The 71,320-nt window shown below is 42.7% G+C and overlaps 2 protein-coding genes across 3 annotated transcripts; both read left to right on the plus strand.

Moving 5' to 3' along the window:
- The first annotated feature begins 2,800 nt into the window (after positions 1 to 2,800).
- Positions 2,801 to 16,595, plus strand: C15H5orf47 (chromosome 15 C5orf47 homolog). Of its 2 annotated transcripts, none has more exons than XM_090150599.1 (5): positions 2,801 to 2,987; positions 4,292 to 4,346; positions 11,677 to 11,779; positions 14,392 to 14,437; positions 15,407 to 16,595. In XM_090150599.1, the coding sequence occupies exons 1-5, from the start codon at positions 2,932 to 2,934 to the stop codon at positions 15,468 to 15,470; spliced, it is 324 nt and encodes a 107-aa protein (XP_090006725.1). In that variant the 5' UTR covers positions 2,801 to 2,931; the 3' UTR covers positions 15,471 to 16,595. The 2 variants fall into 2 exon arrangements, with proteins under 2 accessions (XP_090006725.1, XP_031453969.2); XM_031598109.2 differs by lacking the exons at positions 2,801 to 2,987; positions 4,292 to 4,346 and adding exons at positions 7,805 to 8,378; positions 10,073 to 10,161.
- Positions 16,596 to 23,844: 7,249 nt separating this feature from the next.
- Positions 23,845 to 60,035, plus strand: NSG2 (neuronal vesicle trafficking associated 2). The gene is made up of 5 exons (XM_031598110.2): positions 23,845 to 24,054; positions 24,444 to 24,594; positions 37,747 to 37,866; positions 56,458 to 56,568; positions 58,113 to 60,035. Exons 2-5 carry the CDS (start codon positions 24,466 to 24,468, stop codon positions 58,302 to 58,304), a joined length of 552 nt encoding a protein of 183 aa, XP_031453970.1. The 5' UTR covers positions 23,845 to 24,054; positions 24,444 to 24,465; the 3' UTR covers positions 58,305 to 60,035.
- The last annotated feature ends 11,285 nt before the right edge of the window (positions 60,036 to 71,320 follow it).

A 71,320-nucleotide genomic window follows, 5' to 3' on the forward strand; every position in this document is an offset into this window, starting at 1 on the left:
TGACTGTGTATGTGTGAAGGACTCAAGGCTGTGTTCTGCGGTCCTGTTCTGGTCAGAACACTGAGCATGGTTTTGTAGGGGGTGTGTGAGAGAGATTGAAACCACTGGAGAGATGCTGAGTGCCCTGAGCAGTGCGTTTAAGCACCACAAGATAAATGTGCAGTGCAGCAGAGTTGGAAAGGGTGATGTCTGGAGGGCTGTAGAACTGCTGTTGGTTGAATCAGACTGCATGAAGAAGCATTCTTACTGCTTACATGCAGATGTTGTCTTTAGGGAATGTTGAATGCTAACTACTTAATTTTGTGGATTTGGTGCTTGTTGAGTATTTGGTGCTTGTTGAATAATCTTACGTATCTCTGGAAAAACCTTTCAGCAGCTTCAGCACTGCTGTTTCTATTTTTTTGCACAGCCATAAGAGTATCAACCTAGCCAGGAATTGGATCGTTTCTTTCTGCTCTCTGCTTCCAATTCATAGGGTCAAAAGACAACCACTATGCACTGAGAAATCAAGCTAACTGGGTGGGTGATGTGTTTAATGAGAAGGATACCACTGAGGCACATGCAATGCATGACATAAGTCAGAAACCACCGTGCAGCTGGGACAAAAAGATAACCAGGCAAGGACCTGTCCAAGCATGGCACAGACAGACAAGGATTGCTTTTCACTTGTCTCGCAGCTGTGATCTGATATTCCAGGAAAAGGAATAAGTCTGGTATTTTAAAGAACATTCTTAGATGAGCTTGCTAGTGTCGGCATTAATTTAAAATACCTGATCTTGAAATATCCAAGGAGTCTTGTGAAGGGTTGCCATCTACTATATCTGGTCTTCAGAAGCTATCCTTTTTGGCTAGGAGTTCCAAATTTATTTTTGTTTGTTTTCTAAACTTCGATACAAGTAGCATTGCACTGACCAGTGCTTTGTCATTGGCATCTGGGCTACTAATCTCTTGTGCCTGCGTTTGAGGAAGGGTGCTGTAAATGTTTTATAGATGTTGAGTGCAATTATTTCCATGGGCACTTCAGAAAATGCAGAATTGAGCTGTAATGGGATTAGTTCTGCAAGGTGCTAATCACTTGAGTTCCCATTGGCTTCGGATGATGCAAACTTAGAAGCTAATGCCTTTTTAACAAGAAAAAAATTGCTGGTGACTCCATGCGTATACTTTCAATCCTTTGAAACGGCTATTTAAAAATAATCATAAAATGCTGGTAAACTTTGGAAAAATACAGAGGCTGGAGATGGGAAGTCTGCCTGGCAAATGATGAATTCCACGTTGTTGCATTTTGCACCAGAGTATTGGCTGGTAAGGGCAGTATCTCTCCATTCTCTGTATTCGTATTGCTAGGAAATAGCGGTAGGTTGGCCTCTCCCAGTGTGATAATGAGTTCTTGACATCGCTTTCAAGTGCAGAGTGGTCTCCTAGAAAGCATGTGCTTATCAGTGCTTTATCTGATAATGGTTTCTAACAAGTAGGATGGAGTTGAAATTTGGTCCTGCAGTGTGGGCTTTTTAAGTCTCCTGAGCCATGGTGGTAGAACGAGCGGTGTCTCCCACAGACGTGGCACTCCCACACTCGTTTGAGCTCACAAGTGCTTATTGAGATGAAGTCTGATTGGTGTGTAAATTAATTAAGAGCTTTTCCCCTCTGGAGACTGCAGAATACTTTGTGAATATTTGCCTATGTAATGAGATTTAATTTATTAGAGTCTAAAAAAAAAAAATCACCTCAATAAGGTGAAATACCAGAAGTCCGGGGTATTTTCCAAGCTGAAAATAATAATCACCTTTTCAGCAACGGCCTTGGCTGATTCTGAATTGCTGAGAAGAACATTCTAGGAAAGATAATATATCAAATCTCTTTTGGGTTTCAGTTTGTCCTGAAACTATAAATAAATGCTCCAAGCTGACTCCAGAAGGTGGATGTTTGCCTGCGGGGTAGAATTTCAGAATTTCCACAGTACATGAATCTCAAATATTTTCTTTCAGCACAAACTGTTCGTTGAGCACAGTCAGCCACCAGCTTTCTCTGGGGTGCTGCTTTCACTAAATGAACTGCTACATTCCGCATCAGTGAAGGAACTCAGTTTGGGTGGAGATGGATAAAACCCATCTAGGACAGAGTTAAAGGCTAAGGTATGTTTTAAAGAGAGTCTCCTGGCTGTCAAGTTGTTGTCGGACAGTTTCTACTGTCTGTCCTGGTTCTCCAGCTGCTGTTTATTCAGTGCAATGAAAGCCTGCTCAGCCGCAGTCCAAAATGCACATTGCTAGCCTCCAGGAAATCTAAGACAAATAATAGCCTTAGAAAGGATAGATGAGGAAAAAAACACTGACATCTCTTCCTCTGCGTAAAATAAGCTGATTCAGTCTGCCAGTATGAAAAACAGCCTCTGGGATAAGAATATACTTGCAGCTGTCTTCCCAGTCATAGAAATTGAAGGGGTGTGGAGAGGCTGAATCAGTGCTCCCAAGGTGTTATTGAACTCTCTAAGACGGAGAGAAGGTCGTTCTGAAACTTGGTGCTTTCATTAGTGCTATCAGGTATTGTCTGCTTTCACGACACCCAAACTCTAATTTGCTGACTTTTTGTATGGCTTGTCAGAAGTTTTTTCATTGTGAGCGTTTAGTAATAATCACATTCAAATTACTAAAGGAAGCTCTCTCAGTTGTCTTGTTTAGGGCACTTGGGAAACCGTAGTGTGGTACTATTCTGTTTGGGGGCCCTCACAGAATTTGAGAACTTTGAAAAGTTCTCACTTCTCCTTGTATCTATATGTAGTGGAAATGCTGTCACAGCCTGAAGCAGTGATTGAGCACCTGGTGGGAAGGCAGGGCCCACCCAGGAGAGCTCAGGTGCATGCAATGCAACTGAATGACCAGAAGGGGTGAAGCCAGGATCTACCCTTTCCCAGACCTCAGTTAAGTGTTGGCAATGGAGGGGAGGACATCTCTTGCTGGAGATCCCTGCCTACCTGAGGCATTTCAAAGGTAAGCAGTTCTTTTCCTTCATTTCTCCATTCACAGCTACTGTATTTGGGCTCGTTCTTATTTGCTGCAGCCCATGGCTTTGCCACCCTGCTATTATTGCAGCACTTCCACCCCGTTATAGCATTACACTATAAAATATGGAAGTAGATAAAAAGTGTTTTTGATCGTGTTTTTCTTCCTCAGAGTTAATTTTGGTGAGTGGTGAAAACTGAAATTAAATCTTCTGAGCACAACACCATGAGAACGCTTTTTTGGTTTTGCATTAGTTCTGGTGCTTTTCATGTCAGTAAAAAGTGTTGATTTTGCTGCTGTGGCGGGCTGTGTAGATGCAGTTCATGCTCACTGTGTGCCTCAGTAATTTTTAACACAGTGTTGTAATCTGTGGAGGTTACCAATTCACACACACAGCAAGGCATTACAAAAAAGGTCTGCCGACTTTCTCTGGTCCAACATCTCAGAAAACATTTTTTCAGCCGAAATTGCCATCTCTCGCTGCTTTTGACTCATGAGCCAAGACCAGTTTGCTTAGTGATCGCTGATGCCTTGATATGCATGTGAAAGCATTAAGTTGCCAGTTTAGCGAAGTGTCATTTTTCAAGACAATCCTTGTCACTTTAAGCACGTGCCCAGTACTGGTTTGTGTACGGAGCGTGTTCCTGCCAAGCATTTCTGAATTTTCTTTCAGTGAGTTAAATGTGATTTCTAGGCATTTGAGGAACATTATTACTGTAAGCAGCAGGCAGTAGCCCCCAGCTTTGCTGTGCTGAGCCAGCTGTTCACAGGCAGATGCTGCTCAGTACACACTGCCACAATCAACTCAGTTCTTCAGTCAGTAGCAAGGAAATTTGCTCATGGGTTGCTTATACAGAGGGATGTCTTTGGAGGAATCTGATGGCAGAACAAAGCAGCCACTGCTTCGATTTTCTGTGCGGAGCTGGCAGTCCCTGCAGACAGAGGCCCTGCTCTGTTCCTTTCCTGGCAGCATCCTTGAGTCTTTGGGAATAGGAAGGGAGTAAACTGAACAGTTCTGCTAAGGCCCAACTACCGTTACAGAGGGGACCTCCTGCTAAAGAGAAGAGTATATTCAGTGATATTTATGCTGTAGGTAGGTAAGACTGTCTTGTGAGTGCAGACAGGTGCATTGGTGGTTACACTGGGTTGCAGGCGTGCTTTGGGCTGATATTGTGTTGGATGTCTGAAGCTAAGAAAGCACGAATTTTTGTGCTGGGACAGATGGACTTGGAAGACCTTGGATGCTTCTAAATTTGGAGGATGATTTATTACTTTTTGCTTTTTATATGCAGTACTGAGCCAGTATTCTTCCACGGTGTGAGAAGACAATCTGCAGTTCTGTCTCAGGTAGGACTAAGCTTCCATCTGTTTGCTCACACAGGGTCCTACGGCACGTTGCCCAGAACTAGAATTGTAACATTTACTATTATAATGCCTGCAGCCCTTGGAAGAGCCAGGGGAAAGTTTTTGTCTCTCTCTTTTGGAAACAAAGGATGCCATCATTAAATAACAGTAGTTTGCACATTTGCATGGAAAAGTGAAATCAGAGAAACAGAAATTCTAACCTGCCTTTAGTGATAACCTCTGGACAGCACGTCTTTCCCAGAAAGAATTCCCTTTATTTCTTGTGTTAGCAGATAAAAAATCTGCTTTCCCCTTTTTGAGTCTCCCTATGTTTTTGTTTCAGATTGGGAATCTTTATTCAAATACTTTAACACAAAATTCTTCCAAACCGAAGGCTTTAGTCTTGTTGACTTGGCTTTTGGTTATAAGGCCTATGGATGTCCTCAGTGACTTGAAAATCTCTCAAGGGGAGACTCAGGCTTTTATGTAACAAACTTAGTTTATAGTCTGCTAAATATTTTTATAATATTATAATATTTATTTATAAATGGGGAAACATGCCTCCCCTTATGAGTGGTGTGGATGAAGTGATTCCCATGTGTATGGTTTGTAAAGCAATCTGAGATACGTGGGTTCATTAATATGAAGTGCAGGTGTGTTGAAATGGCAGCTGGCCATTTTACATCTCTGCTGCTCTGGTTTGTTGCTTCCATAATTAACTGTCAGATCTGTTGCGAATTAAGAAATGCAACAAGTAAGCAAAAACTGCAGGCATAATGCCTTGCTTGCATTTACCAGAAGCAGTGAGTTTTGTTTTGATGATGATTCCTAGTTATACTAATAAATGTTCTCCAGTGAATATGTTCTGTAAAATCACCACGTTCTGATGGAATACCTCACTCCAGCAACTCCTATCAAGTCTTCTGTGAGAATGACAGAGATACAGTAATTGTTTGTGCTGCTGCTGAGGATATAATTAACAAGGTTTGACTGAAGCTGTTCTCAGAATTAGCATATTTCTCACATAAAAACCTCTGTTAAGAGAGTTAAAATTCATATTTCAGATGAATTCACAATTTGATCAGGTTAATATTTAATAAGCAACCTGCCTTGCCAGAATTATGTTGAATAATTCCTTGTAGTGCACTGCAAAGGATCCTCATAGAAGAACAATTCTCAAAGGAGAGCAAGTTTTGTTTTTGCAGGGCAGTGACATGAGATACATCACTAGAAGTGCACGCAGCAATGCCCTGTTGGCTCCTTCCTTCCTTCCTGGTGTAAATTGAAAGGCGTGCCACCACCAAACCTATCTAATTTTAAAATGGTATTTGAGATTAGCTGGAGATGATGCGTGCTTGGCCGAAGTAAAACCGAAACAATAGAATTCAGGAAACAATGCAAGTTCTGAGCTGGAGAGGCTGACATCAGAATACAAAACAAGCAGTGTGATGAGGTGCAGGCTGAGAGTTATGCCTGCTCTATTTTTACCTTCGCAGCTGAAGATGTGGTGAAAAGCTGAGCTGTTTGTTCACAGCAACAAGAAGTAGCAAGGCAGTGGCTGGCTGCTGGTCTGGTCACACTGGGAAGGGGTGGTGCAGAACAGCAAAAATAGCTGAAATACCCAGTTCTGCAGATTTTTCAGAGATTTTAGTTGGGGCGCTGACTTTGTCAGCAGAAGTAGTTTCTAAACGGGATCTGAGCTGAATTTGCTTTTGACATTGAAGTCCTGGCAATGTGCTGTTGTGGAAAATAGGCAAAATGTGTCTCAAGGGATGTGCATTTGTATTAATAGGGTGAGAGAATACACCCTAAATACAGATGAATGAACCACTGATTTGGCAGCTCTGATGCCCTGAAAGGGCCATAGGAAGGGAGAAGCCTGCCAGCTGGCAAGGCGGGCTCTTGTTCAGGAACATACAGCAGCAAGTGTTCGTGCAAAGTGCAATGAGAGCATGTACTGAAACGGGTCCTGCTTAGGTTTGGATTTCTGTGCTGGGGGACATGTGAAACGAGACGTGTATTTCAGCAAGAGACATGCTTTCTTTACCCAGGCTCTGTGATTAATGGACATGATGAAGTTTGCTCTGCAGGACCAGTTTTTAATTGGTTACCTCACTCTGTGCTTAATTCCCTCAAATTAGATGCACTGGCTAACTCACGAGGCCAGAATGTCAGCTCAAATCTTTGAAATGAGAAAGGCAGTCCCTGATGGATTTTATTTTATTTTTTTGAGGTGACCAGCTTGGTGGTTATGTTAAATATCCACAACTTCCTTTCTGCTCCTTATGTTTTGGAGCCTGCAAAAGATGCCCTTTTATCACTGGGAAGTGGAAAAAAAAAAAAACTGGCAAACTGTCAGGCTGTGCCTCTGGAAGTTATTTCCCTTTTCTTCAAGTCCGTACACAAGCTGCCATTTTCTGACAGTGTATAAAATAGCTGAAAATCCTGGGATACTTCTCACAGTTTTTTTTTTTCCCCTCCCCTTGGCTCCTCGTACCACTGCAGGTTCCTGCAGGGCTGGAGGCTCCAGTTCGGTAGGTAAGGCTGCCATCTGGTGGGGTCCTTCTGCACAGCACCCTGCCTTGCCAAGGGGACGAGGGGCAGCAGCCCTGAGACCTCGAGGGCTCTCGCCCTCCTCTGATGGCCTCCGAGAAATAATATTGAGAGGTGTTTCAATACTAAAGCAAAGATCAATAGGATGGATGCTTTAAAGTGCTTTGAGAAACCTGCTTGTCACCTCCTAGCCCCAGTGCTGCAGAGGCACTCTTCCATGGAGAGCCTGTTTGGGGGAAGGGCTCCTCGCTCTGATGGTGTCACACAGTGCCTGTGTCCACCAGCTGCTGCTTGAAGGATGAAATGACAACATGTATTTAATGTTCCCTATATGCTCACCAGGCAGCTGGGCACCCACCAATCCGCTGGCAGAGTGGCTGTTAGGTTGAGGTATACTGGTGTGAAGCTCATGGTATCAGTGCAGAAAAATTGTAGGAATGCTCTCACTAAAGAGATGCTGCTAGTTCCTCTTCTGAATATTGCAGCAAAGGCCGACAATACATCACTGCCTTTAGCCTGGAGCCCTCTGTATCAATAAGTTGCATCTAATATATTAACATATGAATTCAGACTGCATGCATTGTGCTAAAACTTAAGTGAAAGTACACTGAGGTTAGACAACAAAGAAATTATTTACTGCGAGGTTGTGAGGTGTTGGCACAGGCTGCCCAGAGAAGCTGTGGGTTTTCCATCTCTGGAAGTGCTCAAGGCCGGGTCAGATGGGCCTTTAGCAAGGTGGGATCTACCCCTGCCATGGCAGAGGGATTGGTGCTAGATGGTCTTCAGGGTCCCTTCCAAGCCAAACCACTCTGTGACTCTGTAACGGTGGCCAAAGGCAATTTTGTGGAGTAGATTACTATCTCCATTTTCTTTTCTTTCTTTTTTTTTTTTTTTTTTTGGCAGGGAACTGAATTATACCCAGCTTGGAGCGAGATCATTAAACCAAGGGTGCTTCCTGAAGTGCTGGAATTCTGTCGGCAGCCATTTTGTGCACGTGTGACTGGATGGTGCACGGCCTGCTTTGCGCTAAGCTCGTTGTTCCTTCCTGCTCAGACTGCATATCCTTTCCATTTCTTATTGCCAAGCCAGGACACTGCACTGGGGCAGTGGTGGCCGATGGGACGGGGCAGGAGGGTGCTCTGCATTCCCGCCAGGTGCTCAGCACCTCACAGCACAGCTGCCTGCCCGCCAGCATGGAGCCGCGCCATGGCAAGGCGAGGCTGCATGTGCAGCATGTTTACATTCACAGCTTTGGCTCCCACCGCTGTGGATCCATCATCCGCTATGACAAGGGCTGCATGCAGGCTGAGAGGAGCGGGGCTGGGAGCCTGCTTTCCCAGCAGAGCCTCACGGACAGGAGAAGGGGGCAGAGGGCTGCCCGGGTGCTGAGGGAAGAGGCTGACCTTGGGAGGATGGCTGCTGCTGATGGGGTGCAGGCCACAGGGAGCTGTGGTGGGGTGAAGCACGTCAGCCTGCACTGTGGTATGTGATGCTGAACCTGGGGAACTCTGTGCCCCAGGAGTGTGGGCTGCACTCACATCTCTGCCATGCCTCCTCTGGGGCAGGCCGTAGCCATGTGGTAACCCAGTCAGACTGTATGCTGAGAGGTAAACGTAGCACTGAAGGTTTTGTAATGTGCCAGGTTCAGGCAGACTGGGTGTTTAGGGAGGAGCTGGAATATGTTGTTAAACTCATGTGAGTGAAAAAATCATTACTTTGACCGCAAACTCTTGTGCTGAGCTGCTGTGTCACCATCCTGCAAGGTGAGGTAGCCACGTCTGGAGCAGCATACCTCATTCCTTTCCTGTGACGAGACAAAAATTAAGAATTATAGAACATCTCGAGTTGGAAGGGGCCTTTAAGAATCAGAGTCCAACTCCTAAGCACATGCACAGAGCTGCTGCATTACATGCTTTATTTCTGGGCTCTTTCTGTCTTCTCAAGTGATTTCTGTCTAAGCAGGGTACCACTGTGCTGCTTGCTCCTTCCCCACTGCAACTGATTGAAGATGTTTCTTAATTGTCTTGCTGTGTGGCTGGGACCAAACAAAGTTGGGACGGACATGAGTGTGGGTGCCTTCTAATTATTTAAAGTGCAGAAAAAGAGATTGAGCAGTTTCCCACTGGTTGCAATCTGTTATGAAACATAACTCTGCTGCACAAGATGAAATAGAGTGAAAACAGTGAGTGTGACTCAGCTTCTGGAGGAGAAGCTGGGGTTGGGAGTTGGAAAAGAATAGAAGGCATCACGCTGGACTGAGCAGCTTGTGTCAAATTGACATCAAGATTCAGTGTCCTTCTATTACACAAATCTGGAAAGCCAGTCTGGAATGTCTTATTCTTTGAGGATGCTCTGTCCCTGGAGATGTTCAAGGTCAGGTTGGATGGGGCCCTCGGCAATCTGGTCAAGTACCAGATCTGAAGGTTGGTAGCCCTGTCTGTGGTATGGGGATTGGAATTTAATGATTTTTGGAGTCCCTTCCAACCCAAGCCATTCTATGATTCTATGAAATACTGAGTGACAAAGGTGTGGTGGTCCTGAGTGTTACTAACTTGTTGATCTTCAAATGTTTTTGGTTTTTTTTTGTATCTTTTCTTCCTCTTAAAAGCTGTAAAAGCTGTTTTCCTAAAGATGACAAAGGGAAATGTTACTTTAGTCTGTAATTAATAGCATCAGTTCTGCTGGACTGTTATTAAATGATGCCAGCCGCATCAGAGGCAGCTGTTGGGAGCTGGAAGCCTGGCTCCCACAACATGGCTCCCACTGGCAGGCTGTGGTGGCCTGCAGGATGTTGGTTTGCCTGCAGCCCTGCTGCAGGAGGGAACATGCCCACAGCCACCACTGTGTTCAGCATCCCCATATGGTTCACACTTTCACTCAGCTGCACTGCTTGCCCAGCAGCTCCTTGGAAAGCCGCTGTCCAGAATTCTGGAGCCCAGAAGCCTGCTGTCTTCACTAGCTGTATTGTTTTGAAATCTTTTCAGAGAAGTTTGTGAGACTTGCCACATGGTTATAATGCAGAAAACAAGCTAGATGATAGTCAACATAATGTGAAGACTGATGTTCTGTAACCTGCTGGGACCAAAAATAAGTATCTCTGGAAGATAAGGGAAGTACAGCTTCCTCAGGGATTTATTGTAAACACTCAGGATATGCTTTCTGAACTCTCCTCCTAGGTGACCCTCGAGAGGAAAAGGCTGATGCCTTTGACTTTCCCTTCCCTTCAAGAAATGTTGAAAAAGTAATTAAACGAAAGAAGAAGGAGGTATGAAATGTGGGAGCTGAATTAGCTGCCTTTGCATTTGAGATAATAGCTTCCTGCTTGTTCTGTATATGTCTATGCGAGATCATAAGGGAGATTAGAAGATTGAACTGGTAGTCTGTTACTGAAAGCCTCACTTACTGAAAAGGAAAATGTGATTATTTTCCCTTTCTGGGGGCTTTAAAAATTCTGGCTCTCATTCAATAAAGCACTTAAGCATGTGCTTACCTTGAAGATTTAGAGCATTCTGTTGACTTAAAGCATGTACAGAAATGCGTTGTGGCCAAGGCACTGCACACCTAGCTTGGTGAAACCTGGCAGGTTAAAACTTCTGCACATCCTCTTCCCTTTTTGTTTTAAGCAAAGAAGTTCCACCGGTGAGGAAGAAATGAAGGCAAGAACAATAGGTATTAATATGGCAGTAACAGTGATATGAAATTACTTTCTGTTTCTCAAACGTATTTCTGTTCCTGTTCAGTAGTTCAACAAATGCTTGAAATTTACAAAGGCACATTTGTTAAAAGAGTAACTCATGATGAGATTTTGTAATGTGTTAGGTACAAGTAATCAGCTAGACTCTAATATAGTAATGTCACAGATACTTGATTTAAAACCAGAAAAATATTACGGACTTCAGAGGAACAGCTAATAACATACTGTAATATCACTCTTCTAGTACATTAAATAGTCTTCAAAAAGAACGAGGAAAATGCATTATGTTTTAGTAATAAATGTCCATGAGAGAGGAATTACCTTTAGATTTAAACTAGTTTCACAGATGGGGTCCAGCAAAAGTCATAACGTTAGCGTGTTAACATCCATTTGTATTTGTTAGTCTGCCTCTTTGTCTGAATGCCATTGTCAACAGTTCCAAATTAGTATTTTTAATGTGTGTTTGAAATAAACCCACTATAGATGTATTTTTATGCCTCTAAAATAAAAGTCTTCAGCATCTATGAAACAGATTAATACCAACTTGATATGAGATAGGCCAGTGCCATCGCTATGCTGGAATCTAACCACGGGATCTGAATTACACTGCTGGTGTGGAATTAGACGGGAAAGTTCTTGCTCTCCAGAAAAAATGAGCAATTCTGTATTATTCTAATTTTTCTCCCATTTTGAATGACTTTGGGGAGAATTTAATGTCTCTGCACAGGTTTTCATAAGCTCTTATCTACATGGGCAGTTCACAAGTCCTGGATAGAAAGGAATGCTAGGCAAGGAAGTAGCCTTGAGTGATATCTCATGTGGGAAAGCACATAGTAATTCCAAGTTTGTTGTCTTTTAAATTGAGATGACTCTTCCAGTATATCCCACTGATTTATCCTTCCTTCAATTTTCTCCCTTGATGTCACATTTCTCCCCCTTCTTCCCCTTCCTCCCCCCCAATCCTTCACCAGAAAAACAGCAAGACTTCATAGTCATGCTGAAGAGTTCAAAGTTCTGCAACACGAGAGATGTTTTTACACAAACTTTTTATATGCTTCATTGAGAAAATTCATTTTTGTCTTTCAGTCCAAAGTCTGGCTTAAAGTCTGGAAAGTAATTTCAAAAATGCTTGAAGAAAATGAAAAGTTCCGACATCGACTGTTGACTTGCAGTCAGTTCAGTGGAGAAGGTAAATAATAAACTGATAATATTTGTTATACTAGAGAATACAAGTTATTGATGCAAGTCCTTTGACTCAAGGTGTCTAGGTTTGAAGTTCGTTAAGCTGTTTATTTTGGGTAAAATGCTTTACAGATCACAAATTATGGAATTCATTGCATCCTTTAAATGCTTCTAGCCTCATTTGATTGACTTGAGTTTAATTGAAGGTTCTATGAAAAAGTGTATGACTGCAAGAAGGATGGGAAGTGTGTTCTTTGTAGTCTATAAGATTAAAAATATGAACACAATGTCTGCAATTTTTTCTGGACACATTAAATATATAATTAAACTATTGTTCTCAGACTGACCTAAGGCAGCACTTGGATGAATAATAATTTATTTCTTCACATTGGTAAAGTGGAAAATGGTAGTTGGTTTCATACTGGCAATAAATAAATTAGATGCTCCCCAAAGGTAACTGTAATACAATTTAACATAACTATCAAACCTGTCCTCACACTGTGCCCTGAATGCAGTTATTCCATATTACAGTTATTCCTAGGTAGAAGGCTAGGGAATTAAAAGTGGTGCTCTGCCCTGAGACAGCTTCAATTAGAGATATTGTAGTTGCTGCACAATTTAAGATAATGCAGTGTACACTCACAAATCTAATTGGAGTTTCTGGCCTCGTAGTCTGATGAATTTTTAGGATAGAGAATATACTAATCCATGAAAAGTTACAAGGTAAATTAAAAACAGTCTTCACGTGCAGTACTTGTGCTTAGTTTACATTTGGGCTGATAGAAGTTCTCCGCAAGCATGCATGTTAAGAGTTATGTGCCAAAACATATGTCAATTCCTGCCAGTTTTCATGAAAGTTACATTGCTCCCTCAACATTCACCTTCATAAGAATAACAGAAGTACATTTCTGGTTCAGAACAGAAATCTTTCTAACCCAGTGGCCTGTCCTGTGCAACCAACTGTAGATGTTGTTGGAATAATAGAGGAAACTCCACAACATCTGCAGTTATTCTGAAAATATTCACCATCATGTGGGAAAACACTTCTGTTTGCTTAAAAGCCAATTTCTGATTAATTCTGCTATTACAAGATGCAGTATATTAATTATGTGCTATTGTATACTTTATAATTCCATTGGCCTTTGTCAAATTTTCTACCTAGTTCTCTCTCAAGCTGCTCAAGTCCAGCCTATGAAATCTGTCTCATCTGAACTATTTCTCTGCTGTGGTAATCTTTAGCCTGTTGTCTCTGTTGTTTAGAATGCTCTCTCTCTGCTTCTCTATATGCTCTACGGTTCATCCATATTACTGCTCATTTGTTTGTGGTGATTAGAGACACCAATTAAAGGCAATCCTAACGTATCTGTCTCATGCTTGCACAAGTAAGTAGCTGCACCAAGGACTCCATGGAGGGGGGGTGGGTACCCTTCCACCTGAACTCAGTGGTTCCTCCCAGCCAGGGGAGGTTTGCCTGGGTCAGACAGGAGCCTTTCACAAGAGATATCTGGGATGTTATCCCTTGATAAACCTTTTGCAGAAGCCATTGTAAAACTGTGCTTCTCTACCTAACTTAAAGGTTTTTGATCCAGCAGCTTCTATGCGCTTTGTGCTATAGCCTGTATCTCTGCAAAACCTTAGTGCACAGATGTTAATGTGTATGTAGGATTTAGCAGTCAATAAAGAAAAAAATGTCTTCTAGGGTTTGTATTTCCGTGCTTTTAAGCAAAAGGAGAATAGGAGACGGGAAAAAGGAGTAGAAATCTTTAATATGTGATTGCCTCCAAGATTTCAACCTATTATTAAAAAAAAAAAAAAAAAAAAAAGAGAATGCTACTAATACAAAATCTCTTTGGATTTACCATCTCAATGCTCTGGTTGCTGATTTGCTTTTCTGGTTTTTATGCATATGCAATGTGCTCCCTTGTTGAGCTTGTATTTATCATGGGACTGAGCAGACAGGACTGAGCCCATTCTCGTTTTCAAATACTCATTTATTTTTGTCATCTGGAGGGAAAATATTACCTTTCTATGTGATCTCTACTAACTCTTTTAACAAAGCCCCAAAGAAGTTTTTTTTTTTTTTAAAAAAAAGGCAAAAAAAAAAAATCACCCAACAAACAAGAAGAAAAAACAACCAACCAAACACCCCAAGACCAAACAAAAACACAACAAAAACAAAATTAAAAAAAAAAACAACCAAACATTTCTTGTGTCTTTAATTATGATTGTACCTCATTTTTCAGGAGCTTTAATTGAGAATCTACTATCAAGCTCTTTTTAGCTGGAAACCATCAATTCTAACACCTTCTTTCTAACACCAAATCATGGAGATAAGTCTCCTATTGTTCTGAATGCTTGATTGAGTGAGAAGCAAAGGAAATAATTCTGGCAGACTTTTAGATAGGGATCAAGAAATCTGAATAAATTTGCATCATTTTTTTTCTGGATTAATAGATCTAGAAAATTAATGCTGCTTTTTATTGCCTCTATTAATAAATTATTTTGAGGGAAACGATCCATGAGACTATTAATGCTATCTATTTAATCTCTGGAATGCTGCAAGATTAGGTTGAGTTCAGTGAAAATGCTGATGTGTCTCCAACTGATGTTATCCCACAGGCAATGATGCGAACCAAAGTTCACAGAAGGGTTCCCCCTGGACAGGGTATGTATGGGGTCAATTGCCAAGCAAGATTAAATAATAAGCAAAATATTCAAAAAAGATGCACTGATATTTTTTACTGTTACTAATAAGTGCCAGCCTTACACTTCATTATTAATGATGTTTGCCTCATTTGTTTTCCAAGATTTTGAGCAGTATGTGCTCAGCAGGAAGGGTTGTATGCACCCCAGCACAGGGAAGTGGGTTTTCCCTTACAAAGGCACAGTCCGTGTTCCTGCCCGTCAGTTCTTTGTGCTTGTTGTGCTAATGACTGCCCTTATTGCTCTAGACCAAGTCTGCTACTAGGGCTGTTTGCTTTCTCTCCTCTGCAGCTTATCCATGGCTTTCTCACTGGAGTGAGGAAATATTTCATCACACAGTCTTTCTCTTTTAACCCCAAAAGATTAATCACAGCATGTTTAAAAACCCAGGTCAATGTCCATATGGTGTCAGCATTCAAATACATGCATGCGTTTGTTTGCCCTTTGCAAATACTAGAGGGGACACGCACTGTCTGCAGAGGACAGAAAGGTACAGCATTTAGGAAATGTTTAATGTGTAGGCTTGCATGCTCGTGTGTTTTCACATTTTAGCTATGGCTATAAAACTTTTTTTCTGTGATCCAGTGAGCAGTGCTGGTAGTTGGCATTGAGAACACTACCAAAAGAAACACGTAGGTCTGTTCTGGGGAGAGGCTGAGTGGGAAGAGTGGGCTTAACAGCTTGGGGAAGGAGGAACACTAGTGTAAGGCTGTCCTTTCACTTAGGTGCTGTGGAAGCTTCTCATGAGCTCTAGCTGGCCCCTTATAGCAATCTCCTGCATGTAGTGAAGTGCTCCCTCTCTGTGCTGCCTATACATGTGATGTGTGCCTGAGGATCTGAACAGAGTCTGTTTGTCACGCTTCACATCTAACTTTCTTTTTTCTGTCAAAGATAACGTACCAGTTCACTTTTGTCATCTCTTTTTCTCTAGGAGTCCATCTTTGGTTGGGTGTAGTAAGAAAATAAAGGAAGATTCAGGCCAAAAGGAAATATAAAACTACTGAAATTGTTTTCATCTAGATCTTACTAAAATTAGTGAGAAGACCACAAATGATTTAGACGAACACTGTTTCTCTGTTGTTTGCTTGGCATATATGTTTCTGCTGTTCAATAGGTTTGTTTTTAAAGTGGCTTAAATAGCTTCTTGCAAGATATTTGAAGTCATTAAGTCTGATATTTCACTTAGTTATTAGTTTTTGAAAGCTTTTTAGTGAGTATAGTATTGTGACAGTTTGCTTGTAAAAGAATAAAGATGCACATTTAGTGTTGATGTCTATTTTATTGTTTTTTTTTTGTAGCCTGTCAGAACCATAAACATAAATTCAGTAAAGCAGAACCCCACGCAGTGTATGGAAACACTTTTGTTCTTAGTGATTTGAATAATTTTGATTTTGTTATATTAAAATAACACACAATTACCTTTCTGCTCATTCATCCATTTAGACATGAATCTCAGCAAATATTTTGAATTTAAAACCAGGTGAATGTTTTCCGCCTCACTGTTCATCATGAGGCCCATAATGATATCATCATAACCAGAAGGCATTTACCTAGCTGACTTCATTAACACAGTATCATTTTCTTCTGTTTTGGAGTTTTACACTTGGACTCCTGACTGTTAAAACCTTCTAAACTAGCAAATTGCGTACATGGAACACAAAGACTGCATACAAATAGTGTGTACACAAACTTCATAGATAAAACATTCACCTGTCACAATTAGACATCATTGGTTTCAGTAAAAGGGTGGTTTTCTCATTGCATAATGTCTTACTGTTTGCAGACATGGTGACTGGAATGTCAGAGTGTTGAGCTTTAATAACATGCCAGTGATTGTGTCATTAAGCAGCAAAGCATTTGGAAGGGTTTAATCTCTGTTTACTTAACAGCACAACTGCAAATGTGTAAATGACATGTGTCCTCCTGACAACAGTTCTGGCATCAAGGTGTGGTTTTTTTTTTCTGATTTGCAGTTGAATATTCTGATTTGACTTGAAATAGCTGACATTTCAGCTTGTAAAAGGAAGTGAGAAAGCAAAGTATTCAATCAAGACATGATCATTTTTCTGGCAGAGCAAAAATGTCACAGTTCTTTGGTATTTTCAAAATTCGTGTTTGGAGTTGCGTGAATTTATTTATTTATTAAATAACAGACATAGTCCTCCAGTTCTGTCAGTGTAATGTTTGCATGAGGAGTACTTTATAGACACAGACTGTAAATCGTAGAGTTGCTGCTCTGATGTTTCCTTCCTTCTAAGCTGCATCTTGTCCCCTTACTCACACAGATGGAATTGGCCCTGGAAATGAAGCTTTAGTGCTTCTGCTGCGCTGCAGCTTTTTCATCCAGGTGTGGTGGGTGATTTGAGGAGAAAGCCTATGTAGCATTAATATGCCGTATGACTTTATATTTGTTAACATCTGTCATCTTACCTACTTATTTTAGCCCTTTTCCAACATGCCCTTGTTCTGCCTTCACCCCACTTCCAGCTCACTCAAGATTATGGCCCATGTCTGGAGGAGGTGGTGAGCAGCAGTGCTTCCCAGCCTGGGAGGTGTGTGATAGTGCAGGCAGGGGCCAGAAACACCCTCTCAAAAACTCTGTGGTGCTGACAATATAATTAATTGGTTGGGCTCTGCTTATAGAAAAGAACTTCTGATTGGTGTTACTTTGAAAGGGATCTTATGTTTGAAATCACCGTGGGACAAATCAGCTAATGCAGCAGGACAGGAAGATACCTGCTGGTTTAGGTTCTATTTCCAGCTCTTTGCATGATTTCTAATTTTTCTGGACTTAGTTTCTAGCTCTTTCTCTAGCTTTCTGTCGCAGTGACCAGCTTTCTAAGGTACTGTTGTGAACAGTGGCAGTCAGAGCAGTTAAGCTATTGAGAAACCAACTTAGAGAAGAATTGAGCTCAGGATGTATGAAGAAATCCAGCTGACATGTACACTGTCACCATCCTCTCAGATCCCTGTTGCAATGGATTTTTTTTTCCTTCCTATGATCACTTAGGTAAAAACTGCAAAAAAGAAAATAATTGCTGTGTTGTGTTAAAATATGCTTATAATGATCTGAGTAAGTGGCATGGAAAAAAATGAACTGTTTATACAGGAAGAACTTTATTTAAAATCTCTTTATTAAAAGGAATCAGAAATAAATAAGGGAACCTCAGGGCACTAGATCGTTCACTTGAGATCCATCAAGCAGCTGACCCTTCTCTGAAGTTTTTAATCATCACCACAGAAGCAAAAGCAAGTGTAATTCCATCCTGCTGTGGGTCCTGGGTAGCAGTGTTGTTCTTTCACATTCTTCAGAACACATACCAGTTACCTGAAGTTTTTAATAACAAATCTCACTTGGAGTGTGAACCGAAGCAGATGTGCGAAATATAGAGGTCATGATGTTTCTTTGCTCTGCAACCTTTTTTTCTCTGGACATAATTTACCTTTCTACACAGAACAAAAACGAGCATATTTGGAAAGTTCAAGAACAATCCTTTCAGCTCAGCCCTGTGAACAGCTGCCAGAGATCTGAGGAGGTACGTTGTGGTATCGAGGTGGGAGGGAGCAGCTGGAGCTGGCTGAGTAGCTGGAGGCATTGCTGCTGAATTCCTCTATCAGTAAGCACCAGTGCCAGATTTTGTCTCAAGATCTCAGTGCTGGTCTGAAAAGCCATTGTTTTGTACCATGTTTTCATAAATACAGATGACTCTGTAGGAAACTAAGTGGTGGAGAGTAAGGTCTTCAGTTAGAAATTTACTGGTAAAACAAAGTTTAATGGGAAGTAGCACATTTGCTCGGACTGAAATATTTTGATTGCAAGTTTTCCAACTTGGTGAGTTCTTTCCAAATCGAGGTCCCCTGGCTCCTGGAGCATTTCTTGTCTGTCATCTTGAGCTGAAGCCTCTCATGTCTGCCCAGAGACACCAAGACTAGAGGGCTTGAAACTCTAGCCCATGCTGTTAGGTTGCCACTTCCAAACTACTGGAAAATCCTGGGAGTTTGATCTCCACTTTGATTTCCATGCCTGGAAGTGCTAGGAGGCTTGGCCAGAGGCAGGCCTGATGAGGAGCTGTGACTTTGGGCAGCTTCCCTGGGCAGACCTCAGTGACAGGGCTGCGCTGAGTCCTGGGTGCTCTCACTGCTACGGTGCTGAGCTGCTGCTGTCAGAGGCAGTGTCACTGATCAGCTGAGGCTCAGGAACTTGGGGATCTGTGTTTTGGAAGTGTTTTGGTATTCTTGAAGTGACCTTTCTGGGGAATTTCCAGTTTGTGGGCATTTTCAGAGGAGTTTGTTTCCTGCCTGATTTGGAACAAAGCCACCAGTTCAGATAAAAACACATTTCCTGCAAACTGGAGGCTTGGCTTGCCAGGCAGCTCTTCTACTCGTGCCCCATCTGCTCTGGTGTTGAGATGAATCAGATTCTGCTGCCCTAACAGCAGTGATTCTGCAATCCTATGGCCTGTGAGGTTATAACTTGGCCATCACCAAGGCTAATCGTATTTCACTGCTATTTCCTTCCATAGAAAGATTTCAACTCTTGAGAAAAGTTGAGAGCAGGATGTGAAGCTTCAACCATGGCCAGATTTCGGGAAAGAATAAGATGACCTTTGTGTTCACTGAACATTTATACCAGTAAATGTCTTTGTCCTTAGGGCCCTTGCTGGTAGTTGATGTTCATGTTTTAACTTCAAAACATCTAATACAATTTTCCATGGCCTCTGACTAAAGAATAGCCTTCAGCAGACAATTCAATTCTATTCTTTGGGGGAAGAAGGGGACTTAAAACAAATTTTGTGCAGAACTGACATTTTATGTTTGTGTGCAGTAGATCCTTAAATATAAAACCAAACAGGATACAACTTTGATTTATAGCTCTTTTAAATAACACTCAGTGACAGGTTTGTGTATTATGTATATTTTCATTGCATAAGCACTTATATAACTGTGATGATAGATATTTGCATAAAAATTGAAGAGACCATACTACAATGAGTGCAGCATAATAGCATTTCCAGCAAATGGAAGTAGCAGATGAACCTACCATCTTAAGTATATGAAGGCCACAGTGAATTTTAACAAATGTTCATGGGAAGCTCTTCTGTTGTCATTGACAGCATCACGGACATCTGATGGAAAAAAAAAAAAAAATATATATATATATATATATATATATTGGAAAGTTTTTCTGCTTGCCTTGTAGCTAGTGAAAATGGAGGTGCTGCAGCTTCATTTGTTAGTGGAAAAAAATATGGAGGCTGTAAATTAAATGGGAGTATGCCTAGATGCAGAGATAGGAGAAAAACCTCCTGGAAGATGCTGTATACTTGAACCTCCCGTTGTCTGTGGTACCTTTTAGGACAGACTATATTGCCTCTTCTGCGCAGGGGCCTATCAGTGAGAGATTCTCTACTTCTTGCTCTAAACTGTAGGCTCACACGTGTCTCAGCTGAGAGATTTTGTTGAATTCTAAATGTTGCTGGGCTGCTTATGAATATGTCTGATTACTGTAGTCTTACCAGAGATCATGACAAGAGTGTGTTCGTGCTGTGAATGTGTGAAATTTATTGCATGCAGGTTCATTAAGGCACTGATCAATGCTCCCTTTCCTCCAGAATCTTTGCAAACTCTTGTATTTTGAAATGAATGCTTAATTAACATAGCATTTTTTTTTCCTGTTCTGCTGTATGCTTATTTTCTTGTTCCCAATGGATGTTTGAAGGGAAGTCAGCATTGCTGATGGAATTCTGCATAATGGATGATCTCCATAGCAAAATCTACAAGTACTTAAACCAAACTTGAAATACCTGTGATCACTTTTTCCACCCTTTCATATTTAAAATTTATTGAATTCCATACAGGGTAAAAATTCTTGACTGTGATGCTAATTTGTCCAGGGAAGGATCTCCCAAGGAAAAGAATGCACACGAACTTCTCGCTTCAATCTGTCAGCCCAGACTGAGCAGAACAACAGGGACATGAAATGAGGAGCAGCTTAGAGCATGGCTGGGCACTGAGACTTGCCCTGGTATAATCTCATCAGGTCTACTTGGGATTTCAGTTGATATGGTGAGATTGATTTCCATGTTGATGTGCTCTAAATGTTACTTTCTATCACAATATGGTGTTGTCTAGAGGAGAACTTGGATGTGAATTTGTGACTGCATAGGTTTCTTGAGTCAGATGACTCAAATCAGGGCTGAGTTTGCCTTGAGCTGTCTCCTGAATGTCTCCTCAAGCTCCTCTTGAGCTCTCTCAGTGGTTGTAAGTGCTTTTTCGGATTCATTTTGAAATGAGTTAATGGGAATGTCTGAGAAACAAACCTGATGTTTCATTGGAAGAGCCCGAGGTGACTGGTGTTCTAGCATTGCCCTGCCTCTGCAGCCCTGGTTTCCTGAGACTATCTTCATGGTGTGCCTTTAAGTTTTGCAGTTTCTCAGCTCGATAATTTCAGCCTGCCCATCTGTTTTCATATACTTCTATTGAGTGCCTAACACCACTTCTTCAGCGTTTGAAAACAGATAAAAACAGTGTTACCTGCAATAATTTACAAGAACACTGCAAGGAAAATGCACAGTGTGGAGGAAATATATTTGATGAAGAGAGATAATGAGAACAAGAATTTCACAGATCGTGGAGCAAATACAGAAAATAATGTTCATGAGCATTGAAGAGCTGTTGATTTCTATGTTCAGACTCGGAGGGACTGACATTTTGTTTACAAGTTGCAGAATTCTTGAATACAGTGAGATGTTCTTCTCAAACCTTGCTGCTAATAGTCTGACTCTTAAAGACAGACAATAATCCTCAGTGTAAACTGGTAATGAAAACATTAATTCCACTTCGATTTAACTGGAAATAGAAAATAATACATCACGGGAGGCTTATTAAAATAATCGAGAGAAGCATATATTTTTGTTGACAGAAGGCATGTGTTTTTTATTCCTCTGGAGCCTCATGTTGCTCACACTGCTGCTTTGTCTTATTGCCATCACTGATCTGCTCTGTGTGGGTGGAAATGTCAGACTCTGTGTTCGTTCCGTAAGAGCGAATTCACTTGTCGTGTTCACTTGGGTTTACTTTCATGCTGTCTGTAGAGAATGTTCTCTTTTAGGATCTTGCTAGCAACTTTAAGCACGCGTAGTTTTCCATAAAGCACCCTGCTTTTACTTACTGCTGGGAGTTTGTGTCTGCCTGTGAAGCTGGCATTTGGCAAAGAGGTATTTTCAAATTGAAATCGAGCGTATGACCTGAAGTAGTTACAGGGATGGTTCAGTCTCACAGAGAAAAAAAATGGCAGTTGAGGATGTCATGCAAGGGGCAGCTTTGAGGGATATGGTATCTCCCTGCATACCTCACTCTGCTGCTTTGCCAACATTCTCAGTTGGTGCCACCAAAAGACACTGCTTGAAATGTGCTCATAAAGTCGTAAGGTAGAAACTGCATCTGCTCACTTATCGCAGGTCTTCCTGCTGGGATTCTCCAAGTGATAACGTGGCTCTAACTGCCAGTGCGTGAGTGCTGGCAGACTGATCTGTGTTCTCTGGGTTATACAGAGTATCCCCAGCAGAATTGAGTTCTGTTTAGTTATCAGATTTGCAGCTACATGGAAAGTATTTAGCAGTGGAAGTAATGCACAGGAAGGTGTGGGATTCCCCTCATCGCTGCTAAGCTATGTTATGCAGAAGAGTATTCAGGTATAACCAACTGAAGGCAATACATTACATTCTGCAGGCATATCACTGCATCCATGGAAGTAGACAAGCTAAACAAGCAGGTGCCTTACTTGCAACTTCATTTTTCATGGTGCAACTGTAATTCCCATGGGTTTGCACAAGTGATTCTGGAGATACAAAGTGACTGTGTTTGCAAAAGTTGTTGCTTAAGACATTTTTTTAAGTAAGAGGATCTATCTCCTTGTTGCTAGGATGGTATTTGGACAGCAGAACATTCATTACTGATGTTGACGTGCATAAAAATAGTTTGGTTTTCATGTCATGGTGCACATTTTCAAGCTATGAAAAGCATCATTTTGCTTTTCAACAAAGTACTCTCATGCCCCTTTGTAATTGCCAGATAAAGATAGAGAAGCACCATGCCATTTCTGTGGAGTTACAGTGCAATTGTTTCCTTTGCATTTTTTTGGTAGTATTTCCCAATCCCTCAATTGAAAACAGCACTTTTGCTGAGAGAGGAGCCAGAGTAGTTCAAATGTACGCATTCAGTAGAAGGTAACTGCACAGGCTGTGACTCTTTGGATAGTCAAATCACTTCACGTGGTATAATCTGTAATGTAATGAATGTTGGGGAAAGAGCTGTTGCTGCGGTTTTTTTTTTGTTTGTTTTGTTTTTTAATCTGTCATATGGAAAAAGGCTGAGTGAATTGTGAGGATCAGCCCTTCCAGTTGAAGTGGGCACTCCGTAGAGATTTCCGCTAGTCTGAGGGATGGGGTGCATGAATGATATGGGGTGGTCTGATAGGAGCTTACTCCAGTGCACCTGCAGAGCTCTTTAAGGGTTGGAATAGAATCTGCAGTGCTGACAATGTCTAGGACAAGATTGGGCTCCTTCATCATCTGCATTTTGTGCTGTCAGATTTTCTTACAACCTCTGTGTGTTCAATGCCCTAAAGATCAGAGCCAAATGGCCAACGTGACATTCATCTCTGCACACAGCGTGAGCAAAGGGCTTTTAGGGTTTATAACGTGTTGGTTCTGACAAGGTGTTGGCACAGGTTGCCCGGGGAGGTGGTGAAGTCACTGCCCTGGAGGTGTTCAAGAACAGTGTGTGTGTGGCACAGCGAGCAGTACTGGTGGGGATGGGTTGGGGCTGGATGAGATGATCTTAATGGACTTTTCCAAACTTAATGATTCTATGATGTATTTACACAGATCCTATCCTGGATGAGCAATGATTGGTTGACTTTTGGTATCAGTACAGTCGTAAGTTATTGATTAAATTGGCACAATGTCATAATCCTTATTAGTGAGTGGGTTTGATTTGCCTCTTCAGACCCACAGAGCGTAATCCGTGATGAATTACGATTGGATCCACAGATGGACTGGATGACCTTTTCCAGCCTTACTGATCCTATGAGTGTATGACAGACTCTACGATCCCACATTTTCCTCTCTCTTTGGGAATACGCTCTGCCGCCTTTATACGTAGGAATCTGTTCTTGGCGGGTCTGCAGGAGGTGTAATCTCAGTGAAAATCTTGTAGGGTCTCGAGCTGAACCCAAAGGGCACCTCGCAGCCCCCGCTTCCCGCTGCTGCCTGCAGGGGGCGCCGGGGCGCGCGGCCGTGCGCGGCGGGAACGCCAGGGGGTGCCCGAGGCCGCGCGGGGGCGCGCTCGCGGCGGGCGGCGGCGGCGGCGGGAGGAGGGAGGTGGGAGCAGCCGCCCGCGCCCGCCCTCAGTCGCGCTTGCGGAGCCGCAGCCGCGCGCAGCGCTGTCCCTTCAGCACCGCCGGCACGCGGCGGCCGCCCGCTCCCCCGTCGCATTTATTTCCTTGTGGCGAGTGAAAATTAAGAGGAACCTTCCCGCCCCCGCGCCGAGCCGCCGCCAGTGACCGCGTGGTTTGCAGTAAGTAGGGGCTGGGGGCGGCGGGAGGGGCGACCCCTGGGGCTGCGGGAAATCGGGGAGGGTGCGGGAGCACGGAATGCACCCGGGTGCGGGTGCGCGGCGGGAAGGGAGCGTCGGTCATAGGGATGGGGCAGGATTTGGGGCGGACGGTGCTGCCGAGGGATGGTGTTGGCAATGGCGGGGCGTTGGGAGCGGCCGTGTTGCACTGGGATGTGTTTGTGGGGCGGCTGAGTGAGGCACTGCAAAATCCGTGGGTGAGGTCAGCCTCGGTGGGGCATGCCGTGTGCCTGCAAAGCCAGGAAAGCAATGTGCCAAGGCAGAGCGAGCTGGGCAAGGCAGAAATCCCCTTTCCGCCGCCCCTCTGACATTGATCGTCTCAATGGTTTTAGGTCTGGAAAGCAAGGTCCAAGCATGGTGAAGCTGGGGAGTAATTTGAACGACAAGAACAGCAAACCACCATCCAGCGAAGATGGGTTTCAGACAGTTCCTTTGATCACACCTTTGGAAGTAAATCACCTGCAGTTCCCGGCTCCGGAAAAGGTAAAGCAGAACCCAACAGCACTCCTGCATGGCCATACACATGGACGTCCCCTTGGCTTTACTGCCCCATGGGTTCCACTGTCCCGTGTCAGTCAGTGGTCTCTGATGAGAAAGGCTGTGGCACAGTGTCTATACAGTAAATAAGAGGTTGTCTTTCATGCCGTGTTTATCTGCTTTAAAGGGGCGAATGAGCACACAGCTGTCCCCTACTCCTTCCCTCCTCAGAAAATATCCAAATGTTCCTTCATATGGAGGATAATGCTTAGTGTGTTTCTCTTATCAACACTGGAGAAACTGAGGAGCAATTTACAGTGCGTAATTATTATCAGTAAGATTAATTGCCTGCACTGAGAGTAATGTGATGACTCTCAAAATAAGAAGCTATTTTAGTTATCTTACTCAAGCTTTGTTTTCTTCTCTGTGGCTGTGCAAAGCTCTTTTGGGCATCTGTGATGCTGCTTTTTACCCATGAATTCCCCCATCCATGGGGTGGTGATGGAGCTATCCCACATTTGGTTTCCCCAACTGGTCCCACCTGCCAGGGAACAGCTTTCTCCCCTGCCCACTCCACACTCAGCACTGAATGCAGCATTAAAATGTCCAGAGAGGTGCCCCAGTGATTGGCTGAGGTTTGGTGGCTGGGGTTTCTTAGATGCAATGCAATGCTGGGAAGTCTTTTGTCAATATTGATGCAGCACTGGTGCGTATCAATACAACTTGGTGAGAACATGATAAGATCATAAAAATCTGTGTGCCCCAACAGTGCTTATAAAAACAAAGCCTGTCTGCAGTGTAGTTCCCAGATACCACAGAGATGGAGCCAACTCACTCGAAAGTACATGACAGAATGATTAGATCTCACAGGATAATGGAATAATAGTAAAACTAACACTGATTATTATTGAATATACATCCTCTTTTTACTGTAGTGTGCAATGAAATTTCTCTAAATACATTAGGAGCACATGATGATGATGTGATAAAACTGTCTCGATAGACAAACTTAGTTTATTTTATGATGGAACTGAGTCAAATGCCTTGACATCCTGGGAACCAGAGGCAAACCAGAGAAAGGAGTTAGCCTCATGGCAACTAGGAGAAATTTTACTGCATTCAGGAGAGTTATGCTCCCATGAATTGTTGTGAATGAGAAGATAAACTGGCCTTTGTCTATGACTCTCATAAAAACAATTAGGCAAAATAACTTAGGCAAAGCAATATGGTTTATGACAAATGTCTGGGAAGCTCAAGGGAAAGTATTGGTGTGTAACAGTAACTCATCTGATGCTGCTACAAATGGTTTATTGATATCACACACACTGTTGCATGATGTGAAATATAAGTGGCTCGTGTATCAGGCAAGACATCGACAACCTAACAAAAATCCTTTCAAGCTAACAAAGTGGTAATGACTGTTCTCACGACCATCACATTCCAATTGCCTGTTGGTGCACAAATATTGGAGTGTATTGGTCCGGTGTGATTCCGTGCTGATTTTCCTGTTTAAACATGTCTACATCAATAATTCACATGTTGTTAGGTTACATTACCTTCATTAGCATACATTAGTGTCAATGCATCTACTGACATCCGTATTTTTCTTTGCTGGGAGAGTGGGATGTATCTCCAGGAGAGCTAAGCATGATTCAGAACTCATTAGAGTCAATGGTATTGATTCCTGCAGGCTGTGGTTCAGCTCTTGTGTGCAGTAGACCCAGAGTTGACAGCAACTGAAGATCTGTTACCAAAAGGAGAGATTATTTGGGATAAAAGCAAAATAATTCACTGCCTGTTTCCTTTGCACTTTGTAGAACAGATTCTGTGAGGGTGAGTTCACCCTGGGGCAAAGGGTTCGCATAGAGACCTGATAATAAGGAGTGGGGCCTTAGGTGAAAAGCTTGGCTGAAGGTTAAGTGGTGGGGGAAACTTCAGCTTTGTACTTGGAAAAGCAAAGCTGCTACTGAATTCAGTAAGACTGTGAGCCTGAGGTAGAGCAAACATGGATTTCAAGTCTTTCAGAATGAATTTTTTTTGGACTTGCCCTGCAGTCAGCAGGCAGAGTTTAAAAAAAAAAAAAAAAAAAAAAAAAAGAACAGGGAAAAAAAAAAGAAAAAAACCAACACAACACAGAAATCAATTTGACGTTTTTCTGTGTGTTTGCCAAACCTGCCAGCAGTTGATTTTAACTTGTGAGACTGGGAGCACAAGCCAGGGTGCTTCCTGTGCCTCTTGCATGGAACGTTGCAGAAATCACTGGAGGTAAAAGCAGTTTGGTGTTGGGGTCTGTGTGTATGAACTCAGACGGGTTTTGCTGTCGTTTTCCTAAATGCAAATCCATTGCTGCTCGCTTTTATCCACCAGGAGGCAATGCTCCTGGCCTCCAAGCTCCCTTCAAGGAACCACATCTCCTGTGCCACTGCAACAAAGGGCTGTACCCCCTGACATTTTCCTGTAGCTGAAATCTGGAGGGGGAAAAATACCCAAACACCTGCTTCGCATTCCCTTTTCTGGGCTTATCTTGGCTGTTAGAGGATATCTTCATTTATGATGCTGCAAGCTCTCAACCCAGATCTAGCCTGTTTTGTTTTGCAATCCAGGGTGCATCAAAACCAGAACAAGGAGGTTTGGCAGCAGTTTGGGTCTGTGTGTTTGCTCTAGCTCCAGTCAAGTAAATGTGGAGTGAGGAAGGCTCTGATCCAAGATATACTGGGTTTGTGCTGGGCAGCCCACTGTGTGCAGTAATGCCTTCACTTGGTGTATGTATATTGCATGGCAAAGATTTTCAAGCACTGTTAATACATAGACTGCTGCTTTTTTTCCAGCTCAGTCTGAGACACATGCATGCATGTCAAAGAAAAACAAACGTGTGGTGTGTCAGTGTATCTCCTTATCTGTGTATCTCCTGAAAACCAACCCACAAAGCCCATGGCATCTACTGACTGAAAATCATTCTTATGGGCTTTAGATATCTGAATTTTTCCTTGTTTTAGGAATATTTTTGTAACTGGTGTTGGCCTCAGTAGGTATTTCACTGTAGCTCGATTTCTTTCCAACAGATTTTTTGTGTCTGTTTCCAGTTTCAGAGAAAGGATACAGAGAAAGGCCATCAAAGTGAGACTTGCTCATGTGATGTAATTCCTGAAGCCCATCTCTTTTCAGACAGTTCTTGATTAGAATAAATCACTTGGTGTAGGGGAGAAATGCTTGAAGCTATGCATAAACTTACTGGCTGTCCTTTTGGGGGTGCTTCCCTAACAAGTTTGTGTTCTGATGTGCTGTGAGCTTGGCAGCTCCCCCTGACTCCCACCTTGATGCTGTTGGTGTTGGTGCACCAAGCAAGGATGTCTCCTGCAAAGGCTCACATTCTTCCTCCTGCAGCATCAACGTTCTGTTTGCAGCTGTATGGCTGAAAGGGGAAAAGTATACCCAGGATGGTAATTTTTCCCCCTAGGGTGCTAAGCCTGCTATGCATTTCTATTTATTGACTATCAGCAAGCTTTTCCCTTGCTCCTCCCTACTCTTGCTGGTGAGCGTTTGCAGGAAGCAGGGACAGATGCTCTTGAATCATTTTTGCTGGAATAATAGCTGTCACTGGTGTCAAGCCTTTGACCTAGCTTTTTGTGTTTCCAAATATAATTTCTTTTGTATTCAAAAAAACAAAACAAAGAAGTCTTTTTCTTTTAGGAGCAGAGGGCAGAAGGGTAGCTGTTCACTTGTTTTCCTAGGCGTAAGCAAAATGCTTTGGCAGTAATTGTGATGTGTCCCTACAATGATAATCCTAACTGATCTGCGGCTTTTCACAGCCCACACTGCTTCACTGAAATCTTAAATGAGACCAACAACTGGGGACTTCTTGGTCACAGCGGCTTCAGTGGTAATCCTGCAGGAAATGCCTCTGTTCTGGCAGTAAAAATCCTAATTTTACATAATACCGAAGTTCATGAAAGCTATTGTCAGGGCTGAAAAAAAACATCCAGCGTGTCTTTTGTGGGGAAGGCTGCAGAAGGCTTATCATGTGGTCCATTGTTCTTCATTCTGAATGCATCTGGAGGCTTGAGAAATCATTTCTCTGGTGACAAATTCATGCCATCAGCCCAAGAAAGAAACAAAATTGATGGAACTGCTTTCTTCAAATGTGCTTCCCACCCTATGGTCCATCGCTTATCCTCTGTGGCTGCAGCCCATGCTGTGCTTTTATATGGTGTAATCAAGAATTCCTGAAAATCAGGAGAGTCCCTTGAGCTCGTAGCCTGTCCCTGTCGGTTTAGCTGAAAATAATGTTTTGTCCTGGCCAGCTGAGCAGGCATAATTAATAGTATGCTGAATGAGTGCTCCTGTGCCCTAGGGAATACATGCAGCTCCATCCCAAAGCCCTGACGTCTGCCTGCCCTCTGCAGAGCCCTCAGAGCAGCTAGGGCAATGTGGGGCTGGTTTTGGGTGCTGCTGCACATTGTATGGGCAGAGCTCAGCACTCCCTGTTGCTGGCTGGGGGGCTCTGGGTGTTGTGTTCCTGCTCGCCCTGCTGGAGAGCTTTGGAGTTCAGTGGGAGGGAGCGAACGGTAAAAGAAGTGATGGGGCAGGGTTAGTGATCAGGGCAGCTGAAAGAAGGAAGAGTAAAAGGGAGGAGGAGGGAACAAAGGGAGAGAAAGTGTGAAAAAAAAAATTATATCTTTTATTGCAAATCTGAAGGAATGGGCGGCTGTCTTGCCTCATTCTTCCCTTCCTGAATCTGGGGAATGATGCCTAATCTCCACAAATACCAAGCCTGAGCCTTCCTCCCTGCTGACATTTGTCCCCCTTCTGCACTGTGCAAATCCATTTGTCCTCTAAATGTGTGTTTGGATGTAAACACCGCCTCTGCTCATTAAGCTATAATAAATATTTGCAGCAACGCTCAGCGCTGGCAGTGCTGTGTTTCTGGGGTAACCTTTCTGATTTGATCTGCTCAGCTTGGACAACCCTTATTGACGCTTCGTGCTCTTCTTCTCTGGACGTGCTGCTGTTGGGCTGCCCTCCCCTAACACACCAAGCACCTCTGGTCTCTGTGTCCGCTCCGGGCAACACCGTGCTGCAATCGCAGTGTGCTCAAAGCCTGCGCAGGCACTGGGTAGCATGCAGCTACCTTGCTTGCATACAGATAACGTGTTGCTGCTGCAGCTCTGGAGGATGGAGTCTCTGGATTTGTGTAGCCTGTGCAGAAATGTCTCTCCTTAACAGCAATGTTGTTGGTCAGCATCTGAATTAGGCAGGTTAAGGCCAGCTCATGCCTGTTTAGGTGAGCTCCTTTGCCTCTCTTAAACCTTGTTATGTCTGCATTGCAATTTTTAGAGCTGCGTTCTGCAGCTCTAACATAGCTTTGGACACAGGAAAAATGTTTTGGGGTATGGGTGTTTGGTTAAGCCTGTTGTAATAATCCATTCTTTATTCTAAAGATGCAGTGCCTTTGCTGGAGGTGTGAGTTATTTCAGCAAGGCTGTGGGTTGAACCCAACATACCAATTGCTTACTGGTGTATGAAGTAAGATTGGGAAGGATTCTTGACTGGTGTTTAAATGAAATCAATGGAGCTCTGCTAATTTACCCTGGACAATTTTATTGTCACTACTGCTGAGCGATTGGTTCTTTTGTCTGCTTTGCTGTACCCTTTCCTCATCTGAACCTATAGAAATCAATTTTTGTCGCCCCTTCACAGCCTCCCAAGAGTTCCTGCTGGTTGTAGTAACCTGGGGATTTGTAGGAAGACTTAACTGAATAATTTCCAATCACTTCTGTGCTTATGAGCTGTGCTTTTCCCTTCTCAGCTGCTTTCAGCTCGCAATGCAGCCTCTGCATTCTGTGCTGCCTTTCATTGGTGATGCCAGGGCTGATTACATTTGCTGTCTTTGTCCTTTTGTGATGTTCCTTATGCCTGGAATATCCTCCTGGCACTGATTCAAGCGAATGCTTTTTTCCTACCATCCTCTATGAAGATCATTTCTAGTACAACACTCATTAGGTAGAGAAATGCAAAAAGCAGCCTCTTCCCATGGAATGTGGCTTTCTTTTTTGACTATGGAGGCTGTGAATTTAATCCTTAGACATCCTTTTCCTTTTTTCCTTTTTTATCTCCTTTTTTTCCTTTTGCTGAATGGGTATTTCAGGCATTTTGTGCATTCAGATAGAATGTAGGGTGTCATGGGGGCCAGCATTACATCCATCCAACACACCAATTTTATTATTAATCTCTGGGAAGTCTGCCTGCTAAGATATATCATCCTGTAGCTTTGGAATCACTGCTGCCTCTCCCACGGGGTGGGACACAGCTGCAGTTATTTGGGAAAGTTTTTAAAGACTAATTGTCTATAAATCTGGGAATCTGCAATAGTTGATTGCCATGTAGTCTCAGATCACTGATCCATCAGGCCAGCATGCCCTATTTCTACCACTCGTGCAAGTCTCAAAAGGACATACAGGAGATGCACTGGTAGATACGGAACTGCTCTACTCCATGGATGTTCCATCCTAAGCCTGTAAAGAGAGAGATTGTTTTAAGCCCCAAAACATACTTTTTTTTCATCTCTTTTCTTATGCTCTTTTACTACGAAGTATTTTAACTTCAGCTGCTGTTGGCATTGTGCACAGCTCCTTTGCCCTTTGAAGCTGGCTGTGTGTGAGGATTAGAGCTTGTAGGTCACTGGAGATTTTTGCGTGGGAGCAGGTGGTGAATTTTAGCCTTCCTTTGGCACGTAGCACATACACATAGAAACAGACACAGTGACAGCAGATTTAGTGCCAAGACTGGGGGGTCACCATTCTGCTATCATCAGTAACCTGGACAGCACGCTGCAGCTGGGAATCTGTCGAAAGGTCTTTCTCAGATACTGATGCTCAGTTGGGTAATGACAGCAAAAAAACCCACGATGAGATTTTATTTTCTGTTCTCTCTTTGCCTGAAATGAATACAGGCATGTCTTTGCAAACTGAGAGTCTTATTGTCATTTAAAAGTGATCATGACTGAACCATAAGGAAGCTGATGGGTGCGTTACAACCATTTTGTGGGACTACAAAGGGCAGCTTTGAACCTGGCTGAAACCTTTCTCCTTAGTAGGAGAAGTGCATTTTGTTTATCTCTTCTGTCAATCTGAAAGCCACTCTGAGTGAGAGACTCTTCATTATTAATAATCCTGGGAAGTAGTATTTTAAATTTTTATGGTCTGCACTTTGCAGCACCTGAACCACAATATATTACATGCACCGTGGCAGTGAAGTGGGAATTACAGCAAGGCTGCATGTCCTTTTCCAAATGAATAATTTAAAGTTTTCACAATGCCAGTTATGTTAAATATTATTACTCATTTCTTCAGGGAAAACCATTGAGCTCAAACGCAAATATAAAGTGGCAATAAATGATGTTACATTTAGTCAGTGCGAGACAAGACTCAGAATTCATATCAGTTCATTTTCTGAAACACTTACTTCATCCCACTGCAGGAAAATCTTTTTTAAGTTTCCATGCTCAATGTGGCGTTTTTCCATTTGTCACATTTCACGTCTGGGCTGCTCCTTCCCTCTGAAAGCAAATGCTTTTAATATAGTCCATTTGGTGAGAAGCTGCCCTTCTTTTCCTTTCAGCATCCCAAATGTCTAGATTTCCCAGACTCTCCTACTGTTTGCTGTCTCAAGGTTGTCCACGTTTGGTTTCCTGCTGGTGTATGCAGCCTCTGATCTGTTGTTTCTCGCCTCAGCACACCTATAATTTTCCAAAGCAGCACCACAGAGAAAGTCCCTGGTCCTGCATTCATCACAAACAAGGAAAGGTTTCCTGTTAACTCCACTGGTGTCAGTAGTGTTAAGCCTAGATAAAATAGCAAGCGTATTTACGTTTGGTACTCAATATATGTTTTAGCAAACAGCATCACTGGAAAAATCTTGCTTGTGTGGACCAGCATGATCGATGTGGCTTGTCTTGCTGTGTTTGGGTTTTTTTAACTTACACAGCTTGTACTGTGCAGGCTGCTACTGTGCACGTGAGAGATTGGAAAAAAAGAAGCAGAAGATGCAAGAAAGCAAATAGAAAATAAAAACCTTTCAAGACATAGTGAAATTGCATCTGCTATCCTAGAATGACCGAGGACAGCAGTTCTGCAGAGGACTGCCATTTTCGATATAGCATCTGGCTTCCTCCCCATCCTAGCCGTATCACTTGCCTACGCTTAATCCCAAGAATGTTACTTTCATACAGAGCTACTGTTGCCCAGTTAATGAAAACCTGAGCTCTGTCGGCAGCAGACACGGGTTGCTGGTGTGACTCAGCACATCACTAAGCTTTTCCCCTGGCTGCCCCTGCAGATGCTGGGCCCATGCTGCTGTGGGAAGCTCTTGGAGTGGTCCTGCAGCAGAATGCCACAGGAGCTCCATGCCTCATAGTTACAGTTGGCTGTGGGAAGGTGATCGGAGCAGATCTAAGCTCTGATCTGGCCAAAGCACTTAAATGCACACTTAACTTTAAATATCTGACTAATCCTGCTGATGTTAATAAGACTACGTGCAAGCTTAAAAGCTTCACTGAATTAGAATTTAATGAGTTCAAATGCTAGATAAACTTAGCTTTGGAGGAAGCTGCCAAGACTAGGCATGTGGATTCTTGTAATTAGATGTGTCTTTTTGCTGCTCTGTGGATGCCCTTTTCTCTTGTGTTCTTGTAATCTTCTCTGTCAACTTCTCTAAGAAGCAACTTTCAAAGAACAGTTTGATCTTGGGTGTAAAATGAAGAAAGTCCCAGGTAATTTGTTTGCGTCCTCCTTATTTTATCTGCCATGACAGTGTATCTGCAGTGGAAGCTCTCTGGGAAGCAGTGTGAAAACTTGGAGAATGGGATATAACAGCAGCCTAATTTGCAAGGAGATGTTCTGAGATGATGTTTATCCAGACTCCATCCACACTGCGGGCTTTAAAGGCGTACAGCTGTGCTGGGATGGGCTGGCAGGATGGCTGCTCTACTTTGTGGATGAACTCAATACAAAGCGAGGCATAAGAATATGTTGGATCAGGGCTTAGATGAAGAAACAGGAAGGTATCCAAGACTGTTCTGAAGGTATTCATCCAGTAATCACAAAGTCTTAGTCCATAAGGCTGATTGGTGGGACAGTTCTTGCTTTTTGATATTTATTTGCAGATGTGCAAGTTGTTCTGTGTGATGAATGAAAATAAGAGTAACAGTTCTCTGCCACAGAAAGCTCACACAGTCAAGGATGGTGACCCAGTACAGCCCAATGTTTAATCACGAGGAGTATGAGATAAGATTTAGAGAGTGTGCAGGAAGAGGTGAGAACTCAGGAAGCCAAGTGCAGAGGATGGGCTGAATGGTGTTGCTGCGCTAGGGGTGGCAAAGGCACTAATGGTCTATTTTGGGAGTATTCAAGAGACTTCTTCTCCAATTAAACACTGATTTGATTGTTCACGTTTGTTGTCTGTTCTCATGAGGCTGGAGCACAACCAAGCCCTGCTGCCAGCTCTGGTACTTACCCTCTTACTGCAGCACATTTTCACTGTAATAGCATTGCAGAGAAGGGAATGAAGTGATGGGCATTTCTCCCACTTCAGTTTGCTTTGAATTGTAACCTACACAGGACCCCAGTTTTATATCTCCTTTCTCCAGTTTTTGTCAACAACAACTCTACCAAAGTCAGCAAAAAATGAACAAGAAGAGAGAATCAGGATCGTTGTTTGCTGTGGTTTGTAATAAACGCTCACCCCTCTCCCAGGAAACATGTCGTGGAGTGAGATGAATGTGCCTTGTTTGCAGTGAAACAGTAGGATCCTGGTCTCTGATGGAACTGCTTTGGGGCAGCCGGTGATAAACGAGCTCTGATCATTGCTGTGGCTGTGGAGTCAGTGGGGGTTTTATTACTGTACATCCAACAGCAATTTGGTTAGAATTTCTGGAAGACTTTGCTGCCAGGGATTTTTTTTTTTTTTTTCTCTATGATAAAATGGGAAGAAAAAATGAAAAAGAAGTGATGGCAGGGAAACAGGGGGGAGGCAGAAACCCTGTCCTACCCTAACAACCTGAATCAGAAAAGCAGAAAGTGAAAACGGAACAAACAACCAAAATAGCAGCAATCAATCATGCAAAAAATATAGAAAATATTTCTTTATGAGATGCATTGTTCTTTCTGTGTGTACGTTACCACCTGACAGTGCTCACTCCTATTCCCAGGTGCTGCTGAGGCAGCCCTGCCTGGGGTGCTCTCACTAGGGCTCGAGGCACAAGCATTTGATGAACACAACTCAATTTCCAGAAGCCTTTGCGTGGGCTTCCTGATGGCAGCTTGTTGGATGGAGGGGGTGAGCATTGCTGCAGCAGTGGGATCTGTACTCTGCCTTATTTATTTAGACTGTAGGCGACTGAACAAGACGTAGCTCTTTTCTTCTTAATGTGCGCCCAGAGCCCTCAGCAAAATTGCATTTTTATCCTTACTGCCACAATACTGAGCGTTACCCCCACGCTGCAGGTCTTCAGTTTTCTGTTTTTCCTTTCTCATTTTATTTCTCTGCTCTCCTTTAAGAGGAGACCTCACTGCCTGCACTTTCTTCTGCTGAGTAATTCCTCCAGGTGTCTGACAAAGATATTTCTGCAGAGCAGCTATTTAGCTTTTGCAGTGCCAAAAGGCATTTAGCAAAGGTATTTCTTCGGTCCTCTACTAAAGCCTTTTGATACCTCTGCAAATGTCCCTGCAGAACACTGACCAATGATGTCTGTGGTTCTACACACACAAATCTCACTGCTGGCACAGTCAGCAAATTGGGTTTCAAGCAGCTTCTGGTCTGCCTGGGAGCTGATCTGATTTACTTATTCCCAAACCTGATAGACGTTGCTACTGGACTTGGACATGATGCCTTATGCAGGGTTGAGTGGGTTAATTTTCAATCTCATGCGTGTTTGTAAATGCATGCATGTAGACAGCATATTTCATACTTACCTGCCTAGGAGATATTTGTTGAATGTGATGACAAAGAGTGGAAGAAAAAGTCAATTTATATATAAAAACATGTCAAGCTTTTAATTTCTTTTTTCTTTTTTTCTGGTGTCACAGATCTTCTCTAAGACCTAATGTTAGAGCTTGTGGGAATGTCCTATTTAAAGATCTTATTGGCAACAGCATTATTTATCAAGCAGGAAGCATGGATTGGTGACAGTTTGGTATTGTGGTTGGTAGGTTTTAAAGCAGAGTGAGCTCTGGTTGGCAGGTGTTGATGGCTGACTCTATAATTTACTGTACTGGGTTACAAAAGGCCTTTCCTTGACTGGAAGGTAGGGCCCAGCTGAGTGCAGTCCTTAGTATGCCTGCCTTCTTTTGAGCAAGAGAATGGGATTGTTGCTTATTGTTAATACAGAGCTAACCTGGTCAAGCTTGTCCTGATGGGAGAGGGAGCATTGTTTGGTTTGGTCCAAAGTGTGTCAGGCTGCATTGCAGTGCACGGCAGGGGTCAGTTCAGTAGTGGAGTCATTGTGGAGTTAGGGTGCATCCCAAATATGCCGAATCAAACTTGTCTCCATATGTTACATCCTAGCATGAACGCTGTGTCATTAGAAGTCCTGAGATCCAAAATGCTAACATAGATATATTTGTGTGGGTTTTTTTATTCTCTGTTTTTTTCAAGACTTAATGTTGCAAATACTGCTGCAGTAAATGTTATGGAGAAGGATTTACTGAAGGGTGTAAATATTCATTAGTCTTTAATGATTTGCATTTGAATCCAGAAAATTGGCTTATGACTCCATGCTGATTTTCTCTCACTCTGATTTCCATGTGGCATTAAGTGCTAGAAAATTAAATACCTGGGGTTTTCTGTGGTCCAAACCACACTTTACTGTCTTCACTTGCATAAAAGTTCTTCATTAGCTGGTAATCAAGCTCATACCTGGCCTTATAATCTTTCCCTACAAACCTTCAAGACTTTGTTCCTAATGCAGAGCTTTAGGATCTGCCTTACGTCTCCCCTGTGACCTCTTCTAGTGTTTTTTTTTTCAACTTGGCAAGGCTGACACCTGCATAGCTCTGCAATTTAGAATGGGAGGCCAAAACGTGGAAGTGCTGGCCCTGTCATGTGGAGCTGTAATGTACTTCATCTCTCTGAGCCTTGCAAGTCACACCAAACTGTTATGTGCCTTGTGGACCCCGGCTGATGGAATGCTGTGCATCCACCATTGTTCGTGGTTGCTCAGAGCCACAACCCCACTTCTGCAGGGATGAGCTCAAACCCTTGGCTGGTGATGAGGATGGACGTTTTGCCTCCTCCAGAATTCCCTAGCTAGGTTAAGACAGTGCATCTGCGCTGGCATCCTCTCACAACGTTGTTTTCTTGCTCATGGTTGAGTAGTCTTTTAGGCATGTACAACAGGATGGATACGCTCACACTCATACATCAGGACTATTGATTTCAGTGCACAGCCCTCTGGGAGCAGTTGGCATTAGGTGTTATGTTTTCTGTGTTTGTGGTTGTCATGGTGACAGTGGTGGGATGCGTTTTACCCAAAATATTTAGGATCATTCTAGGTTACAAATAAATTCAATGTAGATTGAAAATGCAGTTTTGGTAATTTGACTGTACCCTTTTAAAAACCACTTGCAGACGGCTCCAGTGGCGTAAGCCACCTTGGTTTTATAAGATTAGCAGGAACTGGATTAGTCAGCAAATGGCACTGAGATCTCCTGGGGAAAACCCAAGGTGGTAGAATGAGATTAATATTGATAATATGGAGCCTGAATAAATGAGAGGCCAAACAGCCTAACTTTAAGTTGAGCTTAGTGGAACTTGTTAGGCTGTGGCTTTTTGTACGTGAGAGTCTTCTTTTGTTTGAGCTTTTTGTTGTTTTACATCTTCTGCCCATTGAATACTGTATAAAAATTATATGCCTGACCCTAAACAATAGTGGGTGTTAAGCATTTTGCTCTCAGCTATTTTAAGATGGTCCGAGGTCTCTGTTATCTGCTTGCCTGTTTATCTGTATTTTAGTTCCTGAGTGAGTTGTGAGCTTGTATTAATTGACGGTTATGAGATCCTTCTGTAGATTCAAGGGACAGTTGGAGTAGAAAAGCAATGGCTTAGGTAACAACAAAAAAAGTGCATGCTGTGTGCAGGAACCTTAAAAATGTTGATGTTTTCCAGGTAATTGTGAAAACAAGAACAGAGTATCAGCCTGACCAGAAGAACAAAGGAAAACTCAGAGTGCCCAAAATTGCTGAATTCACAGTCAGTTTCACTGATGGTGTAACAGAAAGACTAAAGGTAAGAAATGATTATCCTGCTGCCTTCTGATGTGAATGCCATTCATTTTAAAAATGCTAAATCAAAGCGACAGTAAAGACACAACAAATTTAATGCTCCTGTCATCACTTGTGTCAAGGAGAGGTTTATCTGAGTGAATACAAAGCTGTTTTTTTAGGATGGGCTTGAAAATACCTTTATAACTAGATATTATAGGAAATGGTTTTCTTCTCCCAGAAAGAGTGATGAAAATGTTTTCCAGCACAAACTGAAAGTTTTTTTTTCCTCCTCAAACATTTGTGTTTAAAAAAAAAAAGTGAAAATGGATTGAAACGGTTTGTCATCTTTCAAAAATTCTTTTGTTTTGTAGTAAAGTAACCCTGTTAATATTTAAAATATTTTTATTATTATGCATTTATTTCATTATAGATGAAAACTCAAACTGGATAAAAGAAGAGATATTAGAAAGTATCCAAGCATATCTTGTTCTGTAAGCAGTTCTGCTTCACAGGAATTAGAATTTTCTGAGGAAAAGTGTTTCCTTGAGAAATTTTCAACAGGCTCTACTGAAACGTGGAAAGAAACTCATGAATTATTGAGTGCCTTCAGTTCCTGTTGACTGCAGCAAATTAGAATAACTCAGTTCCTCCTAAAATTAGACTCTAAGCATGTAGCAGCTAGTATTTGCTGCCTTTTCATTGAAAAGATACGATGCTTTTACTAAAGCACAGAGCATAAAAATTGGGAAAAAAAAAAAAAGCGAGATTTGATTTCACAGTTCTAAAGCCAGAGGAAATATCAATGATTTAACTAGAAATTGTAGAGACTTGGCAGTGCCTAATTAATAGTTCTTATCCTTGAAAAACTGAGATGGGGCTTATACATTTTAAGAATGGAACATGATCCTCAACAATTAACAGGAATTCTCTCAAGCAAATGAATAATTGACTGAAGTAGCTTCCATTTGGTCTAGTTGTTCTTAATCTTGCTAGGAGTAGAGAAGTTTATTGTAATTATTTTCTAGTAATTTAGAAGACAGTATTACTTTCAAAATTATAATGTGATCTAGGAAGAATTGTTATCATTCTTCATTTCTAAAATGAGGGATAAGGCTCATTGAAGTGACTGAAGGGAAAAAAATTCAGCTACTCTTTGTGAAGCACCAAGAATGGTACTGTTTCTGTTCTCTGCAGAAATTCATTAATTTATTTCATGAGGAGAATTCTGTAGCTTTCATCCATGATATTTAAAACTATGGTCTATTTCTAAGGAGTCTGTGAATAATTGTGTATAGCTTCCTTTTTCTATTTTTTTTTTCCAGTAGAGATCCCATATTTTAATCTAAATTACAAAGGATTTACATGCTATTGATTGCAACTAAATTCTTCACTGATCTTGCTGCATGCATAGCCAAGTTCATTGTTACCACTGGTAAAGTACACAGCAAATTAGCTATGCTGAAATCCCCTGTCTTGGATACCACAACAGACATTTTCCATCATGAACAACATACAAATCAGAACCAGACACAATATGCCTGAGAAACAACAGTAAAATGTAGAGTCTCTGGGAAGGGTTGGGTTCTGGCCCTCAATAAATGGCATTATTGTTGATATTGGAAGTGGTGGTACATCACTGGTATTTAGAACTTAATCCTGCAGCCCTCAATAACGTCAGTGTGGGTGTTAGACCAAGGTTTGGTGCCATCAGAAGTTCTAGCTCTGTTAGTTAAAAAAGCAATGAAGAGCATCTCATCCCTACACACTGTGCATTCTGAAGGCCCAAAAGTTAGAAGCATAGCTCATCCACTACGAAAAGTATTTTTCCTTTCATTGGTTCCTTCCATAAGTTGTTTTTCTCTTTCTTCAAGTCCTCAGCTTGCTTTTGCATTCAAATTCTTTTGGATTACATTTTCCTTTTTCCTTCCTATTTTCTGTGCTGTTTGGCCTTTGCTTTTGCCCGTGTGTGCAGCAGCAAGTGCAGGGAAGTAGGAGGCTCTGGGAGCATGCACAGCACTGGCACCAATGTGAAGGTCTGAGCTGCCCTTTGCTGCACAGTGGGGATGGCTGTGGGAGCTGTGGCTATTCCTATGCAGCCTGGCAACATGACAGTTTCATTTTTAAGCTATTTCCTTTCCCTAAAGTCCATGTGATTTCCATTCTCTGCTGTTCAATGTCAACTTATTAATCAGTCAGCCTCTCGTCTAATGCTGGATAAGACTATAAGCCTCTCCCTGCCTGCTTTTCATAATGCTTCCATGTATCATATTAAGTTTGTAGTATTATTTTCTGACAAAAATGAGCTGAGATAATAGGTAATATTTCATTACCTTTTGTACTTTTTTTTTTATTGCACCACATTTTTATAACAATTTATATTTTTAGTGAAGTTATTAAAAATACTGCCCTCTGGTTATAAGCAAGCCTATTATCTGGTACTGATGAAATCATATTACATTTGTTTCTCATAAGAGGAAATCATAGTAAATACTTTTATTATCTCAGTTTGGCTGCAATTTTAAAAGCTTAAAAAAATAATAATATAAATGAGATCACCGTATTTTCTGTTGCTGGCTGGTTGCTTTGTGTAGCTTTCCAATAGACGTGTTGGAAATATCCACACATTCTTGCTAATTCACTGATGAAAGTATCAACCTATACTTGAGCCAGTCTATTAGCTGAGCACACTCCAAATGCGTGAGGTCTGTATCCAGTAAAACGTGTCAGACTGCATGTTCTTCCTCCCAGCGTACAACTAGTGTGAGTGCACCATAATGCTTCAAGTCAAGGATTTTCATAAGGAACCGTTTTGATACTGCTGTTCTACCACTCTGTATATGAGGAGCAATATGTGTCTCTCTACCTCACACCTGTACACGGGGGGAACAGGCAGGGTGGTATGACAGTGTAAAGAAATAGCCAAGAGGTCATCTTCTGCCTGCTATCACTCTACTTTTAGTAGAGTGCAAAGAGAGATGTTTTATTTTTCACTCCAAAGGTAAAATTATCATCAGTTCAAACAGAAACTCAACAAAGTGAGTCCCTGTCATTAATGAGTGTTTGTGGAAAAATGCCATGTTTATGACTGTGCTCCCCACTCACCTGTATCTCTTTGGAGCATTTTTTAACGTTCTTCTTTCAATCTGGGAAGTACTTTCTGCTCTTCTGATCACCAGGTATGGGAACATCCTTAGAGAAGGACACTTCCCAAGTTCTTGGTTGTTGTTTTTTTCTCATTTTTTTTTCTTCTGAGTCATAGATGCATTACAAAGAAGAGGAGACTCTCTGGGGAAAGTGTGGGACCTTATGGACATGGCAATCAAATCTGTAGATGCCCTTTATTCTGCCTTTTGGCTATCTTTTATTGAAGAGTCTAATAAATTATTAGGCAGCTTTCTAGCATGAGCAAGCCAAAGCCAGAATCTAAGCTTATGCATGAATATTTTTCATCCATCCAGAACAGGACAGATCTGAGCTCTTTAATTATTGTAAAGAAGAGACTGTCCCTAGGCAACAGTTCTTATTTCACGCCACCTCTTCCAGGAATTTTAGATATCTTCTGCAACTTGTCACATCTCCTAATAGATGAGATTATGATTCTCTATAGCTCAGCACACAGTGTCCTGGAAGTTTGACCAATTAGGCTTATTCTTCAGCTGGATGAGTCACCCCATACATACTTTATAACAAATGTTTAAATAGTTGCGCGTAGATGGGTTACAAGGAAGTGATGTAAAAGAGCCTTATGATTGAGCCATCTATATATAAAATAAATTTCTTTTATTGTTCTACTCCTCCACAGAGAAGCAGTGGCAACACTTTTTTATAAGCAGACTGGCAGTGATTTGTAGACCTTGCCTCCTCCAGGCCTTTGGAGCGCATCCCTCTAAGGAAGTTTTTGAACTGTAATGGTCTTATTGTGCAGTAATGATGTATACCAAGGTTTCTCAGTCTGAAAGGAATAGTGCCTGGTGTTTTGCCTTCCATGTTGCACTTTTTCAAGGTATTGCACGTTAACACGCTTTGCCACCAGTAGTGACACCAAAGTGGGTAAAGAAAGGGTCTGCAAATGTGATGACTCACATTTCTTTACAGAACAATACATCTAAGTCTAGGTACTTGAGGTAGATCTTACTGCTTCTTTTTGCCGATTATATTGCATGTTATAGATATAGAGAATGAATATCTCATGCAAGTTACATGATTTGAGTAAGTTTCTGCCCTAATTTATATCAATGTCAAAATGAGATTGAAATCTCCTTGGTTTTTGAGCAGATTATCCATCTGCTCAAAATTATCCATCATTACTTCTGGAGGACAGGTTTTCCAATCACTCTGTTTCTCTTCCAAGCAGTCCAGATTTTACAGAAACCAGATTATTTAGGGGGTGAAAAGCAGGTTTTTACCCACTTTCTTAGCTGTTACTGAACTTGTGCTGGGTTCAAGACATCAGCACCTGCTTGTGAGGAAACAAGCTGGAGAAGAGTTGCTGACGGATTTTTTTACTTGATCTAATCAGAGATCAGGAATGTTGGTAGACATGTGCTATCCTGGACCTGAATTTATCTGTCTCCTAATAGCACCAGAGGCTGGGCTCGAGTGGCCTTTCAGCATAGGCTTAGAATTTACAACATGGAGAACTGGGCTGATGCACATAACTGCTTGTCAGCTGCTTGTTTGTGCAAGCTGCACTTCTTATTACTGATGTGCAACCAGTTTGACCTCTGTTATCACCAAATGCCACAGAACTATTAATTACTGCTCTTTCAGAGAGACAGTGCTTCAGTGACCACCACCTAGGTGGTAGTTACCAACTGTAATTGTCTGACTTCTCAAATCTTCCGCAGTTCTTTCCTTTTCTTGGAACATTTTCTTAAGAAAGCTGAACTCATCAGTCTCTCAGAGTTGGAATAATTAAACCATGTACTTGTCTCCAACAGAATAAGTTGGGAGTGGGTGTATGGGGGAGAAATTGAGATATTTAAGAAGTGATTTATCTTCTTGGAAAAATCAGCTGAAAGCATTGATCACTACTTCACTGAAGAATATTGGGAACTTCACTCTTTTTGCTGCAAGTTGGGAAGATTAATTTTTGAAGTCGCTGGCTGTGTAATCTGTTCCTGTTGAGTATGCAATGTCAGTATATTTCTTATCTCCAGATCAATCCCTTCCCCTCTCTCCACCCTGAAACAGTTCTAACACATACAATATCCAGTGGATGTAATGATTTGACAGTTTTCATCAAGTCCTTAAAATATAGTGGAACCCATTCAAATGTTTCTGTTACTGAAATACTCATGCTGAAACAATTATTTTCCTCTGACCTAATGTGAATGATGTAGAACAGAATGTGTTTGTCTCCAACCGCACCCTACAAAGCTGACTGTGATGCAATGTTTGTTCCTTATCAAAAAGAAGCCAGTATCTGAAACACTTAATTAAGAAAGATTTTTCTGGGCCAGGGCCAGGGCTTGATTTCATGTTGGTAACAGCTTTGCTGAAATGGAAGGTGCTTTCCCTGCTTGCACCATCAGAATGTAACCTATTGAATCCCAGTGCGTTCAGCTCGACCTTGTAGTGGGAGGCTCCTCATGTGAGAAGCACTGAAATTCAGGGGGAAAGACAGGCTCTGGGCTTGGATGCTTGTGGAGGAAGATGTAGAGTTTTACTCATGAGCAGGAGCAGGTCTGGATTGCTTTATCTCTGTGGGTAAGATCTACTGAGGCGTGAGCAATAGTGTCTTTACAGAGTGGTGCAGAGAATTGCTGTGTGACCTCTACAGACACTCTGCCAAATGACTGCACCTTGAGCATAGCTTTGAGAAATGCATCATTTCCCTGAATGCATATATTTATCTACCTGTCCATCCTGCCCTTGGTTTTAGAGGACACATCATAATTGCAGCTGGATAGATGATAACTCTTCCTTGTTCTGCAGCACCCTCGCTAAATGTTGCATTCCTGTTTCTTCACTCTTAATACAGTTTCCTAAACTCATTTTCCTGCAAATGTCTCCATAGTAAGTTCTGCTTCCATTGGTATGCTGCTGATTCATGCTGATAGTTCTTCCTCTAACCTGCAAAGGCATGAATCCCTGGAAAATGGCATGGGGCATTTCATCATGTCCATCCAACAGCTAAATAAAATTAAAGGTTCCTTCAGCTGTTTAGTTACCACAGGGCAGGAGCAACTCATGGCTTACCTGAGTGTGAGATGGGCAATTTTCCTGACTGCTTTTTAATGCTAACAAAACACTGTTACCATGGTGACTGCCACATCACATCAGTAATCTGGAAGATGCAGAGTGGTTGCTGAAAGATCCCATTACACTGACTAATCTGAGTGGTGCTCAGGGGAGGGAACATGTTCTAAAACATAAAGATTTTTCTCACTCTGGTGATAATTGCTACTGTGGCTGTTTCCAGGCTGCACAGTACTCCTGTGGGCAGTGTGATCCCGGAGAACAGGGGACAAATTGGAGAAAAACTAGAAAAGTGGTAGACAATGTCATGTGGAGCACGTTAGCACTGGCAATAGCATTTGGGGTTTTGTTGCACTTGCACCAGCACAGAGAATGTGGCAGTGGGTTTCTATTGAGCCTCGAAGAAAGGCTTGAGGAAGTGTCTGTACGAGGAGACTGACTTGGGGGCTTGTTTAACCCTATGGAAGTTCCCAGCAATCATCAGGAAATCTCAATTTCTGGTGATTGTAAGAGCTCTTCTGCTCATCTGAGGTTGCCTTGGCAGTTCTTTATTGCCTTCTTCAGACGTGTTCTTCCTGAAGAGGTGGCAGGCAGCCCTCGCTCCACCTAAGTCTTCACCAGACAGTGGGAAGTTGGATATCAGGAAAAACTACTCCGAAAGAGTGGTGAGGTATTGGAACAGGCTGCCCAGGGAGGTGGTGGTGGTGGTGTTGAAGAAGCATGTTGATGTGGTACGTAAGGATATGGTTCAGTGGGCAATATTGGTGATAGGTGGATGGTTGGACTAGATGATCATAGAGGTCTTTTCCAACCTTAATAATTCAACGATTCTGTAGTATGGCTTATCTGCAGTCTGAGCTTTGAGTTGTCTTTGGGCTGAGTGTTTTTCACTACAGTGCAGAGGTTCTCCATTTCTCCTTGTTCACAGATCCAGTGTCCAGCCTGGCCTGGCCTTGATCTGATGTGAGTTAGCACCTGAGTGGATTCATACTCTCACTTGTGATGCCTATTAAAGGAAATGAGAAACGTTGCTCATCATCTTTCTGCCTCAGCTCAGCAATCCTTCTTCTCCTCCGGCTGTAATAGGAAGAGAAGAGAATAGGTTATATCTGTCCTAGTTGGTCTCACAGCTTGCATGGAAATAGATTGATGGAGACATTTGTGATCATCAGTGACAGTTCAGAGCAGTGAGCTGAGTGTGGATTTGTGCTAGAAAACAGATATTTCTAATCACATTCCCAGGTACATTCCCTATGAATCCTGCAAGCTTCCTATTGCCATGCCTCTGTAAAAGCCTGAAGTTTTTATGAGCATTTCTAGCTTTCTGGTACAGATGAGGTCTGAGGAAAAGCCAGAAAGAGTTTCCATGACTAAAGCACAGAAGTACATTTTGATTTAACTAGAATGATCTGAGACTGGCTTGAGTGCTGCCGAGTAAAATGAAGAAAACACACGCATACTTTTGCAAAGTCAAAAAAAATACCTCAAATATGTTTTATTTTTACCATCTGTGAGCACTGGCAGAGTAATCAGCAGAAGAGAATTTTTCAGGGTGTTTTTTTTTTTTTTTTTACTTGATATTTGGAGAGAAGAAAGAAGTTAATTGCTATGCAGAAAATGTCTAAAAATGGAAGTCGCAGAGTATTCACATGACTAAAGGTTTGTGAAGTAGAGCTGCTGAATCTGGATTTTCTAAACCATGATATATCGGAAGGAAAAAAGGAGTTCTAGAACAGGAACCTCAACTGACCCTTTGCTTTGGAATAAAATGCTTAGAAAAGATTTTCATAAGGGATTTCACGGAGATACCCATCCTGCTTAGAAAATGTAATTGCAGTTTCTATTTAGTTTGAATGATTTCTTACACTATATCTTTGTCTTCAACAACACAATGCCATGGTACCTTGTGGTGTCTTTGCTGCCCCGCAAAGACACCACAATTTTTTGAGTAATTTTCTTGTTAGCACTTCAGGTGGAATGAAAGATGCTTAACACTGTTCGACTGTTGTAGCTAAAAGGACCTAATGGAATGGAGAGGGAAGAGATTTCAGCTAGCTGAAGCCAAGACAGTTTGTTGACAGTTGTAGAGTGCATTTGGAGTGTTGTAGCCAAACCACAGAATGCTAAAAAAAAAAAAAAAAAAAAAGAGATGTGAAATGCTTTACTCATATATTTTTTTTCTACGTAATGTTTCATTCTCATATTCTCTTCATTTATAAAGCAGCACAGGCTGCTGATTGAATGCTAAATAAACCTGAGCTCTCTCTTGTTAGCACTTGCAGGCATATTAAGCCTGTTGGGCCAGCTAATGGAACTGGCCTCATGCCTCTGAAGGCATCATAATCAGCAAGATAATTTATTTTTGTTTGTTTTCAAAAGAATAGCTTTTCTAAGTCATTTGCAGCAAAAAGCTTCTTATTTCCAATTTAAAATGAAAAGGCTTTTAATTCACAAGTTACCTAGGGAACACTTTGCTCTCCAAGTCCTCACTTTGTCTTTTATATATCACCCACATAACAATTTTTTAAAGAGAAGTGGATGTACTGGACCATGAATGCTGCCACGTTATTAGCTTTATTTCCTGACCTGTGATGGTAGACATACAAGCTGAAATGCATATGAATATGTTAACCTTTTTGAAGGAACAAACTTCCAATCCATTTTATTTTAACCACAAGGGTGCAATGAACGAATATGTTTCAATATATGCAAACTTGACCTTCGATTTTATCTAAGAAGTATTTAGGACTGGGGAATGGTAGGGGGGAGTTATCTTGTTCCCTGAAATATGAAGAGCTTAAATTATTCTGGACATTTTAAAATCCAGCCTTCTGTTATGATGTGGAAACAGTAGTGCCATATGCAAAATCAAAATGTAAGAAAGTAGTTGGAGAGGAAAATGCATGGGAAAAAGGGCATGGAGGAATACCATTTTCTGCCTTAGACTTAGTACGTCAGTACTTGAACTTGAAAGGTTTGCTTCAAAGCTTACCCTGTGGAAGAAGATATTTTCATAAAGCAAACAGACATCAGCTTTTCTCAGAGCCAGGCCAGTCCTTGGCCATGGGACAGTGTAGTGCTTGGCTGGTTTTGTTGAGTGTGTCAGGTCCAATCCCTGGACCTAGTCTTAGGGTTCCTAACGCTTTTCCTGTGCCAAATCCAGTTTGAGGTAAGCAGGGAGCGGGGGAAGATTATGCATGCATAAAACTCTTTGGAGGTTGAGTCTTGGAAAAGAGTAGGCCAGGAGACATTTTTCTGGTGGCTTGATTTCTCTTGTATTCCTGTCAATGCATTTTAAAAGGCATCCATCATGCTCACAGTGACCAGAGGAAATGTCACCGCTAAGACTTTGCATGATGCAAAGGGGAAGGGTTAGCTTTGGAGATGTTTCTCTCTACCATAATCCCACTAATGGAAAAAAAAACCATTTCAAATTAGTGATAAGGAAGGAAGTCTCTTCCAGGATTGCTCAGATCAGGTTTTTGTTTTTTTTTCCTGTGAAATAGTGTGCCATTTCATGAGTGGGGCCATGGATTTGGGAAGAAAAGGACCATTACAAGCAGTAATCCTGAGTCATTCCACTTGTTTGTTTTTAGGTTTTTGCTTCTTTGCTCTGCTCTTCTAAAGGTACAGTGACAGAAATAAGTGGAGAAGGCTTGTGTAGTTGGAAGAGGAAAAAATTATTCCTTTAGGAGGAGAGGAAAAGATCTTTTAACACCTTTCCAAAAAGGCCACGTATTTATTTGGTGTTCCTAAAAATAATAGTACATCATCTAAATACACACAGCCTATCCTGAGCATAAGGGACTGTTCTTGGAGTCTATTGTAAGGAGAAGTGCTTTACATTTTAAAAGTAAGAGCTGAAAATATGACTGTTTGCACTAGTGCAGCACTTGAAGAGATCATCAAGTCTTCTACACACATAATGTGGTTTGAATGATGAGAATCTGTGTGTCGTGTGTAACATGGCACATATTGGAAAGTACTTGTTAGCAGGCAAAAAGCCCTGTTTTGTTCGTCTTCCAATGAACTTTAATTAGAGTAATGGAGGAAACATTTTTAATGGCACTAAATGGCAGAAAAGGAAAAGCAAAACAAACAGAGCTTTTTTATCAACACCTAGGTAAAGATTCACTAATATTCAGCAATCAAAGCATCCTCATTGAAAATGGCATTTCAGAACTTCCATAAGCAACAGTTGTAAACTGAGCCATGATTTTTCCATTCAGGGCGTTTGACTTGGCTTGGAAAGACATCCTGCAGACCACAGCTGGCATCAGGCACGGTTAAAAGATCTGAGGCTGTTAGTGCCTGAACAGCCAATAGAAATTACATTACATGATGGAGACTGGCTAATATAATTGAGCCAGCTAGTTATTCTGCACGTAATTTAATTATTTGACAAATTGCTTAGAAACACAGTGTTCTTGTTCCATGCTTGTGCTGCACTCATAGTATTAAGAGGCACAGAGCTGAGGAATTGCTGGTGGGTGTCCAGTCAGCTCAGCAGATAGGCACTTACTTTGAAGATTTGTGAGCATGTAAAGGCTCACTGGTGGGGATGTGGTGGAGTACTGTATACAGTGATGGGTAGAGCCAAAGGGAACGTAGCAAAGATAGGAAACTGGCTTAGAGATAGCTGGTGTTAAGTGGCTACGTTTGTGGCTTAGAATGGTTGGAGAGGTGGCTCTACTCTCTAAGTCCTTTGGAGTTTGATTGCTGAGATGTGTGGGCTGAAAGATACCTATCAAATGGTTGAGCAGATGGGAGATTTTTTGCACCCCAAGATTATAATATCCACACGGATGTTGTTCAGCAGTCCTAGGAGGACTGTTGCCAAGTTATTTTATGGTCACGAATTCAAAGATAAGAAAACAAAACCAAACACAAACCTTTAAGCTTCAAATAGAGGCCACGTAACAAAGAAGTATTTTCCCAGAACTTTGAAGATGTAGGCACTTGACAAAGCATCTCCTAGAGGCTACTTAAGAATCTGGACACCATCTGGAATAAAGCTGGGCTGTAATAATAAAGGACAAATCCTACATCTCCTTGAACAGTACTAGGCAAATATGAAGACTATTTTACCACTCTACTTGTTAGCCTTTCAAAATTTCAGAGGCTGTTGTTCTAAAAAAATCAGCAAAACCAGCAACATATTACAAAAGGGTGGTTATAAATCAGGACAGAAATGCCATTTTTGAAGAAGTGCAGCCGGATGAATTTTATTGGAGGAGCAGATCATTTTGTATAACAGGGTGCTGCTTTACTACATTGCTTCTTTGGCTGTCTAAACAGTAGAACAGCTCTTTTTAGGATGTATTTCAGTGTCCTTGTCTCCCTGGTCAGTCCATATGGGTCATGCAGTAGTTCCCTCTCTGCCTGTTTCTGGGTTTTCTTACAGGATGCAAAGGTTGGAGTGGTTCACATTTGGATTTCCTCTTGGCATGCAGGTAGGAGGCAACCAGGATAGCTGGATCTGGAGCTGGGAGCTGCTCCAGAGTCTTTCACTTTAGCTGTAGCTTTCATGTCAAGATTTAATGTTGTCAATCTTACATCTAATTATCAGTTGGAAGAAGTTATGGAATGAAGGGGAATAAATTACTCTCCTAAATTTTTCACTGTCAAGCATAAATTCTTATAATAAGATCATGAGTGTATGATATGAGAGTGCGATGTCCTTACAGCCGAAAAATTTCTCCTGAGTAGTAAGATCTTTGGGACTGGCCCAGTGACTGATGACTGCCTTTTTGTTGTAGACTGTTAACAAGGCTGTCAATGGGTGATAGATTTCCAGGTCAAATGGCATTAGCATAAAACATGGAAAGAACCCTGTTGCCTATCCAAGCATAGCTCTTACGTAGCTCTTCTACAAAAATCCTTACAGAATTTCTGCCAATTTTGTTTGCATCAAACTTTGCCTCGTTCCAAGTCTTTATTTTATAAAGAGAAAATTTAAACAGAATTTCTACAGCTGAATTGCTTATTAAAGGTCACAGAATTGCCCAACACCCAGGAATGCTGGATGATGTATCCTAGAGAACCAGATGTGGCATTCACAGTGACACCATTTCCTGACAAACTTGTCTGTGTGTAGAGTGGATGCAGTGCAGGAATACACAGAGGCATCTGGCTTCTAAGGTTCCCTATTTCCATCATAGCTGCTAAGATTAAACTATGCAGAATATTTACCCAGGAATCAAACTGTGATGTCCTTGACTGCAGCACACAACTCTGTGCCCTCCGAGAGCCTTAATTCTTCTCTGGATGCTGTCTGGTTCTTCTCTAGGTAGCAATGCTTTTACTGCTGTGGCACCTTCCTGCATGCTATCTTAAGCATGCATAAGGATATATGTTGAGTGCTCTGAGGTATGCAAGTCAAGCAGTTATTTGATAGGTTTAGAAAGAAAAACATGCTTGATGATGTCTAAGAAGTCCAACCCCCAGTGGATGAAACCCTGGTCTTGCTAGCATCACACAAGCATTGCATGAGCACTGGAGAGATTTTCTCTGGTTTTCTTCAAACAGATGGACAGAAATCACATTGACTGATTGCATCCTGGGAATGGGAAACTTTGGCAGCAATTGGAGGGTGAATTTAAAGGCTGTGGCATCTGGGACTTATGCCTGGTCCACAAAGAGAAGGAGGTTCTTGCTGAGTTTCTCCAGGGCTGGTCTCCCTGTAACTGTTTTCCTCTCAAAAAAACAGCAGTACAGTGGTCCCAGACTGAGATATGTCAAAGGAATATATGAAAGCCCAGAGTGGACAATTTCTTACCCCTCTGGAGACACCTGGGCCTACAGACAGTGCTGAATTACTGCTGATTTTAGTGTCCTGTAGGAAACTAGAGCAGATTTAGACATTTGTAGGTCTGAATCTGAAGGACTCATTCAATTTATTAAATATGAGAGCTCAATGGGGAAAAAGGGAACTGCCCCTTTAGTTTTACTAAGCCCTAGTTTAAGCTACATGGAGAATCTCCATATGAATGTCTAATCTTTCTGGAATTTTACTGAGATCTCTGCTGACTGTATTGTAAAGAGCAAGTTTGTTAGATTAATTATGATTAATTTCATAGAACAGTTGTTATTTGGGTTAGGAAAAAACCCGCAAACGTCCTTTTTGCAATAGGTATTGCTTCAGAGTTTTCTAAGACATCATGTTCATGGTGAGATGGCTTAAAATTGAGTGCTCGTGTTCTGTTCTCTCCCTGCCCAATTTTTTATTTTTATTTTTAACCATTTTTATGCTGAGTTCTCACAAGTGAACAATATATAAAGGTGGAATGACAAGCCCCACCACCAGAGCCATGACTATAATTTATATATTTCCAGCTGGTAATGTAAGTAATGTGTTGTTTAAGTGGAAAAAAAAAAAAGCCCTACAAACCCCTCAACTCAACCAGCACAGGTTGGATGCTGAATACTAATAGAGAGCAGTCTGCATCCAATCCCCACTGGGAAAAAAAATATTTGTCAACTCAATTCAAACAGTACATAAATTTGAGGGAGCTGCCATCTGCTGACAGACCCTTCCCCCACCTGCACTGCCTGAAAAATATTCCTTCAGAATATCTGCAGTATGTGGTAGTGTTCCCATCAGCCTTAGCTCGGGATCTGTCTTTCTCTGCTTTCTTCTGTGTTTTCCCCAGGTACTTCCAGAGAATTTAGATTTTGCAGGACTCTGAGGCACCAGAGTACATCCCTGATCTGTGCCGCAGTCAGGAACAGCCCAAGGCTCTGTAGCTCAGCAGGTCATCAACACTGCGTTCAAATCCTCATATGCAAGTCAGAGCCTTAAGGCTTGAGTTTTGGAGTGACTCACTGCTCCCAGGTGTTGCTGACTACCCTGGGGAGCACTGTCTTTGCAAAATGAGGACAGCAGGAAGGATACCTGAATGGATGATATGAAAAAACTTAGTGGCATCTGATGTTGCTTGATGAGAATATATGTTATTTTTGTTGTGAAAATGCAACGCGTACTTCTGTGGGAAAGGGGGAGAAGAACTGAGCCAACATGCTCGTGTTGGTGGGAGCTTAACATCTTCCAGTGATGTCAGGGGGCTCAGATCAAACCTTTTTCCATGTTTTATGGTGGATGGGGAGACTTTTGGTGTGGTAGTGATGTTATCTCTGTTCTGTTCCAGCAGACACACTCCCCTCTTAGGGGAACCCATGGGAGCTGTATATGGCTTTGGGGAAGGGGTGGGCAGGTATCCCCCTCCAGCTGCCCACTCAAGCAGTCACACATGACAGATTCATGCCTGTAGCACTTCTAGGTTTTATCTGCTCACTAAATTTTATTTCCCCTCTGTGAGTGTTTATATTGCTCAGAGACCGCCAAGGTTCATGTTATTCATTAAAAAGAAAAAGAAAAAAGGGAGGTTTATTAGGTATTGCAGCTCTATGATTCTTTGATGTTTGAATGCTAATTAAGCTTTGTATTTTCTGGAATAGAGGTGGATCTTAGCTCTAACTTGGCAAAATATCTGGGAATGTATTTTTCCTTTCTTTTCCTCTGGGCTTTAACATCGGACGCGACATTTCATCCCAGAACAATTTTACACTATGCATCATCATGTGTAATATTGTCACGCTGTAATTTTGCAAGTGCATGAAATGGCAGGAGGGAGGTGAAAATGGGCTCAATTACACCCAGGAGGGAGAAGAAAGCTCAGCGGAAGGGACCCGCTCCTGGGAGGTAATGAATTGGGTGTCAGCACTTTGCTGGAGCAGAGCGCCAGAGCAGATGGGAATTTATTATTTTAGGGGCTCAGTGGGCAGGCAAGAGGAAAGGAACCAGTCAAATCACATTACTAATGGTCATTTCCGTAGGCTGTGTGCGCAGAGGGGATTTAGAAAAAGAAGAGACATTCATTCTAACTCCAGACAGCTCAGTTCTTTCTGGTTTTGAAGGCCAGAAGAAGAACTTGGCCATTTTATCTAGCTTAGAGTGAGAAGCTTTCCAAACAGCTTTATCAGCAGCTCTTGGGGAAGGCAGGCACGGAGCTGTTCTGGATGGGAGAGACAACCAACAACTCAGGGAATGTTCCCCTTTCACAGCCTCTTTAGCTGCAGTCAGCCCTGAAGGATCCCCGAAGGATTTGATTTGAAGTGGGTCTTCCTTGTTGCATCTTTGCGTGCCCTGACAGTGTTCCTCTATTTCTCCCAAGTTGCCAGCACCCTTTTCCACACTCTGTAGATTTTCTTCTGTTTGAGATTTTCCATGTGCTCCTTGCTCACCCATGTGGTTCTTCTGCCATCTCTGTCTGATTTCTTACTCTTAGGGATGTACTGATCTTTAGCTAGCCCTTCTATTTGCTAAACAAAGCTAGAGAATGAGCATCTTATTTCTCAGAAACAAGAGATGCTTTCTCACTGAGTTGTGCTCTGTGTATTCATGGGTGGTATTTAGCATAATTTCAGTGAACTTTGTTACTTCCTTTAACCTGATCCTAAGTTTGTTCCTCCAGGTTAACCAAAGCAAGATGAGATTTCTTCATTCACTGTATGTTGTAATTATGGAGAACTGAGCATTTCTTAGTTACTGAGCCCATTGCCAAGGCTAGCCTCCAAACACTGGCTTTGGTAGACCAAGATGTTATGTCTTGCTTTACTGCCTTCGTATGTGCATTAGTACATACAGTGTTATGAGAGGAGTTGCTGGGTCTACTGTGCTCTTCTTTTAGATGAGAAAGAATTGGTGGACATTTTTTCTATGGGGAGACATGCTCTTTCACATTGACCTGCAAGATCAGGGTCTTTTTGGAGTGAGTTCTTTTCTGCAGGTCTTCTGTTGGAAAGAGTAGAGAGTGTAGGCATGCATAATCCAGGAAGTCCATTCAAACTCACAGTCAGATGTGTCAGAAGTGGAGCACATATTTTCTTGGTCACTGGTGAAATTCATACAGCTGTTCTTCTCTTTTACCAGCTATCTCTTCAGCACACCAAGACTTTTACACATGTTCTCTGATGAGACCCAGCAATAAGTTCTTCTCCCTGTGCTCCTGTGCACCTGCCTTTTGCTTAATTAACCCATTTTGCAGCAGATTAAGCCCTAAGGAGGATGGCTTAAAATGAGCAGTTATTCTAAAAGGAGAGTAAGGGCTTCAGTGAACTGTTCACCATTAGAAAATCCTATCAGCTCCAATCTTACCCAGTCATCTTACCTTTTTGCACTTTTATTCTAAAATATTCTGATTTAACAATGAATTTATGAATTGCTTCTGCTAGATATAGTCTCCACACCTCTCATTTTCCTGGGATTTGTAATATACACACAGGATGTGATGGGTCAGATTTGGGATGAAGACATAACTTCACTGTTACTTTTTGCCTTAAAAGAGCCACCAAACTTGTACCTCTGGATCTTCTAGAATTCGCCAAGGCTGCTTTAGCTTCTCTGAGAAAATGTGCCAATGCCTAATGTGCTTAGGAATGCATCTCACCAGGCATTGCAATCCTCTGCAGGATCGGTGAGTGTGGGATGTCCCTTCTGCACAGCAAAGCAATGACAGAGATCCCTCTGAGTCTGTGCAGGGATTGCATATCTTACAGATTTGCAGAATGACAGCTACTGCAATGACTATAGGAGGGAATTGGAGCAAAATTCGGAGTGGCACAATATTAAGAAATTAGTATGCCCATATTGACATATTGCATTATTGATATACAAGTAATACTATATTGACGAATTCTGAGATGCATCCAGTATTGTACATACTATTGAATTTCCTTGGACATCTGTAAAAGAACATATAAATAGTTCTGATGTAACTGGAACAGCAGAGGGGTGGGTGGACCAACATAATTAGAATTACTGAATAATTAGATAGAAATGAAAAAATTGTGGCTCTTCCTTGCTAGGACACTGAGTGACAATAGCTGCCTTTCATACAGGTAAATGCAGCCGTGTTATTGGGGAGAGGGCATGTTTTGTATTTCTGTTTTGTCTGTAAGGATAAGCACATGCCTAGTTTGGTGGGAACACGCCTGCAGGGTAAGCACACAGTCCGTGCCTTTTCCTACCATTGCAGTTCCCTTAGTGCTTCAGTTTTGATGCAGTCAGGGAGAGTTTGCAGCCTTGAGCTCTGCTCCTGGTGGGAAAGTTGGAGCCAGGAGCAAGCAGATTGAGTCTGGGAGTAGGAAAAAGCCTCAAAAATTCTCATCTCTCTTGTAAACTCATGCCTAACCTCAACCTTTTGTTGTAGGATCATCCTCAGTGCAAGGCTCACAGAGCACAGGAAATTGCAGCACCTTCCTCATGCAGGCAAGCATCCTGCCAAATTCTGCCTGGTGGTGCCCAGCTCCAGCTCCCTGCCCACGCTGCTGGCTATGGCAACAGTTCTAAATGATCCTTTACTGCAGTTCCCACCCCCATCATCTCAATAAGTGTCTTTATTTGATTATGAGCCCTAGTTTGCGTGGTAACACTGAAGCTCCAGGGACTATGATTTTTTTCATGCCAATCTGGGTTGGCATGAGACAGCAGTCTCAACAGGATGAATTACTGTAATACTCATAGTAGAAGTCCAGAGGCTTCTGCATGGCATTTGCTGAACTACCAGCTGGGACAAAGAAAGCTGCAGCCAAAGGGACAAGGGAGTTGGTGTTGTCCCTGGTGTTTCAGACATGCAACCATATGCATACATCCTGATGAAGTGATTATCAACTTGAACCTCAGTGCATTTGAACAATGTGTATTAGAGACTCTTGCTCAGCCTGTAGGAAGGACGCAGGTTTTAGCTCAGCTAAAACCAAGGGTCAGGGCTTCAATGCAGGCATCTGAATGAGGAGAGTAAACCTCCTGCCTCCCTGCTCCTGGGCATGCTGTTGGTATAAACGTGGCTTTTATCAGTGGTTGGCTGTTCTCTTTTTACAGCTTTGATAAATTGAGGATTTCTTCCCATCTTCTGCAAGCTACTCAAGGAGTAACTTCACCTTGCAGAAGACACAAAGGGACGTGCTCCTAAAACTTCATTCTTCCTACCTGCTCACTTACCTCTGCTATCAGAAAAATGATATCTTGCCATGGCTGTGAGGCAGCTTATCTGCACAGATTAGGCTCTGAATGTGGAGCCTCTGGCTGCTGGTCGGTCCTGCTGGGCCAGCAGGTGATGAGAGCCTGGGAAAGCAAAGTCTCCAAGAAGGCCAAAAGCACTGCAAGGGGTTAAACATAGGAATGTGCACTCCTGAAAGTCTAGGGGATAGGGGGGTGGGGGGAATGGAAATGATGTGATGATTCAGGGCTATTGGATCTAGCCTTCATTCAATTACCATGCTTAGTTAAGTACTGCACAGTGAAGTGAAGACTGCAGTCTGTTAGGATGGATGTTACTATAAGTCTTCTAATTATGAGGTTGCTCATATGCCATTTTAACATATGTAGAGTAACATTATCCTTCTTTTGTAGGTCACTATTCTCATAAGTCTGGCTCTTGCATTCCTTGCCTGCATAGTGTTTCTTGTGGTATACAAAGCCTTTACTTATGACCACAGTTGCCCAGATGGATTTGTTTATAAGGTAAGAAACTTCAGACAGATGAATTGCCTGAGATAATGATAGACTCTAAATGACTACATGGTTACAGTCTGGTCTGTTTTTTTGACCAGGCCAAACAGAACATTTGGCAAGAATGTGTTGAAATGGGAAAAGTGTTATGGGAAATGTGGGGTTGCATCTGCTTCCATCGGCTACTGTTACACTGTAATTGTTGGGATTAGCTTTGGTGAACACTACAGACAGATGTTCAGGAACAATCCCTCCTATTTGTGAATAGATTTATTGCAGCTGGAATATCCCATGTTTGCTTCCCACACATTGAAGGGACCAAGGTTTACTAGCATACATTTTAATGCAAGGCAAGCTCCCAGAGTGCTGGCACATGTGTCCTTTCTGGAAGAAATCCAAATTTGCCCATTGTGTTCATTTATTGTGCTTTTGAGCATCTATCAAGAACAAAAGCATGCAACCTACTTGCTGAAAACCTTCTGCCCTGCAGTTTTACATCAAATACTCACAGAGAACTATTTGCTTGCTGTGTTGAGATTAAAAAATAATAATAATAATAATTGCAAAATAGGTAGCTCACTCTTTGCTACAAATGAACTCATAAACACAATGGAGGCTTGACCGCACTGAGAATGGTCTGTGAGCTAGAAAATAGAGTAAGCTTATTTGTACAGTAGCTATTGTGAATTATTCTCTTAGGTTGTATAAAAGTGAAGTTAGGACTCAGATGTGAATTTCAGAATCAGATCCAAACCTGAACTTCTGAAAAGATTAAAGGCTTTGAACTCAGATTTCTGCTAATCACACTGATATGGGAGCTGGGTTGTCTCATCATTTAATAATAATCATACCTGGGGCCCTTTATATCACTGGTTCTACTTTGTGAATGCCACCCTGTCTGATATTTTTTACTGCTTCATTGCTCTTTTACAGCTGTTGCAAAGTGAATTGATTTGTCTGTGCAGTTCTTAGCACCCAAGTAGTGTAGAGGAGACATGCTGGCAGTATCTGCACAGCCAAGAAACTCTGACAAGGGCCGGGCAGTTGGGCCATGCTTCCTACCATCCTTCCAAGCTGGTTATCCTACAGGTCAGGGACAAGGCATAGCAACAGAGCTGCACATCTGCAGCTTACCCTGCCTCTGTCTGCCCTCTGCCTGGCTGAGGATTAACTTCACTCAGTGGAGCTCTCTCTGCATCAGGACAGAAGCTGCCCCATATACTCTAGTAGGGCTCCTGGCAGGGACATCGGTCCTCGTATGTGCCAGTAACATACCGAACCCCTCAAATCTTACAGCCCCCATTTCCAACCCAGCAATGAAATCTGCCTGCAGTCAGGGTTGCCAGTAGCAACAGGCTTGGAAGGCTGCTGCTGAGTCTAAACTTTGTGCATTCCCACATGGCTGCTGAAAGGCAGGAGGGGTTGTGCAGCAGATGCTCTCGCTGCAGCATATGAGTCAAACTTCATCTACACGAGCACCTAACAACGAGGTTGTTAAAAGGAGAGCCTAAGGCTGATAGGACCCTTCTTTACTTCTCTTGCTTTCTCCTTTCCAGCATAAGCGGTGCATCCCGGCCTCCCTGGATGCCTACTACTCCGCACAGGATTCCAACTCCCGGGGCAGGTTCTACACCGTCATCAGCCACTACAGCATGGCCAAGCAGACCAGTTCCCGGGCTGTATCACCCTGGCTGTCCTCAGGGTCAGTAAACCATGAAGCCAAGGCTGCCAAAACAGAAGGTCATTAAAATTAACGAGTGATGATGGGTGAAGTGGGAGGGTGGGGGGACAACACCGTGTCTATACTGCATTGCTCTAATTGAGAGTGGGTGCTGTGCTAGCAGCACGATGGGAATAAATAAGACCCAAGTGCGGGAGTCATCTTAATGGATATTTCTTTTTGTGCATTGTTCTCGTTGATTTGTAACCGAGTCGAGCTCTTGTACAAAGGCATGTTTGATGTTGACTGTACCTTACGATGTAAAAATATTTTTAAATCATTGCTTAACTATTTGTTAGAAAAAGAAATTAAAAAACAAAAAAAGCAAATTAGATAAACAGCCAGAGAGGATAAAAGCAGCAAAGGGAATCCTGCAAAACATTACCGTTGCTGGAAAGCTGTGACTCAGACTTAACATGCAGTTGAAGAATAGCTGAAACCCTTTTAAGAGACAGGGTAGAGAGAACCTGTCAGAAGGACATTGCAGTGTTGGTTAGCTTGCCAAAGGGGGGATAACTGGTATCAAGCTGAATCCAGTATCAGTGTGCATTTGCTGATAGATAGAAGCATCCCCTCCTTCCTCAAACATACACAGGTGCAAAAGCACCTGCATACACCCCTCAACAGGGGCTTATGCAAATCTGGGAATATCCAGGCATTCCTAAAGAGCTGTCACTGCTCCAGTGATCTCAACTGGGCTCTGAAGTCCTGGCTGGTGTGTGGATATGGAGCAGGATAAAAACTGCTGTAGTGAAAGCAGGAGTGTAATGTGAGCACAGAGCTGGTGGCAGTCAGGAGATCAGGGCTTTATCTACTTCTGGCATGGATTTCCTGAGTGACCTTTAGTAAGTGATGTGAGGTTTCATCCTTTGGGGCCTTCTTCCTGAGGATCACAAGGAAACCAGGAAATGCCATTATAGCATGAGGAGGCTCCCAGGAGTGGTGATAGTATAAAATACTGCTAAGCCTCTAACTTAATTTTCCCCTTACCCATGAAAAAAGATGCTCCAGCTTCCCTCCTCCAACTCCCAATACCGAAGTCTTTAATGTCACTCTGGGCAGTCAGGGAGGGGTTGGCCATAGCACGCTCTCAGAGTAGAAGGGTCCCATCGGGTCTCTGCTTGCATACCCAGACCAGACCCCAAGCTTAGGCCAATACCAGCTGGTGTAAAACATCTTCTCCCCACAAATGGCAGTTAAACCAGAGTGGTGGGACTTTAAAGAAAGGGATTCTGTTATTCAGAGCCACCACTTGGCTCATTACTATGAGGTTCTGCTGCTTGGTAGGAGATGCTGAGCAGCAGGAGCAGAGTGCAAGGTTTACGTTGTACTAAGGCTGCTTTTTTCAGATTTGTGGCTAGACTGGGATGGAAATTAGGAACTGACCCCTTCTTCCCCTGCATTGGGCAGTTTTGTCCTCCATTTCGCATACATAGACACTAGAGGGTGTAAACGAGGGCAGAACTCCTCAGTCCTAACAGGCATCATGATAAATAACTGTATAGTGTAGCTAAAAATGTAGTGCCAAATGCCATTGTCTGATTTCCTATCCTCCCTTCTCCTTCCATCTGTAAATTCATTTCTCACTCAAAATGTACAAACCACTCCCTCCACCAAAAATCCAAACTCCAGCAAACCACTGAACAGTTTATAATTTTGTGGTGTATTTTTTGTCAGTAGGTAGCAGAGACTGAAGTATTTTTTGGTGTAATTCTTGAACTTTTCTGACGGGATTAAAATAAAGCTAGATGTGACTGAGTGTCTCTGTGGCTTGGGCAGGTTTCTTTGGTGACGTGTTGGGAGGTGGTGGTGGGATGGTGATGGGTGCGTGTCTGGAGCTGCAGAACGAGGCTGAACGCATTACTCTATTAGAGTCCTATTTTTCTTTTCCCAAATATTTTGATATAGAAACTAGGCAAAAATACCTCTCTTTAGCCTGCATCATCATGTGCTATTATGTGCTATTCCTATCAGGATGTCAGCACTTGCTGCAGTGCAGCAGAGGTGGTGGAAAAGAAATGCAGCGGTTACAAAATCGATTTTCCACAGGTCCTTGTGGAGCAGGGCACATCTCAGACCTATCCTGTGACCTTGAGAAAAGACCCAGGTGGGTTCTGACAGCCTCGGAGTCAGGATGGATCTGGGACGGAATCTAGGCTTGGAGCAACATCAGTCTTTTCTCCAGCATCCTCTCAAACATGGCGATAAAACAGCTAAAAATAAGGACTAATGCTTTTGACCGGTGATTCTTGACTTTAGAGAGGGAATTCCTTTCCCCTGCTGTTTTAAGGCCAATGACTGCTAGAAACTTTGGCTGGCAGCAATGTGTCCTTTGCCATCTGCTCCTGGGGCAAGTGAGCTCTCCTGCTGCAGCAGGCTTAGGAAGGAGAGCTGCTGCAAAAAGAGCGCTGCAGGGAAATACTGCTGACAAGCCAAGAGCTGCTGCTGAACTTCAGAAAAGTTGAGCTCTGAATGTAAACTCCACAGCTTAGTTTCTAATGAAACCACAACTTATTCATCTCACATTGTTCAGAAAGCAGATTGTGTTTCCTCAAATCCTTCAAGTCTTTGAAATGGAATGATACTCTGGCATTACATTGGCTCATTCCCAAAGGCTGAAGAATGATTTATAAAAACCTTTCCTTAAAAAAAAAAAAAAAAAAAAAAAGTGTATTCAGAGTTGTGAAATTGAGCTACTGTAGGAGAGAAACCACTCTGGTGTTAGAGGTCACTACTGAGTACTTGTGAAATGTATTAAATGGCTTCAGCGCGCTTTGCAGAATTGAGTCATAGGATAATTTGACCATGGTATTTCTATTGCCACTCTCCCAGTAATACCCTAACCATATATTTACTTTAATAACTCATTTGAATTGAAAGGGTCTAGTTATTATTAGATAAGTGAGTCAGTGGGGATAGCTATTTCTATTTAATAAAGGAATGATCAAAATCTATATGGAGCAGAGTGGAGGAAAAAAAAAACCAGACCCAGGGAAGACTCATGGGAGAGCAAAAGAAAGCAAACAGCCCAACTCCAGCTGAAAGTTCCATTACTGCAAATGTTGTTATTATGGTTCTTGTACAAGCTGCTGTAGAGCTTCCAATAACAACAATATATTTTAAATTCAGTAACAAACAGAGATAGGCTATATTGAAGTTGTAGTGTATCTAATTTCAGTTTTTAAAAGCCTCCTTCAAAGTTGATCATATGTTTTCAGAGGTGATTATAGTAGCATATCTGTGACAGTGCAATCTCATCCTGGCTGTTACCTGTTTGTGAAGTCTGCAGCTCCTGACCGGCTCTGCAGAGTCGTGTTTTTGCAGGTTATGGCCCAGGTGGGATCTCCATCTCAGCTCTTCACGGAGCTGACTAAAGTGAGCCTTCCCTGTGTTCCTCCAACGTGTGTATGGTGACCAAGTCATCTCCTGCTTCTTCATCTGTGACTTACTCTGTGCCAGGAGTCCCTTTGGGCAAGCCTCTCCATTATACTAGATAGCTGCAGTGGGCTCAGCTTCTCAAAACATCCTATAGAGTCTTCCCTATAAATGTTCCCTGATGTTGGCTGTTTCTGTCACATGGGAGACTCCTTTTTTTGATGGATAAATGTTGAATTCTCCACCAAAATATGTATTTGAGTCACTGGGACTGAAAGAGTTGATTTTATATCTGAGATAAGAGGTGGGTTCTGGGACTGTTTGTCCTATCTGAAGTTGTAGGAAGGGATGAATGAAAAGTATCAGCACCTGAATGAGCTCACCTAAAGGGGCAAGGGCATCCTGAGCAGGCAGCCATCCCATGGTGTTACTGGCAGAATACATGGAAAAGATAAGGAATCACTAAAGAGATGGGGATGCCATGATGGGGACTCAGCTGCTCTCAGCCAAGGCTCAGGAGTGGGAGAAGAAATTGCGACTGATTGAGCCTGAGAAAGATTGAGAGCAAGAGAAAAAGAGGCTGCTACCAGCATGGAAGTAAGTATGGCTTTTCTATTCTGACCTAATGACCCCAAAGCACTATATCCTGCTTGACTAATACAGATCACCTTGTTTTGGAAAAGCTGCCCATTGTTGCTATGAATATCTGCTGACTGCAGCACAGTCATGGGGAATCACTGCACCACTAATGCCAATTGTCTTGGACTGCCTGGAAAAGCAGTGTCAGAAAGAGAGGGGCTGATGCTGGCTGGTGATGACCCCTTCCGAAAACACAAATGTCAGTCGAGGGGCACGGAAGGGACCTCATGCTCTGGATCTGCATTGACAGACAGCCTGAAGTGCTGGCAGTGCCTTGCTGTGAGATCAGAAAAGGAGCAGTCTTTGTCCCTTCACATGTATTTTTTTTCCCCCCTTTATCCTCCTCCATGTTTGCCAGCTGTTTCTGGTTTGTAATAATACCTCAAGTGATAAGTGTAAGGGTCATGCACTGAACTGTCTACAATCACTTTTTATACGATTAGTCAGGGTCTTTTTAAAGCACCCTAATTATTGCAGTCAAACCGGATTAAGCTATTGCTCTAATAGATTTCCTGTTCCTGTAAAATAGGCCAAGAGGATGACTTACAGGCGAGGACGGGGGAATGGAAGCTCTTTCCTGCTGTAGCTTTTGCTTCATATGCTTTTTTTTTAAACGCTGTGCAGTACTGGGGCATTGCTGGGATCCCCCTGGGAGCGCATGGTGACTGTCAGGGGTGTCTCAGGTCCCCTTCTGAGCAGGGCTGGTGTTCTTTTGGGGGCAAAAAAAGTAAAAATCCTTTTGATTAAGAACATTACTTTACCTGGGGGGGTGGCTGAAATGTCATTCAATGAATTCTAGGTTGCTCCATCATGGATAATAATCTAGAGTAAGCTGAAGGAAGACAACAAATGCAATGGCATTATGCTTGAACCACTTGTCAGGGCTGAGCAGGATCAGTCCTGAAGAGGCTTTTGTCCCGCAGTAGGCAGTCTATGGCTGCTAAAAGCAGAGAAAGAGGAAGTGGAAAAGCCTCTTAGCAGCAGGTTACACAGTTCATTGGCATGGCTGCTGCCCTGCTCTGCTCTGATGTGGTGGCACTGGCCATGCCTGAAGCAGAAACTGGTTGCTGTGGCTGCACATCCCCTCCATGCTGCTGCCTGCACCCCATGAGCACAGGGACAGGGGGTGGGAAAGGAGAACCTGCACAGGCCCCTGCTGATAGCACAGAGTGTGAGCAGCAACAAAAATGCTGAAAACAGAACCAGTAATACAATATCTACACTGTTGAGCAGCAGTGTTTTAGATGAATCAAGTGCCAAAGTATCCCCATGGATACCAACCCAATTGGGGTTGATGATGGCATTATTTACCCCTCCACTGCCTTTCTCTATTGATGTGACTTTTTGTAGGCCAGTGTTTGCCCATGGCCAAGGAGCATCCAACTTCTCAGACCTGGTGATTAAGAAGAGCAGCGCTCGTTTTACATGGGGAGTGAAGTCGCAACGAGCCTCCCTCTCCCTCAGAGCCTGTAGGTCCTGAGCTTTCATTCTGAGTGTGCTTCAGCCTCATTGAAAACCCTCTTCTCCAGGACATACTCACTGCTCGTCCTCTACTTGCACAGCACCAAGTGCAGCTCTGCACAGCATGGTACAAACCCATGGGATGTATTGCCTGCTGTAGCAAAAGGCACAATGCTCAGCAACGATGCCAAGAGTTTCCAGATGCTGGTTGGAAGCTCTACAAGTCTCTGCTGGGGTCTTCACCAACACTTTGCTTTGCTGGATGAGTGTACAGCTAATGGTGGCCTTCAGACAACCCGAAAACCCAAACTTCTGAGTTCTCAGTCACTAAAACCTTTCCAGTGAGTTGCTTTGCAGGCCTATGGGTGAACCCTGATCAGCTGGCCAACAGCCAGAACAGGTAATTAGCTCTCCCAGCCATTCAAATGAACACAGGTTTCTGCTGAGCAGTCGCTTGCTTTCAGCCCCTTCAGTTGTGGCTGCATTTCAATGGTGGGTAAATTGATTTCTGTGTATATTTGGTATGCCAGGTTATTACAATTACTCTTCAGTATCCTTTGGGATGAAAGCCTATTATAGAGATGAAAGCTCATTAACAATAAATATAAGGGGTCAAAACTCCCTATAAAAATGTATTAGAAACAGATTCCAGTTTGGAAATGTAAATATAGCATTTGGCAGTGGTCCGGACTGGCTAGTCTGGTGAACAAGACAGCTTAATCCATTGGGAAGATGTGGCTATTTTAATAGCAGCAAACAGAATTTCTCTGTGAATTATGGACTTTTGGCTCACTAGGAAAAAAATCCCTCATCATAAAGAAGAAATTGTTGGAATTGTCTTGGGGATGTGCAATAGGATGAAAAAAAAAGAAAGAAAAGTGAGGGGAATTATGAAACAACAGAAATAGGAGTGAAAATATATAAACAGTGAAAAAGACCTTTTGGTTTTTTTTCAGCATTTTTCCACAAGTTTTCTGTTAGAAAAACATTTGATCCACCCACATATCCAATACTTTTCAATACAAATACCTTATACTTTTCCATATGAGTACACACAGATTTTCAGAGATCTACTTTGCAGACCTCACAGTGGTAGAGGAGCCACGGCTGTTTCTATGCTCCTATAACAAAAGGAGGACTCAAGCAATGATGCTCTGTGCATTTAAGCAGAACCACTGTTTCAAATGCCAGCTGATGATTTTGATCTGTTGGCATAATCATCAAGACCTTAAGATGAGTAATTAATATGTTGAAGTCTTCTGGTCTGTCACCCAGCTCACAGCATACCCCATTATCTGCTTACTTCTGTATCCTGACCTTGCTTTAAAAAGCTGACTATGTAGGTTTTGTTTTAAAAAAGTGAGATGTGTCACTTTAACCCCCTCCAACTAAATAGACAAAGAAAGGCAGAAAACCTATTCTGCTTTCTCGTTCAGTGCAGTGGTTTTGCTGCTTTTCTCCTGCTGTGCTCAATCTGTGAGGTGCTGCAGTGACTGTCTATAAAGAAGGGGACACCTGGCCTCTTCTGCAGCCCTTTTATTTCCAGTAATATTTTGGCACGTGTCAGATGGAAAAGCTGTTGCTTTTTGCACAGACCCACATTAATAACCTGCCAGGTAGAAAGAGCGCAAGAAAGGGCAGGAGAGTAGAAAGGGAGAAGGAAATAAAACACTCAGGTCCCTGCATCAGCTGACATTTAGTAGTATCACTGGTTGCTTCTGCAGTAGGTTATTATGGGGCCCATTAAAAATGCAGCAGGACAGGGAGGTCTGAGTGCAGCATCAGAGGCTGACGGGAGATGAAGGCTGAGCTGCTGTGTTTGGAGGAAGCACAGAGGAGCACACCTGGGCTGGCATCCCTGCAGATGTGTGAGTATGGCATGCATACATCTGCCTCTCTGTCTAGCTGCAGACACACAGGCACTCCCTGTAAAATCCCACATACAAGGAAGAAGATGAAACTCTGCTAAAATGTAAGTATGTCTTCAAGCAAATATCTCCTGGCGGTACTATCAGTACCTCTTTTAGGGACATACATGCAGCCATAATACACCTGCCAGAACTAATTCTGATTCAAGGGAGATTTAGTGCTATTGAAATGCCATCACACTTTACAAAATGGGCCTTACACTGCTTTTTCTGGGCCCCATCTATGCATCCTCAGTGCACAGAGGGAGACCTGGAGGCCCAAAGCAAGATCAGTATTTTCCAGCTCTAATAAATACCATAAGGAGAAAATAATTTCTGCTGGCATCGTGAGCCATGGGCACCTGAGTTCAGGTGTTCTGTCCACGAGAAAGCAATGGACTGAGATGAACTCAGAAAACAAAGAGTATCCAGGACTGATCTTGCTAATCACCCCACCAGCACTGGCTAATATTCCACCCGTTTGAAACTCACAGACCAGTTATCAGCAAGAGTTTGTTCTCATTTATTAAAATAAATAAATGGATGACACTGGATGAGACACAGACGCCCACCAATTGCTCCAGGATTGCAGCCTGATGATGTTTTAAGCATTGAGAATTGAAGTAATTCAGCCCACAGACCACCTTGATTCAGGTGTGAAGGAAGTTAGAGAACAGCTGGGTTTTAAATGCAAAAGATCAACACATGGGAAATATTCATTCCAGCTGGTCAGAAAGAGGGAGATGCTGAATGGAGCAATGCAGGATGATGAGGATGGTTCCCCACAGCAGCACTGTATGTCAGGTAACCTGCGCTGGGCTTTAGCTGGAGGGTGGGCTCATGTTGATAAACCAGATGCAGTGGACTGAAGCACTGGAAGGCATTGCTGTGGGCTTCGTGTTATGTCCCTGGGTGCCTGTGGGAAACAACAAGGCATTAAGGAGTCACGAGTTTTTAGAAGGCACCATGTAACCTAGAGAGAAACTGCACAGCTCTCCATTAGGTAAGATCACATGCTTTTGCATAAACATAAGCTAGAATAGGCAGTATATTTCCCCAAGACTGGCCTCTTCTGAATAGTGCATGTGTCCATTGGGATACTTTTCACAAGTTCATCTACCTTCAGATAACTACATCCCTGCACCAGTGTGGGCTTTGACCAGCAGCACACAGAGCAGAGCCAGGATGTGGAGACAGCCTTGGGGGACAGCTCGGGGCCCTGGCAGCACAGTTGGGGTGTCCTGGGGCTGGGAGCTGCAGGGTGGGTGCAGCCAACCCCAGTGCACAGGCAGGCCACACGTACTGCCCCAAAAGGCAGCAGCAGGCAGGAGAGCTGTGCCTGAGCTGTGCTCGAAGAAAAGTCCTTCAAACAACATCAGAAGCTCCCGGCAGCTTTTCATCTCCCAGTTGGAAGTCAGGAGCACTTGGCAGCTCCTCTGTACTTCCAGTGCCTATTGACTTCCCGCTTGTTCCTCAGGTTATTTAAGCCTTTCTGTCCAAGTCTCAGTGAGACAAGTCTTTATGAGCGATGTGCCGCACGCAGGATTTGCAGAGCTTTGCTGCTAGTTTTTGCAAGGGCTGGGAAATGCCACTAATTCCACAGCATCCTGGACCCATATGGAAGGAAACGTGGAGCTGCACACAAGTTCCAGCATCATCACTGAGCAGCGTGGCCCGGCCACGCATCATCTGGTTCATTGAAAAGATTTTCCCCTCCTTCCCTTTAAAGTCTCTGAAAGAAAGGCACCAAGTTCAGCCTCAAATCCCAACACTGGCTCCCTGTAATCACACCACGCAAGCAGAACTCACAGCCATGTAATAGCAAGTGGCCTGTTCCAAGAATGTGAGTTACAACCTCATCTGAGAGCACTGAAATCTGCCTCTATGCACCACAGATAATGTAAGTGCTCCTGAGGGAGCCCTTTAAATTTCTCACCAGACAGAGAAATGCAGCAGAGTGGGGGAAGTTTGGAGGATAGGAAGAGAAGGAGAATGGATAGTGTGCAGACAGGGGTGTGTGGAGCTGCACATTTCCGTGGTTTGTACATTGATAAGTGCAATGCTAGCAATTCCATAGAGCAGAGACACAGCCCAGGTGTTCAGTCCAGCTGGATCCTTGGGCTGGGGGCACAGTTGGGACCAGCTCTGAATGCAGGCTGCTCCCAGCCCTCTGTTAATGGCCTATGCCTGCAGAATGTGCTCTCTCTGCAGAGATGTGTAGCAAACTGCTGAGCTCTGAGCCAGGCAGCAGAGCTGGAAGCCACAGCTGGGCAGGGAGGCAGGGACCACACTGTGACCTGTGCCATCTGTAAGTAAGGAAGGGGCACCTGAGCTGTTCTGGTGAACTGTCTGCCTTTGGCCATGTGGTTTGCATCACCTAATTGGAGAGAAAGTTAGTTGGTGTGGTTGGGCTGTGAAATAAAATAGATTTCTATCTTACTTCTTTGGACTGTCTGTAAAACATTAGATTCTGTGTAGGAAGAAGACCATTGACACTGACGTGATGTGCTGCCTCTATTTTCCCTCCTGTTTCTTCTCTCTCTGTACAGTACATCTTTGTGGGCTTCAGCAGAAATCACTTTCATGCTGTCCCCTCCTCAAAGTTGCTTTAGTTCAGATATTTAGTGAGGGCTGGAGCCCCTGCGCTCTCTGCTTTCAGTACAGAGTGAAGTATGTCTCACTTTTGGAGAAGAAGAGGCTTAGGGAAGACCTTATTGCTCTCTACAGTGCCCTGAAAGGAGGTTGTGATGAGATGTGGGTCGGACTCTGCTCCCAGTAGTAGTGATAGGGAATGGCCTCAAGTTGCACCAGAGGAGGTTCAGGTTGGATATTAGGAAGAATTTCTTTTTCAAAAGAGTGGTAAGGTGCTGGAACGGGCTGCCCATGGAGGTGCTGCAGTCACCATCCCTGGAGGCGTTCATGAACTATGGAGATATGGCACAGAGAGACATGGTCAGTGGGCAGTATTGGTGTAGATGGGTGGTTGAACTGTATGCTCTTAGAGGTCTTTTCCAACCTTAATTATTCCATGATTCTATGACTTATCCGTCAGCCCATGATCAAGTCTACAGGGACTGGGATGCCACCATTGGCCTCAAAAACAAGAGTGGATTACATCACACACACAAAAAATCACATTAAAAAATAAAATATTGGCTATAATCTCACTTTGACTGTGAAGTGTGGCTGGAAGAAGTCACTGAAGTTTAAGGGAGTTTCATCACTGCTGTGAGATGACTGGAGAAGTGTGCTAATGGCTCACTGCTTGCACCTCTGAGATAACAGCAGATGTATAGACATTATTGGATTAATTATCAATGTAATGACTCTGTACTATAAAAAGGACCTGATGCTATATAACGCAGAATGAGTACAAGCACCTGCTGACAAATGGCTCGATGGAGAAATAAGAGTGTGTAACTGCTCCACATCCCCTGGAGTCTGGAGTGTGAGGCTATCAAATGTATCCCAGAGTAACCTCACCTCCAAATTGCCATAATGGGAATTGGGTGGGTGCTGACTGCCTTGGTGTACAGGAAGGAGGGACACGCTGATGCCCTGGGATTTCTGGTGCCCATTCTTACACGATCCATCAGCCAGCTCCAGGCTGCTCCCTGATCTGAATTCAGGCTGACAATTCCCAGGGAATTTCCTTTCTGACATTGAAAGGCAAAACCCCATTGGCAGCAGCTTGCTAGGTGGGATCCCCTGAGCCCCTGGGCGGGTGAGCATCTCCTCTGCTCAAACAGGATCATGTGGGGTAGTTTCACTGGGGAGACAACTCGTGAACCAATAACTAGTGAAAAGATTTTCTTTAGGAAACCTTGCTATGTTTGCAGGCAATTATCTCACAGCCATTCCTAAATTGTAGTGAGACAGCTTTTTGTCTCGTCCTTTCACTACCTTCAAACCTGTCCAGCTGAACTCACCGTTATCTATATATCCTAAAGATGCTGAGGGCCCACAGCATATTAATGGAGGGTCTGTATGCCTGCTTTTTAATAACTCACATCTCTGATTTTCTACCTGTCTTTATTCCCGCAGTCACCTGCAGGTTTTAGAAATTATGATGTAAACCAGGCAGTTGCTTTGCAGGGCTGCAATAAGATCTATTTTTCCATTTCTCTCCTCAATGGTCTGTTTATGCCAGCTATAACTCTCTTTAACGGTCTTGTCCATTTTCAGCAATTTTCCTACTCAGGAGCTAAGCATACTGAAAAGAAATGATTTAATTTAGGGAGGCGTTGAAATAAAGAGCAACTATTTCAGCTATTCATTAAAGTATTTATTTTTCACTCTCGGCACCTACATTTTGTCAAAAAATCAACTCGAGGCACTAAAGTAAACACTTTTATCTCACCTTAATTGCATTAATGCTCAGTATTACATCTCAGACACTCCAGAGGTATGGTGTAGTTAAAGGAGCGCTGACAGAGCCTGACGCACAACATTTTCCTCTGCTCTTGGTCTGCTTGCTATGGCCATGGGGAGTTTCAAACTGGCTTTAGAATTATAGAATGGTCTGGGTTGGAAGGGACCCTTAAGATCATCTAGTTCCAACCGTCCTGTTGTAGGCAGGGACACCTCCCACTAGACCACGTTGCTCACAGCCCCATCCAGCCTGGCCTTGAACACCTCCAGGGCATCCAGAACCTCTATAGGCAACCTGTTTCGCTCTCTTTCCCATCTGATCATTTCTTTTTTTCCCAGGATGGGGAAATTTGGCACTTCCACCCCAGGTAGGGGGCTTAGGAGTCTGAGAAAGACTTTGTAGTTGTTGCCTTTGTTCCAGTCAGCTCTGCCATGCAAACTGCATTAGTGCTAATGACCCCTGGCTGTTAATCAGAGTAATACACAGGATATTAGAAACCATCTGCACTGCTTATCACCGCAGGAGGCCTTTGGACTGGTATTTCTCCCAGTTATCTCCTATGGCATCCCCTGGCAGCCTGCTGAGCTTTGCTATAAGTGATCAGGTAGGTAACCTGTCTGGTTGCAGAAGTGCTGGAAACATTCCCATTGCCGGAAAGAATCAAGACCTCTGTGGTCCTAGCTCTGGCTTTCGGTGACTAAGGCAGGGTGATGTACTCTTTAGAGTATACAGTATACTTATTTATTAACCCAACTGGCAGCCAGAGCCTGCCATTTTTATACAAGCACATCCATCATTTAATAGAGTCCCTCTCAAAAATGAGTGTGCAGTGGGAAGCCCTGACCCCCACAGCACTTGGCTGATATTTATAATCCAAGCAAATGATGCACCATCACTGCACTTTTGTTTACAAATCAGACTTTCATACACCTGCATGGGCTGCTAAATGTGAAAAGGCTGTAGTAAATTGTACCAGCCAGCAAAATACAAACTGCTGAGCATGGAGTTTCAAGATATTGAAGCACATCTAATTGCTGGGCTAGAAGCAAAGGGAATGACTATAAATGTGCAGTGTGGGAACATGCTTGAGAGATGAGAACCTCCAGCGATGCTAGTCCTGACATTCCCTTCTTTCCAGTTTGACACTACCATGACATAGTAATGAGGATATGGTTGCCATCAGCCACTGACTTTTGCAGGGTACACAAGGGCAAGGATCCTTTCAGATGCTGTCCTCCGATTTATTGCTGCTGCCATCAGTACAGCTCTCAGAAAGGCTCAATAGATCCA

This window comes from Phasianus colchicus, chromosome 15 (assembly GCF_987193195.1).
Source record: "Phasianus colchicus chromosome 15, bPhaCol1.hap1.1, whole genome shotgun sequence".
Classification (NCBI taxonomy): domain Eukaryota; kingdom Metazoa; phylum Chordata; class Aves; order Galliformes; family Phasianidae; genus Phasianus; species Phasianus colchicus.

Bases quoted from the DNA above. Each gene is read 5' to 3' on its own strand.
- NSG2 (XM_031598110.2), top strand. From the start codon at position 24,466: ATGGTGAAGCTGGGGAGTAATTTGAACGACAAGAACAGCAAACCACCA. The intron at 24,595-37,746 runs GTAAAGCAGAAC...GATGTTTTCCAG, and splicing joins AGTTCCCGGCTCCGGAAAAG to GTAATTGTGAAAACAAGAAC. The intron at 56,569-58,112 runs GTAAGAAACTTC...TCTCCTTTCCAG, and splicing joins CAGATGGATTTGTTTATAAG to CATAAGCGGTGCATCCCGGC.
- C15H5orf47 (XM_031598109.2), top strand. From the start codon at position 7,901: ATGGTGCACGGCCTGCTTTGCGCTAAGCTCGTTGTTCCTTCCTGCTCA. The intron at 10,162-11,676 runs GTATGAAATGTG...TTTGTCTTTCAG, and splicing joins TTAAACGAAAGAAGAAGGAG to TCCAAAGTCTGGCTTAAAGT. The intron at 11,780-14,391 runs GTAAATAATAAA...GTTATCCCACAG, and splicing joins CAGTCAGTTCAGTGGAGAAG to GCAATGATGCGAACCAAAGT.